The 72,089-nt window shown below is 42.1% G+C and overlaps 3 protein-coding genes across 3 annotated transcripts; 1 reads left to right on the forward strand and 2 right to left on the reverse strand.

Moving 5' to 3' along the window:
- The first annotated feature begins 19,236 nt into the window (after window positions 1-19,236).
- LOC133925384 (uncharacterized mitochondrial protein AtMg00810-like) lies at window positions 19,237-20,848 on the forward strand. The gene is made up of 2 exons (XM_062371326.1): window positions 19,237-19,345; window positions 19,845-20,848. Exons 1-2 carry the CDS (start codon window positions 19,237-19,239, stop codon window positions 20,846-20,848), a joined length of 1,113 nt encoding a protein of 370 aa, XP_062227310.1.
- Window positions 20,849-25,230: 4,382 nt separating this feature from the next.
- LOC133923959 (uncharacterized) lies at window positions 25,231-32,013 on the reverse strand. The gene is made up of 4 exons (XM_062369285.1): window positions 31,581-32,013; window positions 28,054-28,156; window positions 25,580-25,744; window positions 25,231-25,495 (listed from the first exon to the last, which is right to left on the reverse strand). The coding sequence occupies exons 1-4, from the start codon at window positions 31,844-31,846 to the stop codon at window positions 25,367-25,369; spliced, it is 663 nt and encodes a 220-aa protein (XP_062225269.1). The 5' UTR covers window positions 31,847-32,013; the 3' UTR covers window positions 25,231-25,366.
- A 30,421-nt stretch (window positions 32,014-62,434) lies between these two features.
- Window positions 62,435-65,303, reverse strand: LOC133923434 (uncharacterized). Its single transcript, XM_062368735.1, has 5 exons — window positions 65,013-65,303; window positions 64,797-64,919; window positions 64,420-64,692; window positions 64,160-64,324; window positions 62,435-63,026 (listed from the first exon to the last, which is right to left on the reverse strand). The coding sequence occupies exons 1-5, from the start codon at window positions 65,139-65,141 to the stop codon at window positions 62,739-62,741; spliced, it is 978 nt and encodes a 325-aa protein (XP_062224719.1). The 5' UTR covers window positions 65,142-65,303; the 3' UTR covers window positions 62,435-62,738.
- Window positions 65,304-72,089: the final 6,786 nt, after the last annotated feature.

Here is a 72,089-nt window from a genome sequence, read left to right on the forward strand (position 1 = left end):
CACCCCTCAGGGGGCAAGCACCACAATAGTTACCACGGTAGATATTTATCTTCTATGTAGGGTAAAAAATAGTTATCTAGGATAAGGTCCAGTAATTCAACCAGGTCCTAGATATTTGTACATCGTGGTAACTTATACACTAAGCTACGTACCACCCTATAAATAGGGGGTCGTGGTTATCTGGGAAGGGAGGCTGCAAGGAGAACGCTCAAGGCAACACACAGGACACAGAGGTGCCTAAACACTAAATTACGCTATGATACTCCCCCCAAATCGATGCATTTTTCTACTATCAATACATTTGTGATATTCTTTCCTCTCAAACTTCATCTCCAAACTTGAGTCTCCTCCTTAGAAGAAACTCTCGTCGTACTTACTGGGGCAAGACAATCTCTTGCTCCAATAGGTATTGAAAATGTTCAATATGTATGCATGATTCCAAGAAAGGTTCATAGATGAATTTGAGATAAATTTATCTGAAAGACAGTGATGATGTTGTCAAATGGGACCAGAGAAACTCTGGAGTTTTTTCAGTTAAGTCTATGCATAAGTATTTGCTCAGAAATGATACAATGGTAATGATTTTAAGCACATCTGGAAAGCTAAGCTCCCGTTGAAAAAAAATTATTATGCAGCCTTATCAGAAAATGTTATGATTAAAAGGAAATGGTATAGCAATCTTGCATGTTATTTCTGCCCTGAAAATGAAACAGTGAAACCTATGATGTTTCAATGTGTAGTGGCTACAGGCGTATGGAGTAGTGCAGCTCTTAATGTCGGAGCTAATTGAAGACCCACTTCTTGGGAGAAATATTGTTTGGGTTAAGAAGTTTATCAAAAAGGGTGATACGTTTTATTACGTATACGTGGTTAGCTGCTGTATGTTGGGCACTAGGAAGGTGACGGAATTGGTTATGCTTTGAGTAAAAAAAATGTTCTGCTATTGATGTTGATTGCACAGATGCACTAATCTGAGGAGCTACACTTGTTTTTAGATAATGTAAGTACAGCTAGACTCACGAACTGTGAAATGACATAACAATGACCTGGTACAACGCATGGCTAGGCGCAAAAAAATGATATTGAGCACAGATAAACTAATCAGTAAAAGGTTGGCTGCCCACAACTACTTTTCCAACTATGTGGAGGTAAGCAGGAAATTGTGGTCTACCAATTGGTCCGATGCAACTATTCCAGATAGATTCATTTAGAACACCATCATGCTCGTAAATCATCAATGATGGGGACCTTTCCTAAATTATCAAGCTAGCAAATAGAGTTCAGGGCTGATTTCACCTTGTGGTTATCCACAGGACGAACAGTCTTTGAAGGAGATATGAATTATTGGCTGAGTGGTTTCTAATATTTATGTTGTTGTAAATTCTTTATTTCTCTTCTGTACATAAACTCTCTTCTTATTCTAATGCACACCTGTTAGCATAGTCGTTGGGCAAGCGTTAAAGGCAGACATGTATATATATGGTGCCATTTTTCTCTGCTTTTCGTATTTTTCGAATTTTTCTATATCACTTTGCATTCATGCTACTGATGCTGTCAATGCAATGAAAATTTAACAGCGTTCATGCTCCTGCAGTCAATAACTTTTTTAATAGGTTGTTAATATTCTGATGTCACATGCACAAAGATTTGAAATGAATCCAAAACCCAAAGGTGTACATCTGGCAAGGAGAACACAAAAAATACTGTATACTTCTTGAGAATGGCATGCTTTCTATTTAAATAGCATCAAGATACTAAGGATCTCCAAATCAGTGGGTTTGCATCTGAGACAGCCTCTTCCACATCTATGCCCTTTTCCACCTCTCTTTTTTATTTTGACAGTGTTTGTTCCTGGTGCTCTCAGGCTTGGATCCAGAAAATTCTACTGCAATTCGTCATCTTGAGTGTTTGCAGATTGACAGATCTCGATCAATGGATTCATACCAGCCATCACCACAGAATGACTAGGATACATCCAGGGAGAGCAACGTGGTTGGCAAAGGCATATTGCAGCAATTGGAAGGCCGTGAGCGGCACCTTTCCTCATCTTCAAGTGTCTCATGCTCAATAGGTGCAATTACAAAAAGAAATCATGTCCTTGTGCAAGTTCTATGATTTGTGGCAGACTTGGCCATTTGTTTCCTTTGCCTGTGAAGTTCCCTGAAAAGAGAATTTCACACTTATTCATTAGTATTAGTTTAGATATTGCATACATTCCTGAAATATTATTTTGTACTATATGTATATAACCTTCAACTTTTTTGGCGATTGGGATAATTTTTATAAACTCCATGCATATAGGTTGGCCAAGGTCTCGCCTGTCACAAGAAGGAAGGATTTCATTAGAGGGTCGGAGCCTGTACCCATCAAGTCAGTACATAAGGGGTGATTTGGGCTTGGATCTTGGTAAGGGACTTCTAGGGCCCAATGACACTTCAAGGCAGGAAGTGAGACCTGGGCCATGATTCATCGTTGATGGTGAGTCCCTGTCGATTCATCGCATCCATGGCTTCTCTACACTCAATTCGTCCCTACAGTGGACCAAAGCCGTGGCGGCAAAAAAGATGGCAACGGCGGCAGCTCAGCACGTGGTCGCAGTGCCGTTCCTGAGCCGCGACCACAACAACTATAACACCTGGAATGCAGAAAGGGTAAATACGCTTTGTATGTTGGCATACATAAAATAATACAAGGTTGACTAGGAGCATAAAAGAGAGGTTGAAAAGTTTGACTTTTTGATCCGCCGCTCAGATGGATAATTGGAGTTTGTGGGTTAGAGCTCGTTGAGACATTCTGTTTGACTACTCATATGCTTTGTTCCGAGTTCGGATCATGAAGTTGTGATTTTGGCCATTGGATTTTAGATGAAAAAAGAGAAACCCTAGCTTGACCTCCCTTTGGACGCCCCACCCACCCCCACGATCTTATTTTTCTTGGCAACTCCTCCGTTCGGTCTCCCTTCCTCCTGGCCGACCTCCTGCCTTCCCCATGGAGCCCTAGCCCTAGGGCTTCCCTGCAGTGCCTATTCAACAAGGGGAAACAGCAAAAACGGTGTCCCCTCTACTGCTGCAGCCACTTCCTCCCAATTTCGAGGTTGGTGTTGTTAGGATGGTTAATCATGTCAATAGCGAGTCAAAATAAACTTAGCATGGGTCAGTCAGGACTGGTGCATCATAGTCTGTCAGCAGGTCTGTTAGGAGTTGGAGTCTGTTAGCCACTCAGTTAGGAGCTAGTTGTTCAAGGCAATGAGACTAGGATGTGGGATGGCATGTTCAGATATCATGGTTGAAGAGTCAGGTGAGTGGCCCATGTAGTCACGTTCTCATTTTGCTTCTTAAATAGATCAGAAAAGCCCGCTGCAAGGGGTGAGGCAGCACCAAAAAGAAAACCAGGCTGAGTTTAGTGCGCTCTGAGCTTCTTGATTGATCCAGCGCATGTGTTGGTGTGAGTCCAAACGAGAGGTGTGTGTGTGTGTGTGTGTGTGTGTGTGTGTGTGTGTGTGTGTGTGTTTGAAGCTCAAGGCAAGTGGTCTGCATGCATTTAGTGTGTGCGTTTTTGCATGGAATTTGATGGGTTGTGGGATGGCACAACCCTTGAACATGTAAAGACGAGTCAGTCAATTGATTCCACAAAAGAAGCCCAAAAAATTACCCCATCTAATTTTTCTATTCCTTTGTTCTTCCTCTGCTCTGTTATTGTCGAATCAGCTATAGTTTTTTCCCAGGGCGTTTGACCGTGGTTCTTCCCAACAATTGTACCAGAGCTACTCAAGTTGCATGCCAAAAATCCTTCGACTGAACCCAATGTCGATTATCACGGGTGAGACGTCACGGGCGCAGCAGAACAGTGGTACGTTTCAATACCCACAGCTGACGAACACGAACTACACTAGTTGGGTTATTCGTGTTCAAGCCATGATGAAGGATCAAGGCGTGTGGGAGGCCATCGAGCCAACGGACGGCGTAGACGTCGATGCTCGGCTGGACAAGAAAGCAAGATCACACCTCCTCCAAGCACTTCCAGTTGATCTCCTCATGTCAGTGGTGAAGAAGACGACGGCTAAGCAAGTGTGGGACTGCCTCAAGACGAGGTTCATCGGCGCGGATCGAGTGAAGAACGCGCGGCTGCAGACATTGAAAAGTGAGTTCGATGTCATGCACATGAACGAAGGTGAGTCCCTCGACTAGTATGCCGATCGGCTCACTGCCATGTCTGTCAAGTACTCTATACTTGGTGGGATGTTGAACAACGCCACGCTCGTGAAGAAGCTGTTCGACACGGTGCCAGGACGGTTTATCAGGGTGATAGCCGGCATCGAGCAGTTCTACAACCTCGACACCTTGTCATTCGAGGAGGCCATTGGACAGCTCAAGACGTATGAGGAGTGGACATGGAAAAAAGGCCCTGGTGGCGGTGGGCACGCTAAAGGCCAGGTGCTTCTCACTCAGTTAGAGTGGTTCAGGAGATCGGAGCAACGGCGAATTACTCCACCCTCAAGATTACAAACTACACCGATTGGGCTGCGCTCATGAGGGTCATGCTGCAAGCTCGAGGCTTGTGGGAGGCAGTCAACATGGGCACCATCGACTTCCATGAGGACATGATGGCTCTAGAGACCATACTTTGAGTTGTCCCGCTGGAGATGATGGGAAATCTCGCCGGGAAGAGCAGCGCCAAGCAGGCTTGTGAGGCGATCAAGACCATGTATGTTGGTGTAGATCGCGTTTGCAAAGCCAGGCGCAAACCCTGATGGAATATAAGGCACTTTTAGGTTTAATTTAATCCATAAATAATTCATCAGCAGAAACTGATAAACTGATATGATTATATCATCAGAGCATCATCTAGACATGTGTACGAAATCGCTACATATGACTAGATCTACTATACTCAAAATCAGGAATAGTAGGAAATAAAGTACGAGAAATATGCTTTTTACGTACTGGTCCTGCGTGGTGAAGGTTGTTGAAGATGCTGATTGCACCGTGTTGATGGCACGATCGATCCTGCTGACGATGCACCAAAATTGTTGACGATGACAGTGGGTAGCGCCCAAGCGACCAAGAAGACGAGCCGTGGTGAAGAACTTGAGCAATCGTGCAGAGCGCTTCCCAAAAACCTTATTCGCCCTCTCTCAGTGCAAGATCTCAAGAGCGAGGGTCTCGGAGTCCTGCTCTCCCAGTTGCTGGTGCACGCTGACATCGGGATGGAGTAGACTACAGCGGTAGCACAATAGAAAGAGAAAGAGGCAAAACCCTAACTCTTATATAGACTCACTAAATGAGAGCGTTCCCAATTTTAAGGCTACTCTCAATTAGCATTCTATTTTGTACGTGTTCCCAAAGAGGTGGTCGCCCTTGCATATATATAGGGGAAAACCCCTCACCTCCAACTCCATTAGCAATATGATACTAATAAAGGGTGGGCCTCAACATGGGCCACCTCTCCACAATATGTGCCTTTGAGATTTATTAGGAATTATTACATGGGCTAGACCCAATCATTCTAAAAATCCCTCACCAGATCTCAAAGTCCCATAGAGAATTACTAGTTTCCCACTGCTTTTTGATACACCAGTATTTTAGTGGAGACTGTTAAGTTGAACATTCACATAGAACATCAAGCTACACTCATTCACAACTTGAATAATGGACTATGCCTTAAATTGCAAGTTTTATGCAAACAAGTTTTACTTAAAGTCATAACTGATACTTGGCTGCCAGTAGACTACCCGCGGGTGGAGCATATAAGTCCTACTCTATGGTCTCTTCATGAGTTTACTAAAGATTACCCAAATCTCATAAACTGCAACCAACAATCAGACTCATATAGGTGTGTTCTTTCAAGAATGCCCTGTAGGTCAGCATCTTTGCTACTTAAAGCCAACATAACACATTAAGGTATTAGCCAACTTACCTTACAGATATCTAAGAGTATTGCATCTTCACTTGTGTGGGTCAAACAACAAAGGTACTCTCCTCTAGTTAGACCAATAGCTTGCTCTTCCCAGGTCCTAATTCACGGGATCTCCGATCACATAGGTTTGGTTACCACTATGGTATAACTCACATGGGTCTCGTACCCATCTCCTTTGATGCATGATCTATCACACTCCGTGATAGTCCCTTTGTAAAGGGATCGGCCAGGTTCTTAGCCATTTGGATATAATCCAAGGTTATCACTCCGGAGTTTCTCAATTTCCTGACAGACTTCAATCGTCTCTTTACGTGTCTTGAGGACTTATCATTATCCTTAGAACTGTTTACTTTGATAATAACCGTCTGATTATCACAGTTTATAAGGATAGCCAGTACCGGTTTCTCATCCACACGTAAGTCCATCAACAACTCAAGCAGCCATTCTACCTCAACAGTGGCTGTGTCTAATGCAGTGAGTTCTGCTTCCATAGTTGACCTTGTCAAGATGGTCTGTTTGCAAGACCTCTAATATGAACAAGGGTTCCTGATCTTCCGAAAGGTTCTGGTAACTCTCGATTTGGTGGAAACGAGACACAAGTCGATCCGGCTTCCGAACAACACGATCCGAAACCCCGCAATCGCAGCACCACGTCTCCTTTGGTTATCAACCGGCGTTGCACGGTTGACCTCGCCAAGAAGGCTAAAATCCTTGCCTGCGAATCGAAGAACACAAGCAAGAACAAGGAAGAATGCAACCAAATTGCAGATGAATGATTAATCTCACGAGTTGGGGTCTCACAAACCGACGAAACGGCGAAACTGTTCTTGACAGAATAATCTAAGCAAAACTCAATCCTAATTAGGGCGGCGGCTACTGTATATAAAGGATTAGGGTCGGCCAAGGACCCCTGGACGCGTCCCTAATGGACTCCAACACGATACATGGCCCAACGGACCAAAAAACGGTGACGCAGCACCGGGACAGATTCTGGATGCTGACTTGTTTCGACGTTTCCCGTTGACTCAGAAGGAATTTGGACCTCAAACCAATGCCATTGGTTTCCTTATGAAATTATCTTTCCAACCATATGTGAATCGTCGAAAACGGAGTCCGGATGCGTCCTGGGCGTCCGTTTTACTGCTCGCTGGTCCTGGAGGTCGAGGCTGATTCGGACTCGAGTTGGACTGGACCTCCTGCTGTTGTTGGACGTCCTAGCTGCTCCTCCACGCCTCCAAGCCTTCCTCTATGTGTCTCCTTGTCCTCTCCATGATTCCTAAGTAACATATAATCATTAGGTAGTAATCTATTCTCAAAATTATATAAAGAGTTGCTTAGGAACGAGCTCACCTCTAAATTTAATTGTCGTGCGCGAGCCCTTGTGATTGGACCTTGAAAGTTCAATGGAGGATCATTGTATGTATCCGAGGGAGTGATGTCCTCATCATCCTCCCCCTCTTGAATTGGAGTCGTCCTCGACTCAAGCTCATCATCGGCTCCCAAGTAAGGTTTCAAATCTGCAATGTTAAAAGAAGGACTAACCCCGAACTCTGGTGGCAACTCAAGTTTATATGCATTATCATTTATTTTCTCAATTATCTTATAAGGACCAGCAGCTCTTGGCATTAATTTAGACTTACGCAGCTCTGGAAACCTATCTTTTCTTAAATGTAACCACACTAAATCACCCGGTTCAAGTTTGACTTCTTTCCTACCTTCACTACCAGCAATTCTATACTTTTCATTCATCTTTTCGATATTTATTTTAGTTGTTTCATGCAACTTATGAATAAAATCAGCACGTGCACTAGCATCACTATGTGTTCTTTCAGTGGTAGGTAAAGGCAAAAGATCAATAGGAGCGCGAGGGGTAAAACCATACACTACCTGAAAAGGACTTACCTTGGTGGTAGAATGTGTTGCCCGATTATAAGCAAACTCCACGTGGGGCAAACATTCTTCCCACATCTTCAAATTTTTCTTCAAAATAGCTCTCAACATGGTACCCAAAGTGCGGTTCACTACCTCCGTTTGGCCATCAGTTTGTGGGTGGCAAGTAGTAGAAAACAATAGTTTTGTACCCAACTTATTCCATAGAGTGCGCCAAAAGTGACTCAAAAATTTAGCGTCGCGATCTGAAACAATAGTAGAAGGCATACCATGCAAGCGAACAATCTCTTTGAAAAAGAGATCAGCAATATAAACGGCATCATCACTTTTATGACAAGGTATAAAATGTGCCATCTTAGAAAAACGATCCACAACAACAAAAATGCTATCCCTCCCCCTCTTAGTCCTAGGCAATCCCAAAACAAAGTCCATCGAAATATCTGCCCAAGGAATAGAAGGAACAGGAAGAGGCATATACAAACTATGTGGATTCAAGCGAGACTTAGCCTTTTGACATGTGGTACAGCGTGCCACGAACCGCTCAACATCTCTCCTCATCTTTGGCCAAAAGAAATGTGTGGCCAACATATCCTCCGTCTTCTTAGCACCAAAATGTCCCATCAATCCTCCTCCATGTGCTTCCTGCAACAACAAAAGACGAACGGAACCAACTGGAATGCATAGACGGTTAGATCTAAACACAAATCCATCATTGATCACAAACTTGTTCCACGTACGTCCCTCTTTACAGTTCAGCAATACATCTTTAAAATCAGGATCAAGCACATATTGTTCTTTTATTGAGTCAAGTCCAAAAATTCTATAATCAAGTTGGGACAACAAAGCATATCGTCTAGACAAAGCATCAGCAATTATATTATCCTTCCCTTTCTTGTGTTTGATAACATAAGGAAAAGATTCAATAAATTCAACCCACTTAGCATGTCTACGATTCAGATTATGTTGAGAACGAAGATACTTAAGCGATTCATGATCTGAATGTATAACAAATTCTTTAGGCCACAAATAATGACACCACGTCTCTAAAGAACGTACAAGTGCATACAATTCCTTATCATACGTAGAGTAATTAAGAACAGGGCCATGCAATTTTTCGCTAAAGTATGCAACGGGCTTACCTTCTTGCATCAAAACACCTCCAATGCCAACTCCACTAGCATCACATTCTAGCTCAAAGGTCTTACCAAAATTTGGAAGTTGCAGCAATGGCGCGTGCGTAAGCTTGTCCTTCAAAGTGTCAAAGGACTCCTCTTGTGCCTTACCCCAATGGAACACCACACCTTTCTTTGTCAACTCGTGTAAGGGGGCAGCAATGGCGCTGAAATCCTTCACGAAACGACGATAAAAACCTGCAAGTCCAAGAAAACTTCTCACCTGTTTGATGGTTTGGGGCACCGGCCAACTCTTTATGGCTTCAATTTTCATCTCATCCACCTCAATTCCCTGTGGAGTAATAACATAGCCAAGAAAAGAGACTCGATCCGTGCAAAAGATGCACTTCTCAAGGTTACCAAATAAACGTGCATCACGTAAAGCATTAAAAACAGCACGTAAGTGATCCATATGTTCATCCAAAGACTTGCTATAAATCAATATATCATCAAAGTAAACCACCACAAATCGTCCAATAAAAGCTCTTAAAACCTCATTCATCAAATGCATGAAAGTGCTAGGTGCATTAGTTAAACCAAAAGGCATTACTAACCACTCATATAATCCGAATTTAGTTTTGAAAGCTGTTTTCCATTCATCTCCAAGTTTCATTCTAATTTGGTGGTAACCACTACGCAAGTCGATCTTTATAAAAATTACAGAGCCACACAACTCATCAAGCATATCATCAAGTCTAGGAATAAGATGGCGATATCGAATAGTAATGTTATTGATGGCTCTACAATCAACACACATACGCCAAGTACCATCTTTCTTAGGAACCAAAATCACAGGAACAGCACAAGGACTAAGGCTCTCACGTACATACCCGCGGTCCAAAAGCTCTTGGACTTGCCGCTGAATTTCCTTAGTCTCCTCGGGATTGGCTCGATACGCAGCACGATTTGGCAATGTTGCTCCCGGGATCAAATCGATTTGATGCTCTATCCCTCTCATAGGTGGCAGTCCCGGGGGTATCTCAACTGGGAAAACATCCTCATACTCCTGCAAAAGGTTAGTGGCAGCAGGAGGTATCGAACTAATAACATCATCAAGCGAATACAAAACTCGTTTGCAAACCAAGGTGTAGCAAATATCATTATTAGAAATTTCAGCAAGGTCACTTTTTAGTGCAAGCATAACACCACCCTTCAATTTTATGCCCTCTACCTTAGAACTAGATGCAGACTTATCCTTTTTAGGTGGGTAAAGAGAATTAGCAACTTGCTGATTTTCAGATTTAGTATCACGCAAATTAGCAGCTCGTTCTTTATCAGCTTATACAAATTTGCTCTGATACCACTTAATATGAACAAGGGTTCCCGATCTTCCGAAAGGTTCTGGTAACTCTCGATTTGGTGGAAACGAGACACAAGTCGATCCGGCTTCCGAACAACACGATCCGAAACCCCGCAATCGCAGCACCACGTCTCCTCTGGTTATCAACCGGCGTTGCACGGTTGACCTCGCCAAGAAGGCTAAAATCCTTGCCTGCGAATCGAAGAACACAAGCAAGAACAAGGAAAAATGCAACCAAATTGCAGATGAATGATTAATCTCACGAGTTGGGGTCTCACAAACCGACGAAACGGCGAAACTGTTCTTGACAGAATAATCTAAGCAAAACCCAACCCTAATTAGGGCGGCGGCTACTGTATATAAAGGATTAGGGTCGGCCAAGGACCCCTCAGCATCATAATGTCCCGAAAAAGAAGGTATAGTAAATTTAACCTTAGCATAAGGATCTTCAGGAGCTCGATTATACATACCTCGATGGTGGTGGTGATGTGGAACGCCACCCATACCTGTGGTGTTAGTGCGAAGACAACGCCGTAATCTGTTTTGCAATGTCGCCGCTGGATCAACATTAACATCGTCATCATACAACTCATCACCGGTGTTGCTTCCATTCACATCTTCGTTGTGCACAGGACGATTTTCCAACGCATTTACCCTGTCGGTGAGCTCAGATAACCGTTTGTCCACCCGCTCAATGTATGCCCGCTGACTTGGGCAATCCTTCTGCACATGACCGAATCCATGGCAGCGACGGCACTGAATGCCAGAGGTGCGTCCCGTTGATGCAACAGAGGAAGCACTCTTGGAAGGTCCCTGCAAAACAGAATTTTTACCTAAGCCTGAAGGTCGTGTAGTGACCGGATTTGGTGCTGTAGCTGCTTGTTGCTTGCTCGCTGGTGAGGGAGCCCTATAAGTGGATGGTTTGGATAGCCCAAAGGATGGTCCTGTGCGCGGCGTGTATGTGGTGCTGGCCTTGTACTTGCCCTGCTGCTCACGCCCCTGCAACTCCTTCTCTGCAAGCATAGCAAACTGAAACAACTGGTTGACATTGTTAAATTCTTTATAATCAATAATATCCTGAATTTCACGTCTCAAACCCGAATAAAATCAACAAATAGAATCTTCGTTTCCCTCTACTATGCCACAACGCATCAAGCCCTTTTGAAGCTCACCATAATAATCCTGCACAGATTTATCTCCCTGTTCTAAGCGCATCAATTTCTTACGCAGGTCTCTATGATAAGATGGGGGAACAAATCTATCACGCATAGCAACCTTAAGCTCTTCCCATGTACGAGGTGTGGCACCATCTGCAGCTAAACCAGTCCACCAAATAATAGCAAAATCTTTAAACTCACTAGTGGCTTGTCTAACTCTATGTTGTTCAGGTACTTGGTGGGCACTAAATTTTTGCTCTACTGTCATCTCCCAATCAAGATATCTCCCAATCAAGATATCAGCTCTGATACCACTTAATATGAACAAGGGTTCCCGATCTTCCGAAAGGTTCTGGAAACTCTCGATTTGGTGGAAACGAGATACAAGTCGATCCGGCTTCCGAATAACACGATCCGAAACCCCGCAATCGCAGCACCACGTCTCCTCTGGTTATCAACCGGCGTTGCACGGTTGACCTCGCCAAGAAGGCTAAAATCCTTGCCTGTGAATCGAAGAACACAAGCAAGAACAAGGAAGAATGCAACCAAATTGCAGATGAATGATTAATCTCACGAGTTGGGGTCTCACAAACCGACGAAACGGCGAAACTGTTCTTGGCAGAATAATCTAAGCAAAACCCAACCCTAATTAGGGCGGCGGCTACTGTATATAAAGGATTAGGGTCGGCCAAGGACCCCTGGACGCGTCCCTAATGGACTCCAACACGATACATGGCCCAACGGACCAAAAAACGGTGACGCAGCACCGGGACAGATTCTGGATGCTGACTTGTTTCGACGTTTTCCGTTGAGTCAGAAGGAATTTGGACCTCAAACCAACGCCATTGGTTTCCTTATGAAATTATCTTTCCAACCATATGTGAATCGTCGAAAACGGAGTCCGGATGCGTCCTGGGCGTCCGTTTTACTGCTCGCTGGTCCTGGAGGTCGAGGCTGATTTGGACTCGAGTTGGACTGGACCTCCTGCTGTTGTTGGACGTCCTAGCTGCTCCTCCACGCCTCCAAGCCTTCCTCTATGTGTCTCCTTGTCCTCTCCATGATTCCTAAGTAACATATAATCATTAGGTAGTAATCTATTCTCAAAATTATATAAAGAGTTGCTTAGGAATGAGCTCACCTCTAAATTTAATTGTCGTGCGCGAGCCCTTGTGATTGGACCTTGAAAGTTCAATGGAGGATCATTGTATCTATCCGAGGGAGTGATGTCCTCATCAACCTCCATGACACAGCATCACCACCTAAAGTGAATACATATCCACTTGTGGTGTAAATCTCATCAGCATCAGATATCCAGTTTGAATCACTATAACCCTCTAGTACCGATGGGTACCTAGAATAGTGAAGACCATAACTCATAATACCAAGCAAATAGCGCATGACTCGTTCAAGCACACACCAATGTTCATCACCCGGGTTAGAAGTAAAGCGACTCAATTTGCTCATAGCAAATGAGATGTCAGGCCTTGTAGCACCAGCTAGGTACATGAGTGATCCAATAATCTGAGAGTATCTCAGTTTGTCCCTGCCACTTTTCTTATTCTTTCGAAGTATCACACTAAAATCATAAGGTGTTGGAGAAGACTTACTGTCCCGGTAGCCAAAGCGGCTCAAGACCTTCTCAACATAATGAGATTGTGTAAGAGTAATTACATTCTCTCCTTTGATTAACTTGATGTTTAAGATTACATCAGCCTCATCCATATCTTTCATATCAAAGCTTTGAAATAACAAAGACTTGACCTCATTAACCACGTCAAGGTTTGTCCCAAATATCAGTATGTCATCAACATACAGGCACTATAAAACTCCCTCACCCCCACCATGGTGATAGTACACACATTTATCTGCCTCATTGACTGAAAAGACTGCAAATGTTAAAGTTCTGTCGAACTTCTCATGCCATTGTTTAGGAGCTTGTTTAAGGCCATACAAAGACTTCAATAACTTACACACCATACCTTCTTGACCTTTTACTATAAACCAATCAGGTTGTTCCATATAAATTTCCTCATCCAACTCTTCATTAAGGAAAGTTATCTTAACGTCCATCTGATAAATGATGAGACCATGTGAGGTAGCCAAGGAAAGTAGCACTCGGATAGTAGTCAATCTCGCAACAGGTGAATAAGTGTCAAAGAAGTCTGCACCTTCCTTCTGGGCATAACCCTTGCCACAAACCGAGCCTTGTACTTTTCAATAGTACCATCGGGCCTAAGCTTTTTCTTGAACACCCACTTGCAACCCACAGGTTTGCATCCATAGGGTCGTTCTGTGACCTCCCATGTTCCGTTTGCGAGGATGGAATCCATTTCGCTCCGTACAGGCTCCTTCCAGTAGTCTGCATCTGGAGATGCAAACACTTCTGAAATAGACTTAGGAGTGTCATCCACAAGGTACACAGTGAAATCATCACCATAAGACTTTCCAATCCTTTGTCTCTTACTCCTCCTGGGAGCTTCATTGTCATACTCCTCAGGATCTTGCTCATGTACTTGTTTAATAATCTTAAGAGATGGAGTAGGTTCAGTGATTATCTCAGAAGATAGTCTAGACATGCTATGTAAATCTTTCATAGGAAATATGAGCTCAAAAAATGTTGCATCACTAGACTCCATCATTGTATCAACATGCACGTCATGTACCTCAGATTTAACCACTAAAAACCTATAAGCAATACTCCGATGAGCATATCCCAGAAAGACACAATCCACTGTTTTAGGTCTGAGCTTGTGCTTTTTAGTTATTGGTACATTGACTTTCGCCAAGCATCCCCAAGTGCACAAATAAGAAAGTGATGGCTTTCTCCCTTCCCATTCTTCATATGGGGTTTTCTCCTTATCCTTGAGAGGAACTCTATTCAAGACATGACATGAAGTCAACACAGGGCCTCCCCCACCATGCCTTAGATAATCCTACAGTGTCTAACATGGCATTAACCAAGTCAGTCAATGTGCGGTTCTTCCTTTCAGCAACCCCATTTGATTGGAGTGAATAGGGAGGCGTCCTCTTATGAATAATCCCATATTTCTCACAGAATAAATTGAAATCACTAGAGAAATACTCTCCATCATGATCCATCCTAATTCATTTGATCTTTCTCTCTAGTTGATTCTCAACTTCTGCCTTATAGATTTTAAAGTGATCTAGAGCCTCATCTTTCGTTGTCAACAAATAAACATAGCAATATCTAGTCGCATCATCAATCAAAGTCATAAAATATCTTTTTTCACCCTTCATCAACACACCATTCATTTCACACAGATCTGAATGTGTGAGTTCTAGAGGTGCCAAATTTCTCTCCTCGGCTACCTTGTGGGGCTTACGAGGTTATTTTGATTGCACAAAACTATCACACTTAGAACCTTTGACCATGGAAAAATTTGGAATTAAACTCATGCTCGAAAGTCGAGTCATAGAACCAAAATTCAAATGACATAACCGCGAATGTCAAACACTAGAATCGTCATTAGCATTGCCACAAATATAGTTCACATACTTAATGCTAAAATTAGAAAGGGAAAAACGGAACAGGCCTCCACACTCATAGCCTTTACCAATAAATTGTCCATACTTTGACACAACTACTTTATTGGACTCTAACACCACCTTAAACCCATCTCTATAAAGAAGAGAGCCACTAACTAGATTCTTGTTCATTGTAGGGACATGCTGCACGTTCCTCAACTGCACGATCTTTTCCGAAGTAAACTTCAGATCTACCGTGCCTACACCACGAATAGAAGCATGTGACCCATTCCCCATTAGGACGGAAGAATCAAAGATGACCTGATAAGAAGAGAACATTGAGATGTCAGCACACACATGAACATTGGCCCCTACATCAATCCACTAATTAGTAGACTGTAATACTGGAAACACTGAAGGTAAATTTTCATACCATGCAGCTCTGTTTCTAGCTTCGCCAATGGTCACCACATTAGCAATCTTTGAGTTCTGCTTTTGTGGAGCCTTTCTTCCCTTGCGGTCTAGACAATCCTTGGCGAAATATCCAATCTCACCACACACAAAGAAAGACAATTTTGCTGTGTTCATCTTCTTCTTCTTGAAGGTAGTAGTTTTGTTGGGTTTATTATCTTTCCCTTTGTTCGGATTTTGCACCATATTGGCGCTAGTCTGTCCCTCGCCTCCTTTTAGACTCACGTCCTTAGCCCGGGCTTTCTCCTCAATATCAAGAGACGCGATCAAACTCTCAACAGTAATCTCTTATCTCTCGTGCTTTAGAATAGTGGCAAAGTTTCTCCACGAAGGAGGTAACTTGGCAACGATGCCTCCAGCCACAAATTTGTTGAGTACATTGATCTTGAGGAGTTCGAGTTCCTTCATGATGCACTGAATCTCATGAGCCTGCTCGACTACAGAGCAATTTTCAACCATCTTGTAGTCATGATACTGCTCCATAATACACAGTTCACTTCCTGCATCTGATACACCGAATTTAGCATTTAGTGTATCCCACAGCTCCTTCGTACTTTGTATGTGCATATACACATCGCAAAGTTGGTCACAAAGAACGCTAAGAATGCATCCTACAAAGAGAGTATTGGCATCCGTGAACGCCTTTTCCTGCTCAGCATAAGGGTTCCTTCCGGCTTGTCATTAGCCATTCAGTAGACTTTCATAGCTATCAGCCACAGAGTGACCTTGACTTGCCATCTCTTAAAGTGCACACCAGAAAACTTGTCTGGCCTTAGTGCATCGACAAAACCAGCCATTGAAAAACCTAAGTGTCTACAATAAGGTTTTTTGATCGATGGAATAGAAGGCACTTTTAGGTTTAATTTAATCCATAAATAATTCATAAGCAGAAACTGATAAACTGATATGATCATATTATCAGAGCATAATCTAGATATGTGTACGAAATCACTACATATGACTAGATCTACTATACTCAAAATTAGGAACTGCAGGAAATAAAGTACGAGAAACATGATTTTTATGTACTGGTCCTACGTGGTGATAGTTGTTGAAGATGCTGTTTGCACCGTGTTGATGGCACGATCGATCCTGCTGACGACGCGCCGAAATTGTTGACGATGACAGCGGGCAGCGCCCAAGCCACCAGGAAGATGAACCATGGTGAAGAACCTGAGTAGTCGCGTGGAGCGCTTCCCAAAAACCTTATTTGCCCTCTCCCGGTGCAAGATCTCAAGAGCGAGGGTTTCAGAGACCTGCTCTCCCGGTTGCTGGTGCACGCTGACGTCGGGATGGAGTAGACTACAGTGACAGCACAATAGAAAGAGAAATAGGCAAAACTCTAACTCTTATATAGACTCACTAAATGAGAGCGTTCCCAATTTTAAGGCTACTCTCAATTAGCAGTCTATGTTGTACGTGTTGCCAAAGAGATGGGGGTCCTTGCATATATATAGGGGGAAAACCCCTCACCTCCACCTCCATTAGCAATATGGTACTAATAAAGGGTGGGCCTCAACATGGGCCACCTCTCCACAATATGGGCCTTTGAGATTTATTAGGAATTATTACATGGGCCAGCCCCAATAATTCTAATAGACCCTTCGCCACGAGTTCGATGCTCTGTTGTTTCACGACGAGGAGACTATGGATGACTTCATGATGAGGATCATGGGACTCACGAACCAACTCACAACCCTCAGTGATACCCATGACGAGGAAAAGGTTGTGTGTAGGTTTTTGCAGGCCATGCCCCCCAGGTACTCTAAGATCACACTTTTTATCGAAACATTGTTTGATTTCGAGACGTTGTCCATGGAGGAGCTGGCGGGCCAGCTCAAGGTAGTGGAGGAACGGCCTGGCCTCAATGGTGTGACATGCTCCAACTCAGGCGACAAACTATTACTCACCAAAGAGGAGTGGCTGGCGCACCAGAAACAACTCCAAGCTAGCGAGGAGACCTCTAGCGGCTCTAGATTGGGCAGTGGATAGCGCCGTGGTGGTAAGACATCAGCGCGTAGAAACTATGGGTGGTGCACGTTATGTCTCGCGTGATAAGTGCCGCAACTATGGCAAGATCGGTCACTGGGCCTGTGATTGTCGCAGCAAGCAGCGGCATGAGCGAAGGGAGGAGGCGAATCTGATGGAGATTCAAGAAGAACAGCCGGCTCTACTTATGTCCAAGGATGAGAGCACTATCACGGCACTAGAGCATGGCTTCCTCAATGAAGAGAAGATGATCCCACTGGATGACAGCCCGAACTGTGGTACCTAGACACTGGCGCTAATAACCACATGATGGGCAATCATGCCATGCTCACCATCCTTGGACATAAGCATGATTGCCCGTGAAGGGCACAATAAAGTTTGATGATAGATCGCTGGTGGAGATCAAAGGGCGAGGTACCATCATGTTCAACTGTAAGAATGCTGCACACTGTGTGCTTACAGATCTATACTTCATCCTTCATTTGTGCAACAAAATCGTGAGCTTGGGTCAGCTCGATGAGAACGATTGCATGGTGGTCATCGAGGACAACGTGCTCACCATCTTCGACACCGTGCATCTACCACTGCCATAGGTAAGATGATCAAGCAACCACCTGTACGTCCTTAAGCTAAACATCACCGAACCCATGTGCTTTCTCGTGAAAGCTGATGATGTCACGTGACGATGGCATGCGCGTTCTGGCCACATCCATTTTGGGCATTTCATGATCTCACCACAAAGAAGATGGTCAACGGCGTGCCTCTGATCAATAGGCTAGAGCAGATTTGTGATAGCTGCAGGCTCGCAAAACAACACAGAAGTTCTTTCCCGCAAGCATCAGCCTACTGCGGAGAACATCCACTGGAGCTCGTGCATGGTGACCGGTGCGGGCCGATTACACCGGTGACCACACTCAGCATTAAATACTTCATGCTGATCATCGATGATTGCTGTAGGTACATGTGGGGCGAAACACTGAAGACCAAGGATGAAGCCTTCAAGCATTTTCGCAAGATCAGAGCACTTGCTGAAACTGATCAGGAGGTTAAGCTGAGGGCGTTTAGATCTGATTGAGGCAGAGAATTCAACTCACTAGAGTCAGTACGTGGTGTGACGAACAAGGTATCTGGAGGTACATGATGGCACTGGACTCTCCGCAGCAAAACAGAGTTGTCGAGCTGTGGAATCAGACCTCGGAGCTGCTCAAATGCCTGACGGTACTGGCCGTGTTCTAGGCAAAGGCTGTCAAGACTACAGTGCATATCCTAAACCACTCGCCAACGAGAAGTCTGCAGGGGAAGACACCGTATGAAGGCTGGCACAAGCAGCGGCCGAAGGTGTCCTATTTTAGGACGTTTGGCTGTGTCGCCCATGTGAAGAAGATCAGCCTCGGCATCTCCAAGCTCTAGGATCGATCGGCGTTGATGGTGTTCGTCGGTTATGAGGACGGGAGCAAGGCATACATAGTTTATGATCCAAAGGAGAAGAAGCTTCACATCACACGAGATGTGATCTTCAAGGAGGATAGGCTGTGGGACTAGGCTGCAAGCCAGGTGGCAAGATCCATCGAACACTACCCGACACCTTCGTCATCGAGCACTCCACTGTGTATGACGCAGGCTCTGCTTCGTTGAGAGGAGGTGCTGGCTCAAAGGGATCCTGGGGCACAGAGGAATCAGAGCTGCGCACACCGGAAGCTCCGTTTAGAGGCTCCGATCGTGCACCGGAAGTTCCGGTTGGAGGCTCTGATCACCACCGGAAGTTCCGATCACTACGCCGATCGGAATTTAATGGACGACGCTGCGAACCGGGCAGACACTTGACCCCAAAGGTGTGCCGCTCTGTTTTCGCACCATGCAAAACATCAACGACTCCGTGGAGGCTCGTGAGCTTGACTTCATCAGCCTCTACATGCTTGTGGCCGAAGAGCCAACGACTGTGGATCAAGCCCTCAAGCAACGCTGTTGGTGTCAAGCTATGGAGGATGAATTGTGCTCCATTGAAGACAACAAAATGTGGGAGCTTGTCTATCTTCCGACTGGACATCGGACAATTGGGCTCAAGTGGTTTTCAAGCTTAAGAAGGATCCCCAAGGGCACGTCGTGAAGCACAAGGCTCGGTTTGTCATGAAAGGCTACACCCAACAGCAAGGAGTTGATTTCGATGAGGTCTTCGCGCCAGTGGCTCGCATGGAGACTGGCCGGGTGCTACTCGCGCTGGCAGCATACTCTGGCTAGCAAGTCCATATATGGATGTGAAGTCAGTGTTCGTCAATGACGATTTGATGAAGGAGGTCTACGTCCGGCAACCTCCCTGCTTCATCGACCCCGACTGCGAGCACATGGTGTACCGGCTGCACAAAGCTCTGCATGGGCTGAGGCAGGCACCGTGGACGTGGAATGCAAAGCTAGACGACGCGCTGCTCTAGCTTGGCTTCAAGCGCAACCCCTTGGAGCATGCAGTATATCGAAGATCAGATGGTGACACCCTCCTACTCGTAGGAGTGTATGTCGACGACCTCATCATCATCGGGTCCTCGGTCGGCGCCATCGACTATTTCAAGCTGCAGATGAAAAGAGTCTTCAACATGTGTGATCTTTGTTTGCTGGCATACTACCTCGGGATGGAGGTGAAACAAGAAGCCAGAGGAATTTCTCTTTGTCAGAGCAGCTATGCAGGCAAACATTTTGAATTGGTTGTCCTGGCTGATTGCAATTCATGCATGACACTGATGGAGAGCAAGGTGACGCTGACAAAGAAGGAGGACGCTGCTGCAGTGGATGCCACCAAGTACTGGAGTATTGTTGGGAGCTTGCGCTACCTGGTGAATACCAGGGTTGCCATAGCCTTTGCAGTAGGCTTGGTCAGTCGGTTCATGGAGCCTCCAACAGTACTTCACATGGCAGCTGTGAAGCATATGCTCAGGTATGTGAGGGGGACATTGGGTTTTGTCTGTTGTTATAGGCATCTTGAGGAAACAGAGGTGAAATTAGTAGGATACTCTGACAATGATTTTGCCAGTGATGCTGATGACCGAAGAAGCACTTCAGGGGAAGTATTTTTCCTTGGAAGAAGTTTGATTACTTGGGCTTCACAAAAACAGAAGATTACTGCTCTCTCCTCGTGTGAAGCTGAATACATCTCGGTAGCCATAGCAGCGTGTCAAGGGATTTGGCTCAGCAGACTGATCAGTGACCTAACTGGAGCTGAACCAATGAAGTTTTGGTTGCTTGTTGACAACAAATCAGCAATTGAGCTCTGCAGGAACCCAATACATCATGACCGGAGCAAGCATATTGACACTCATTTTTATTTTATTCGAGAATGTGCCAATGAAGACAAGGTTGACATCGAGCATGTTCGCATCGAAGATCAAGTTGCAGACATCCTGACAAAATCACTCAGATGTGTGAAGTTTGCTGAACTACGACAGAAGATGGGCGTGGTCGAAGTAAAGATGGCATGATTAGGGGGGTGATTTGTAAGGATGGTTAATCATGTCAATAGCGTGTCAAAATAAACTTAGTATGGGTCAGTCAGGACTTCTGCGTCGTAGTCTCTTAGCAGGTCTGTTAGGAAGCGGAGTCTACTAGCCGGTCAGTTAGGAGCTAGTTGTTCATGGCCATGAAACTCGGATGTGGGATGGAACATTCAGAGATCATGGCTGAAGAGTCAGGCGAGTGGCCCATGTAATCACGTTCTCATTTTGCTTCTTAAATAGATCAGAAAAGCCCGTTGTAAGGGGTGAGGTAGAACCAAAAAGAAAACCAGGCTGAGTTCAGTGCGCTCTGAGCTTCTTGATTGATCCAGCGCATGTGTTGGTGCGAGTCCAAATGAGAGGTGTGTGCGTGTGTGTGTGTGTTTGAAGCTCAAGGCGAGTGGTCTGCATGCGTTTAGTGTGTGCGTTTTTGCATGGAATTTGATGGGTTGTGGGATGGCCCAACCTTCCAGAAGATCTCCTCATGTTAGTGGTGAATAAGACGACGACTAAGCAAGTGTGGGACTACCTCAAGACGAGGTTCATCGGCGCAGATCGAGTGAAGAACACGCGGATGCAGAAATTGAAAAGTGAGTGCGACGTCATGCACATGAATGAAGGTGAGTCCCTCGACCAGTATGCCGATCGGCTCACTGCCATGTCTATCAAGTACTATAGCCTTGGTGGGACGTTGAACAACGCCACGCTTGTGAAGAAGCTGTTCGACGCGGTGCCAGAACGGTTTACCAGTGTGATAGCCGGCATCAAGCAGTTCTACAACCTTGACACCTTATCATTCGAGGAGGCTGTTGGACGGCTCAAGATGTACGAGGAGCGGATGCAGAAAAAGGGCACTAGTGGCGGTGGGCACGCTAAAGGCCAGGTGCTTCTCACTCAGTCAGAGTGGGAAGCGCGTTCCAAGAAGGACGGTGGGGACAAGTCGTCATGCCAAAATAACAATTTTTCCGCAGACGGTGGAAATCGCGGTTGGGGCAGCTGTGGACGTGGTAGAGGTCGTGGCCGAGGTGGACGCGGCAACTCGCCACGCAAGGATGGCACTGGTGGCTTGGGCGGTGGCGGCCGTTCCAAGAGCCACATCAAGTGCTACAATTGTGAGGAGTATGGCCACTATTCAAACTAGTGCCATGCACCAAAGAAGAAGGAGGAGGCGCGTCTCACACATGCTGAGGATGTCGAGCCGGCGCTGCTTCTTGCAATGATGGAGGAGGAGCCTCCGACGCTGCAGGATGCTGTGTTACTCAATGAAGAGAAAGTAATGTCGGAACTGCGCTTGGCTGAAAATGGTGCTGGTACCGGTGATGTCTAGTATTTAGACAATGGTGCAAGTAACCATATGACAGGGGGCAAGGAGAAGTTCTAGGAATTGGACCGGGCAGTGACCGGGAAGGTAAAGTTCGGCAATGGACGGATGGTGGATCGAGGGGAAGGGTTCCATTCTGTTCAGTTTCAAGAATGGAGAACAGTAGCTCCTCAACGACGTGTACTACATTCCAAAACTATGTAGCAACATGGTGAGTCTAGGTCAGCTCATTGAGACAGGCCATTGTCTGACCATGGACGAAGATGAACTGGAAGTATTTGTCAAAATGCCATGGCGATTGATCATGAAGGTAAGGCGAACGATGAATCGCTTGTATCGCATCCAGCTATAGTTGGCACGTCCTGTATGTTTGCTAACTAGATTGGATGAGGCAGCATGATTGTAGCATGCCCAGCTTGGGCATGTTAACTTTCAAGCATTGAAGTTCCTCGTCGATAAGCAAATGGCAGTATGAGTACCGCATATTCTCCCCATCAGTTATAGCACATGTGCCTCGTGGTGAAGCAGACACGGCTGCCATTCCCGACAGCGACGAGATATTAAGCAGAGAAGCTGCTCGAACTGCTTCACGTTGACCTGTGTGGGCCAATCACACCATCCACACCCGTGGGTAATTGTTACTTCATGTTGATTGTTGATGATTTCGGCATTTGTGAAGATCAAAGCATTGGCCGAGAATGCAAGTGGGCACCGAGTCAAGGTGTTCAGGTCTGACTGCTGTGGGGAATTTCTTTCTGCTCAGCTCGCGAAGCTGTGCGAGAAGGTGGGGATCTAGCGACATTTCACTGCACCATGATGGCTGCACAACCCTAGGTCAATCTCCTCATATCCTCCTATATATATATACACACTTTATTGATAATCAACAATATTCAGATTGCATCTACCCATTCTTACTTGTGTTCTCAATTCACTTGCAGAAAAAGCCTTCTTTGTGAGATTGACCGTATCTTGGCACAGTTGATAACTACGGAGTAATGGTGTAGTGGTTGCGAGGGTTCTCGATCTGTTCTGATCAGAGCCTTTGAATCATCAATGTCGAAGCTTCACCAAATCGATTTATCATATTACTTTCCAGAAAAGTGAGCATGTCCCTATCACTAAGTAACAAAACATCATAAGAAATTAGTAGCAACCTATTCTTTACCAAAAAAGCATAAATTACAAGCAATAAATTTATCTTGTGTGTATTCGAAAAAGTGATGTGCTCATCAGATATGGTTAAGGCTTTTTAGGATGGAGAGAGGCCGGAGTCAGCCGTCCAGTAGGAAATTGAAAGGAACCAGTGCAGGAGACCATGAAGAGCGTTTATTACTGATGGTTGGGAAGTGGAGCCATGAGAGGAAAGCTTCACTCCTTGGTATCCCTCGCTTCCAGAGTATTTTGTACTATTCCAGTGTGGATCGTTTAGCTCCAGCCGTATATTTGTCCGAGACATAGCTCATGAGACGAGCCGTCTAAGATAATTTATCTCATACGGTTTCAAAGAAACTATCATAAACAACACGTCTGATATGACAGTGTTGGTTGTAGTGCTCTGTCTTTTATTTTCTCGTTCTCTCTCTGTCTTTGAGTGGATGCCTTCCGCTGAAGTTACCTGTAGAATCATTGTGCATTGTGAAATTTTGTAACAAATCGTAATGAGCTAGGTTCACAGCAAGGGGTGTGCGTAGGGGTGGAAATAGGTGGCAGGAAATTCGAATTATCTGATTTTGTATCCGTTAAAATACGAATATGGATTTCGTTTTTGAAATGGATACTAAAATGGATATATCCGAATTCGTTTTTGAGATTCGGATTTAAATGTGGATATCCGAATTCGAGATATATCTGATTCGTATCCGTATCCGCCAACCAGGAAACCAAATTTTGCTAAAATTTTAGAAATTTCATATATGAACGAAATTCCAACCCAATCAAATTGGAAGAAATTTCAGTTAAATTTCATCAAATTTTAGTTAAATTTGATCAAAAATTTAAATTTCTAACATGAATTTTGAACAAAATTTCTAAAATTCCGGCCCAATCAAATAAGAACAAATTTCAGGAAAATTTTATCAAATTTCAGTCAAATTTTTTCAAAAATTTAAATTTCCGACTTGAATTTCGAAGGTCGAGTAGATATCCGAATGCGGACTCGTATTCTAACTATCTGATTCATATTCGTATTTGAGAATATCCGGATCCGTATTCACATTCGGATTAAAATGTGGTAAATCGTACTATCCGAATTCGATTCCATACGTATTCGATCCGTTTCCATCCCTAGGTGTGCGACCTTTAAGTATACTCCCAGGAGTTCCTGCTTTTGTTATCCTTATGTATAGTTTAGCTGCCTTTAATTTGACAGCTATGCATAACTTGTTCTTGACAAGTTACTTATGACTCATCCATGATCTATGCACAACCACAAAAAAAGTCAGTGAAGAAATTGTTTACCTATTCACTGCATAAATAGCTTCGATATTCATTTGGAGCACTAATGCGCTACTATGTTTAAGGTAAACTTGACAATTATCATGGCTTCTTAATTAATAGCTGTAATATGGCTTCTTGATATGATTTATTTAATTAACTTTTTGTTAGTTTGTACAGCTTGTTTCACATGTGTACGTTAAGATAGTTTAATTTATTCCATCATCAAACAAAGTGTAAATAGTATATATGGTGGATTTTTTTATTTACATGCCTCGGGACTTTTCTTTGACGCTACTGTATTCAGGGACAAGCTAGCAAATACGAGCTGTGGATGCCATTATTAATTAATTTTATGTTTATAGGGTTCAAAATCAAAAGTTTGCAAATACATAGTTTTAAGAAAAAAATACGTAGTTTTAAAGAAAAAATTCCAAATCCATAGTATGTGGGGCACCTTATGTAAATAACAAAAGAAATGCAAACTGCGAGGTAGCCAGACCATGGTGTCGAAGTTGTAGTGTAGGCTAAGCGGTGGCGGACAGGCACTGTCTATCAGGACTAGCTTAGGGTGCCCTAACAGAATTAACAGTGTGGTGTGATGTGGTGAATATAAGTACAAGCATTCAGCTAATTACATATAAAACATCATTGTACTTTCCATCAACATCTTACTGAAAGTCAAGCTATCATATGCCCAGCACTTATTTAGCGCAGCTGGGACTTTATTGCAACAATAATATAACTCTTTACATCTTGCCAACCAATGGATCAAGAATATATATCCACTTGTAGTCAAGAGGAGAACCAGATTCGCTGAGCGGTATACCATTCACAAAGAAGTAGGGTGTCCCGGTCACACCTCGTGCACAACCGTTCTATGAAACAACAGGAAAAAACAAGGTGATTAATTAATATGTGTAAATAAGAGTGTAATATCACAGGGAGGAAAATGTTGTCACCTTGAACGATATCCTTGTGGCTTGATCTGATTGTGAATCATTGAAACCTGCTTTGTATGCCGTCAAATTGTCTTGACCGATGACAGGGACAACAAGGTTGCTGGTTACTTCATCAACCACTGTAGCTCTTGATTTTGTGTAAGTTGGCTGGTTGTAATAACCTTCCTGACAATTGATTTTGTTGTGTTATTTTTTGGAAACTTAGAGATTATCAATACTATGTCAAAAACAAAAAAAAAGACACACAATTAGTGACAAGTCATAATATGACTCGCCACTGATGATAATAGTGACAGGTCGTCACTAATAACGACTCATTAGTGATGTGTCATCCTAGGCCAGTTATTAATAGCGGGTCAAGTTGTGACCCGTCACTAATGATGACTTATCAGTGATAGATTATCCTAGGCCAGTTATTAGTGACAGATCAAGTTGTGACCCGTGGACCAACTCATCAGTGACAGGCCATCCTAGTGATGGGTCAAGTTATGACCCGTTACTAATGACGGTATTAATAAATTACATGGTAGTATTTTGTTTATGGGTTCTATTTTTGATGTTACATGGTGTTTAATTTAAGTTAGAGAAAATTGTTTACTTCTTACTGCAAAGCAAAATGCATACAAATAGCAATTGTGCGTAGAATGCCTATATAGTGATTGTGTGCATAGTATGATACTATATTTTTTATTTTTCTTTTATTTTTCTCACCTCAGCAGCACTAAAATAGGAACCATTATATATTTCTACTCAAATTTTATGTAAGCGGTGGCGGCTATGGACACAAACACGCGTTCTGTAAACGGTATAGAAACTTCAGGGGTCGAGAACTTAATCTTCCAGACTGAAATTGGCATAGAAAAAATTGCCAAACCCAACAAAGTGGGGGAGAAATAGATGCCTTTTTCTTTAGATATCTGTAGAGTTAAAAATTGTCAAAATCAGAGTCTGTATGCAAAATATACCTGTTTTACCGAGCACTCTAGGTAACCTATCAAATTGCGATGGTTTGAATGAGATATTAAGAAATTCATAAAATATATATACAAATTTGGACGAAGAAAAAAATTATATGTAAATTATAACGCTCGATAAAATTTGACAAAATCAGTCATTAGGGACAGGTTAAGATTACAACATGTCACTAATATTCAGTCATCAGTAACCTGTCATTAGTGACGGGTGATGGTTATGACCTGTCACCTATAATCTTTGGCAAAGAAGGTTAAAAGTTTAAAATATCTAGTTTCTATCATAACTATGTGATAGATGAGGTGATAAGATCGCTACACGTGCGAGAGGAGGCCTTGGTTTCAAGGCCCACAAAACGCAAACTAAAAAACCATATGAAAAATGGCGTGACTTGTGGGGCATATGCGATGGGCTCCTGCGTTAAGATGACAAAAAAAAATATTTTTTGACTTTTTTAATCCAAAAATACGAAAAACGTTCATCAATCTTGAGTGACGGGTCATTGTTACGACCCGTCACTAATTACCTTTATTAGAGACGACCCGTCAATAATGACTCATCAGTGACGTGTTCAGAGTAATAGATATGAAACCCATTATTAATAATGGTTATCATCTATCACTACAAATCTTTTTTCATATAGTGCAAGAAACGAGAATAATGTGAAATCAGGTATATATTTTTAATACTAAATTCACTACTACGGAATGAATGATCACAAACGGCTCTAAACCATCATCCACACGGTCCGGTGCGCAGATGGCTGAGTCGGCCTCAGCTTTGTTGGGGCAAATCTCACCGGCGCAGGAGGCGAGGTAAATGAGAGGATGACAAGGGAAGGGAGGGAAAATGCTGCTCGCTTGGATGGACAAGAACAGGGAACAGATAAGATCCTTTCATTTCAATTATTGCACCTTTTTTTGTCCTGCCATGCCGTTCAAAAGATCATCCCAGATCCCAGACGGTTCTAGATTAAAAGTCATCTTTGATGTCTCCGAGTATCACCGACGACTTTTAGTTTAGACCGTATGTGATGCTTTTAATTTAGACCAGTCTACCATATATCACATATGGTTCTTAAAAAAACTGTATTGGATGTCCTATATATCACGTATGGTTCTTAATTTAGAACTATTTATGAAACATCACAAATTGTTCTTAAAAAATAGTTTATGGCGTCTTTATATCATAGATGACTCTTAATGTAGAACTGTCTATTATACATCACACGTGGTTTTTCCTCATCCAATATGATTTAGATGGTCACTCCTAAGAACCGACTATAATACCCTGGGACTCATAACTGGTTTTGTATTAATGATTCAAATTTACTATATATATTTTAGAAATATTATGTGTCGTATCATTTTGATGTGACTACAATAATTAATAAAAATTCTTTTTTAATAAAATGTTTTAGAAGTATTTGAAGTACCACCGTTTTTAGTAATTAACTTTTGATTTCGATATGTAAAATGTATCAATGATTAGAGAGAGAAAACCTGGTACTTGAAGAATCTCTCGAGCAGGGGATATGTGAACGACGGATTCATCTTGTTCACCGTATGAATTGACCGGCAAGCAATGAAGGCATTGCTGTGGTAACTGCACATTTCAGACAGTAAGTTGTATCAGAAAGGAAGTCATTTTGTTTATGAGGCTATCTAATTACTGCTGTTAAGGAGAATACTAAATTTTCGATCAAAACATCAAGTACGCTTTCTGATCCTTGCCCTATTTATGCCCCTTGCAAGGAAGTTTGACGTCTACATACGTCAAAACTGGAATCCGATACGTCCAAATGAGGGCAAGATTACTAGCTACAGGGCTTAATAGGATCCTACCGTCACTACAATGCATTTCTACATTATTTGTTTTCAGTAAATTTCGCAAACCACACCACCACCAGCAAAACACAATCATAGAACCACAATTGGAATTGCAGTTCTCTGAAACTTCTGCGTAAAATTGTGATTTTATTGCAGTTTTGACAAACATGTTGTTTTCGTGAAATTCACTCTTCTTTTAGCAATTATCGACTCGACAATGTTACAGTAGCATCGATATTGTTTATTAGATGAGTAGGCCCGAAAAGATTCCTTGTCACGGCTTGCTTTTCTTACCGTGTGTCTTGGCCTCTTGGGACAGATACAACACAGTTATGCCAAGGATTTACCAGTCTAGTACTTCTATGTCAGCTGTATAATGTGGACTTCCCTCAAATGGAAAAGTGGAAAAAGAGCTACCAAAATTAAGATAATAATATTTCTAAGTGGTCTGGAAATGCTACTGAGATAAATAAAACTAAGGCCTCCTTTATTAGGTGAAAGGCAAGGTCTCTCTATTTTAGATAAAGTATGATGTCTCAGGAAAGGAAGATCACTTGCTTTTCTCGCTTTTTTCTTATGCCTAAAGACTGGGCCATGCGTTCCATTAATAATGGCTGGGTGAATGGCTGGGTGAATTGACACGCACCAATGCTATTACTTTTTTATGTTTTCTCGTGACGATGGTCCACTTTCTAATCGGCAAGCCCGTAAATCTGATTTGTTGGGACCATACATGTCAATTTCACTGTGGTTGCCATTCCGTTTTGCTTATTGGAATGTAATGTTTTTGAACTGGATATTTCCTTATTATTATAAAAGAATATATAAATCCATAATCTATTGTAAAATGCAAATGAAATTGAATAACGGGCACTCCATTTTCATTGAACATATATAGAATACAATATTTTTATTGAATACAATTACATTGACATTTATATTCACCTAAACGTTATTTCATGCTACAACTTTGTCCTTCTTAATAATATTTTGTGGACTGCAATAGGGCATACCGGCTATTTCGGTAGAATAGGTCATTCCAGATGGTTTCTAGTCGGAATGAGCAATGAAGCGGAATGACAAGTAGAATGGAGCACAAAACTTTGCATTCCGGTTTACCCGACAGAATGAACATTCTGATTCGGATCATAACAAACCGGAATTGATAACTATGGTTGGGCATGTACATAGTTTGTACTGGGCTGGGCATGCAATCTAAGTGTCCGCCAGCCACTGGAGAGCAAATATTTGCTAATTCGCTAGAGGAAAATCTAGCTGACATGCATATACTCATGACTCAGGATGTGTATGGATCGATCCATGATTCCATGGGCATTCGTTTATTCGCTCTAATTTAATCTAATCTAATTAATTAGATAATATAAAATAAAAATTAATTAATTAATTAATTAAACTAGAGTGGATCAATAAATATCTAGAAAAAAGTTCCTTGGATGCTTTTAATCACTAGAAAAGGTTTTGCTCTGTAACAAAAAGTTCTCTAGTTGAATCTTTTTAATTCCGTAGAAAAAAGTTTTTAATCTCCAATAAAATGTTCTCTAGGTGAATGTTGTATATTTATAATAAAACTATCTTGATATCCTGTAATAAGTTATCTAGTTGAATGTCATTTGTCTCTAGTAAAATGTTTTCAATATCAGTGACTAGTCAGTGAGTATCAGTGTCGGATCTGAAATCGGCACTGAAAACCATACCAGTGTTAGTTGGTGGTTTTAACCAGCACTGATAGTTGGACTATCAGTGGATATGGTTTTCCCCGATTCAAACTTTTTTAGGCTGAAAAAAGTAAGAATTTTTTTTTAACCAGAGCTATTGTAAAGATTCAACTATAAAACTTTTGCTCGCATGCGGCAACCTGGACTCAAACTAATGACCTCATAGAAGAACCTCACATGTGATCGCTTTAACCATCTCAGCTATCGTTCGTTCTCGATTATAATAGTAAAATCAATCATTTTGACATCTTCTGACCGAACGTTTGAATGCCTAAATGGATATCTAAATGACCTCAAATAAAAAAGTGATCAACTACAAAGTTGTAGATCTTATCGAGTGCTATAATTTTCATATAAATTTTGTCTTCATCCAACTTCGTATGAAAACGTTATGAATTTTTTAAGATGTGTTGTCATCAAACAGAGCTGAAACTTTGTTAATATTATTGGGTATTTAAATGACCTCAAATTAAAAAGTTATCAACTACAAAGTTGTAGATCTCGTTGAGATCTATAATTTTCATATAAAGTTTTTCCCCATCTAACTTTATGTGAAAAAGTAATGATTTTGTAAATTAGGCTATGACGGTAGCAATCATAAGCGTTAGTTCATGGCTAAAACCGACGCAGATACTTACTATCAGGATTGGTTCGTAGCTAGAACTAACACTGATACTGGTTATCAGTACCAGTTTGTGACTAGAACTGGCAGTGATGTACATTAATATACATCAGTGCCGGTTCGCGGTTAGAACCAGCACCGATAAATAGTTTCATTGTTGATTCTTAATGACTCACTCATTATTCGTATATGAAAAGTTAAGAATCGGTACTGATATATCCTGAGTTGCGGTTCCAATACGATCGATATTGATGTATCGTTATTTTTGACTCGCTCTATAGCGGTGACCGTTGATCAGATGGAAGCAGATAGGAGCGTGAAAGTGAAACAAGGCTCTCTAAAGAACTTATCCAAAGGACAAGTGGTTACAAAAAATTAGTACCAAAGTTGATTCGAAAATGAATTGCGATCATATTAACGTTCACTATCATGGTGCTAAAGTACATCCGTATAAAAACTTTCTGCTAGGTGTCTGGTCTACTTGTCGCGTAGAAGATGAGCAATGTCTGTAATGAATATAGTTGACCATTAGTATTTCTTGTTTTTTCCGAATGGACCATTATTGTTTCTAAGTATGCATAAACAAAACTTACAAGAATTAGAATGATATAGAACTTTTTTTTTTTCTGGATGAATATATTTGGTATCATCCCCATGCGATAAATCAGAAAATTTTAGTTGTGAATAATGTTTTGAAACTGTGATTAGAAAATGTTTTAAAAAGTTGTATTTAAAGTATAAAAATAATAAAGAATATCAACACAGAGGTGATATAAGTAAAATAAGGCAAGGAATGAATTTTCGCCGAAAAATGGCAAAGGAGTGGATTCGGTTGCACTCACGGCAGGGGGAAGAGGTGCACGACGACGGACACGCGCGAGCCGTAGTGCTCGACGGCCTTCTTCAGTGGCGGCCACGCGTCGCGGCTGTCAGGGCAGACCGGGTCGAAGAACGCTTCGACCACCACCGTCTGCCCCCACGCCGGCGGCTTCCCGGCATACACGAACCCGTCCGTTCTCGCCGGGATCGGGATCTGCGCGCGGCAGCCGCAGCACCCGATGATCACCAGCAGCACGAGAGAGACACGGTGTCTGCTGCTAGACTCCATCTCACTCTCTCTCTAGCTTCTCTGATCTCTAGCTACTTTTGGCCTCTTTGTGTCAGGTTGTTCAACTAACACTCGTACACACATACTAAACATGAACGCGAATGAGCTGGTGAGGAGAATACATTCTGCTAACGAATCTCTTAAGGATCAGATAGACAATGAGTGCAGTCCAGGTGAGCTGCGCAGACACTTCGCCGAAAGTGAAGTGGGTGGTGACGTCTACCTCCCAACGACTTCATGGGCGACTTGAACATTCCGGTATAGTGCTGGAAATGGTGCCCACATCGGGCCCAGCTGATGACATCATAAGGATGTTAAGATGATGATGGAGTCGGCATTCGTCACGCTGAAATACAGTAGGCAGGAATTTAATTTCGCTTGAAAATTAATGGTATAATTTCCGTGAGATTCCCACGAAATTCCTCGTTCCAAACGTATCCTAATGTAATGCATTGGCAGAAAAAAATTCGTGAAAAGGAACTAACCCTAGGTTAGTTGGTAAAACTCTAAGAGTGGAGCTAACCAGTCAGGGATCGATCTTAGGTCCTGCAGGCCTCCAAAGAAGGTCAGAGATGTTTGCCTCTTTTTTTTAAAGTTCGTGAAAATTGTTACGCAGCTCTCAGTTTGGTATGTCTGGATAAAACTATATCAGTGACCTATTACTATGATACTATCTAGTTGGAGTGGTCCATCGCGTATATGTGCAACATAACTAGGTACCCTTGTCCTAGCTCTTCGAGATGCAGTCCTTGAGAACTTCCACTAAGTTGCCACAATCTTTGTTTAGTGTCAGTTGTGGAAATTCACATCTCATTATATTGTGTACTTGTGGGATTAAATTAAATATTTCTAGCATTATGGATTAAATCCACACAGAAATGAAATTACCTGTGACCAAACAAATTCATACAGGAGCTACAGCTTTGACGACCAAGTGATTTGATAACGACGAACAATACATAAGCTAGGTAGAAACCATATTGGCAGAAGAGAGATGGGGGGTGTAGCGTTCCGAGAGGCGATTTTGGCGTCTCGCGACCGGGGGCGATCGACGGGGGATCCCGGCGAGTTCGCCGGAGCTCTGGCTGATGAGTGGGCGGTGGTTGGGCGCGCGACAGCTGACGCATTGCCTGCTACCCCTGAGGCGTGTTTTTGGCTGGTCTTGTCGCGACTGGTGATCGGGTTGGAGGTGCCCAGACCTGCGTCTTCCTGCACTCAGGCGAGTTCTCGAGAGGAGGAGCTCGGGGTGGTGGGATTGCAATTTTATTCAGAGGGGAGCGCGAGGAGGAGCATTTGTGATGGTGTTGACATTGATGGTCCTCTGAAGCCCAGGTCTGGCCCGTCCTAGAGATGCTGAAGATTGGCGCAGATATGGAAGAGATCAACATCCTCGCAGCGAAGATAATGTGGTTTTTGGTAGAGATGATTCGGTTTTTGGGGGTAGAGATGGCCATTTCAACACCAGTAGAGATGGATCTTCTGGATATGGTAGAGTTGGGCAAAGGAACGATAATTGAGAGGGGCGACAGCAGTTGGATAGAGATTCAGATCTGTAGAAGTTTGATGGAGAGCACTCTGCTCACTCTGGTTTAGGTGATGGTGCGTTTCGACAGTCCAACAAGAGAAGACCTGATGAGCGGGATGAGAGTTCTGTAGAGTTGGAACAAGATTTGCGCAACAAACTCAAAAGAGACCAAGAGGACAAACGCAAAGGATTGGTGGATTTTTCAGAAGCTACGGGACAGGAGGGCAAAGAGAAGATCCTTGATTCCAATGTTGTTGAGATGTTTTGTTATAACTGCAATGAACCTGGTCATCACAGAGCAGTGTGTACTAACCTCCCCTCTCTTACAGCTGTAAGAAGACTGGGCACAAAGCTACATCATGTCCAGAAAAAAGGAGGATGAGGGTCTATGGTTTTGGTATTCCAGGCATGAGTTTCTATAGTATGCATATCCCTTCTGGGAAGAAAGCTGGGAATAGCAAAGAGGTTTGGGGAGTGATGACTATTGAGAGAGGAAAAGCAAATGTGGAGATTGTCAATAAAGAGATGGTTCATCTGTTTAGAGGTCAAAAAGGGTGGAAAATCAGACAAAGGTCATAGCACGAATTTATGATCACATTTCCAGATGATGATATGAGGTATCAGTTGATCAGGTTCAAAGGCTTTGAATTCCAAACTGTTGATAATTATGTGATTAAAGCCAATGTGAAGCCCACTGAGATGTCTGTAGAGGTTTCTAGTTTTCTAGAGGTGATTTGGGTTAAAACTTATGGCATCCCTGACTATGCCAAATATGATGAAGCTGTCACTGAGTTAGCTTTCTTAGTGGGTGATCCTATAGAAGTTGATGAGCATTCCCTGAATAAACCTGGACCTGTCAGGGTGAAGATTGCTTGCAGACACTCATGTCAAATTAGAGGGGAAACTGAGGTTTTTATAAATGGTGCAGGGCATAAGATATCATGGCAGGTTGAGCTTGCTGGCAAACATGACCCCCCTCCATCTGACAACCCCTCTTCCAAATTTGACAGACATGGTGATAAGGATGAGGATGATGCAGAAGATTCGGGGGAGGATTCCATAGGCAACCATGATTCAGGTTTTAGAAGACTGATGCATGAACATGGTGAACAGGGTACCAGTAAAGAGGGTACCAGTAAAGAAGGCAAAAGCAACACCTCCAGTACCAAAAAAACAAACTGAACATGAGTGTGCTGATAAGCTAAAGGTGAATGATGATGAGGATATAAATGAGGTGGTTACTGAAACTTCTATGTCTCAAGAGTTGGAGGTGGAGAATAAACAGATAGAACTTGAGCAATCATTAGATCCTGGTGTACAAGAAGTTATACATGATCATTTGGATATCACTGACTCTCAAGATCTTACACAGAATATAGTTGAAGATGACATTGAAGAAGATCTAGTGCACTATGAGGTGGATCCCTTAGAACAGGAAAGGGAGGAGATGCTGAAATTGGAGGCCAGAGTGGAAGAGAGAGCTAAAAAGATTGCTCCACTACTGAACTTGAACCCAATCATAGATGCTCAGATGATACCTATTGAACATGGGTTAGAGTTGGGAGAATGTGAAGGTGTGAAGCCTGCTTAGCCATCCACAATAAAAGCAAATCATGTTGAGGAAGGATTTACACCTGTTACATATAAGAGAAGAGGGGTCCCTATAATTGCACAAAGGAAAAGCTCAAGGATTTCTGGAGATGGAGCTCCTGTTCAGTGTAAAGTTGAAGCAATCAAGAGGATGAGGAATGAGATGACAGGTACTTCTAAACATAATACTTTTGTTTTTTTTTAATTCTATTGATCCTTTACAGTTAGCTAGGGTTGCTTTAGCTAGCAAGATTGATGTGGGTCAAGATGAGCAGACAATTTCCAATAATATCTCTACTATTCAAGCAAGAGAGATAGCAAGGGCAACCCTTGCTGAAGCCAGGGAAAGACTAGAAGAATCTAAGAAGCAACTTCTTGGTTCTGAATTAGAAATAGAGGTTGATGGAGCAGAAGAGAAGAGAAATTGCCCAACAAAAGAGATTGAGGTGGCTGGTAGTAAAAAGACTGATCTGAGCTTGGAGATGAATTTAGAGTTGATTCCCTATCTAGGCTTAGAGTCAGTAAAGAAGAAGAAAATGAGAAAGGAAGTGTGCAAAAAGAAGGTGGGGGTGAGGATAATAAATAAATAATAATAATTCTCTTCTGGAATATTAGAGGGTTGGGAGCAAAAGGGAGAAGACAACTGAAAGATATTCTGACCTTCCATAGAGTAGATATTCTCTGTCTACAGAAAACTATTAAAGAAGAGTATACCATTAGAAAATTGAAAGAGTTGGTTAATGGTCACAATTTCTTTTAGAATTGGACTGCTGCTCATGGTCATTCTGGAGGAACTTTGATAGGTGTTAGAGAGGAGAATTTTAATGCGTTAGAGATGGATAATGGTGAATTTTTCTCGAGTGTCACCATCAAAAGTAAAAAAGATAATTTTGTCTGGGAAGTGATTAATGTTTATGGCCCAGTTCAAATAGAAAGAAAACCTACTTTCCTGCAGGAATTATACCAGAAAATTCCTAGAGCTGATAACCCTCTTTTGATTGGTGGAGATTTCAACTTCATCAGATATGCACATGAGAAGTCTTCAGATAATGTTATCTGTTCTTGGATGGAGATGTTCAATAGTTTTATTGATGATGCAGCTTTGAGAGAGATGCATAGGGGTGGTAGTAGGTTTACTTGGACTAATAAGCAAGAGGTCCCTATTAGATGTAATCTTGATAGAGTTTTTACAACTCAAGGTTGGGATCTCTTCTACCCCCTTGCCTCTTGCAATTCTTTGCTTCGAATTGGATCTGACCATAATCCAATTTTGGTTGGCACTTGCGATGATAAGAAGCTTAACAAACATCCTTTTAGATTTGAAGCAGCTTGGCTTACTCAAGAAGGGTTCAGGGAGTTTGTGTTAAGAAAAATAACTGACAGAGGGAATCTCCAAGTGCAAGATTACTGAAAATTGTTAAAAACTTCACTTAGAAGAGCTTGCAAGGGCTAGGGTGTAAATCATAGGAGCCAGCTGAAGAAACAAAAACAAGAGTTGTTAAAGAATATTTAAATTTTGGACCAAAAATCTGATATGACTGATCTCAGCCCTCAGGAATGGAGGGTCTGGTACCAGTTAAAGGCTGAGTTAGAAAAAAATTACAACTATGAGGAAATTCTATGGAAAGAGAGATGTGGTGAAAAATGGATTTTAAAAGGGGACTCTAATACTGGTTTTTTCCATGGAGTTGCCAATGGTAGGAAAAGAAAATGTTCCATTTTCTCTCTGGAAGATGGTGCTACAATTATATCAGGAGCATCATATTTAAAGAATCATATTGAGAGCTACTATAAATCGCTATTTGGTAAAGAAAACAGAGAAGGTCTGACTTTATCTGCTGATATTTGGTCTGAAAGTGGCGCCTTATCACCTAAGGAGGCTAATAGTCTTATCAACCCTTTTCTGTTGATGAGATTGAGAAAGATATTAAAGAGATGAGATCTAATTCCGCTCCTGGCCCGGATGGGTTCTCAGTTTCTTTCTATAAACATTTTTGGGAGCAATTGAAATACACTTTGGTAGAGATGTTTGATCTGTTTCATAAAGATGAGTTTAACCTCCATAGATTGAATTATGGGCTGATTAGTTTGATTCCAAAGTTCAAAGAGGCAAACAATATCAAACAATATAGACCTATCTGCCTTCTGAATGTGGATTACAAGATTTTTACCAAAGTTTTGACTTTGAGACTGACTCCTGTAGCAGACAAAATCATTAACAAGTTCCAGACTGCCTTCATTCCTAGGAGATATATTTTAGATGGTACAGTCATCTTACATGAAGTCTTGCATGGACTGAAAGTGACCAAAAAGTCAGGGATTATCCTGAAACTGGATTTTGAAAAGGCAATATGATAAGGTTCATTGGAGCTTCTTAGAGGAAGTCCTGAGAAGGAAAAATTTCCCAGATAAATGGATTGATTGGATCAAGCAAGCGGTGGAGGGTGGTAGAGTTGGCATTAATAATAATGGCTCCCCTGGAGAGTATTTTAGAACTTTCAAAGGCTTGAGACAGGATGACCCCCTTTCTCCTTTGCTTTTCAACTTGGTGGCAAATGCTCTTGATGCTATTCTCAATAATGCCAAAAAAGAGGGGCTGATAAAAGGTCTGATAACTAATTTGATCCCTGGGGGCATTACACACCTTCGATATGTAGATGACACTGTTATTCTATTAGAGCTGGATGAGCAGTCTATCGTTTATACAGAATTTCTACTGCATTGTTTTGAGAGTTTGTCTAGTTTGAAAATCAATTATGAGAAGAGTGGGATGATGGTGGTGGGTGCTTCTAACCTGGAACAAATTAGAGTTGCTAACATGTATAACTATAAAGTGGGAGTTTTTCCTATAAAGTACCTGTGAATTCCTGTAAGTGATAATTGTTTGAGAGTTAAAGAGTTGATGTTTGTTGGGCATAAGGTTCAAAAGAGGATGGGAACATGGCAGTGCATGTATATCTCCTCTGGTGGTAAGACTGTCTTGATTGAATCCTGTCTGAGCTCTATTCCCATTTATACTATGGGGATGTATCTTCTTCCAGATGCTATTCACAAAAAGATGGATTCCTCAAGATCAAATTTCTTTTGGCATGGTCAAGGGCAGAAAAAGAGGTATCATATGGTCAAGTGGGACGTTTTAGCTAGTCCAAAAGAGTATGATGGACTGGGCTTTAATGATACTAGAGTGATGAATGTTTGCCTTCTATCCAAATGGATTGTGAAATTGGAAAGAGGTGATGGGGGTCCTGCTTGTGACCTTTTGAGGAAGAAATACCTAGGAGATGGAGGTTTTTTTAGTTGTAATAAATCTAGAGGTTCTCAGTTCTGGAAAGGTTTGTGTGCTATTAAAAAAATATACAGCCTTGGGTCTGGTCTATATTTTGGGGGATGGAAAGAAAATTAGATTTTAGCTTGATGTTTGGTTGGACTCATGTCCTCTTAAGATCAGATTTGAGGGACTTTTCAACATCTGTTTCCAATAAGATGCAACAGTACATCAGGTTCTTGGTCATGGTTCCACTAATTTCACTTCTAGAAGATCATTTGGCCCTCAAGAAGTGAAAGAATGGGAGATATTACTGTCTGTCACTAGTAGTATTAATCTATCTGATGAACAAGATTCTGTCATTTGGGCCTTGGACAAAACTGGGAAATTCAGTACCTCTTCTTTGTATAAGCATATTACTTTCCCAGGAGTTAGAGATGAGAGTATGATGGAGATATGAGATTGTTATCTGCCTCTAAAGATTAAGATCTTCTTGTGGTCCCTTCACAAAAATAGAATCTCCTCTGCTGATCAGTTAATTATCAAAGGGTGGAAGGGTGGTGAATGTTGCAAACTTTGTGGTGTTAAAGAGACTGCGGACCACATAATGTTCCAATGCCCTATTGCTCAGTTTGTTTGGTGTGTTTGCCGTGATGTCTTTCATTAGCTTCATTTGCCAGATTCTCTAATGCTTTTTAGAGAGTTACTCCTTGATTCTAGAAGTTATAAAGCTAATTTGCTTCTTATGTTTCTTTTTGATCTATTTGTTGGACTCTTTGGCTAACTCGAAACGATTTTGTTTTCCAAAACAAGATTTGCGTTTCCCCTCCGGCGATCATATACAAGGTGATTTCGTTCATGAGGAGGTGGAGGGTGCTGACTAAGGCGGACGATCGGATCCATCTGGATGACATAGTGCAAAAACTCAAGATGGAGGTGGACGATATCCAACAACAACTTCTGTTAACTTGGATCCCTACTGGAATTGGATAGTGTTTTTTCTGGTAGCATAACTATCTGTGTTCTTTTTGTCTAAAGACTGATTGGTAGCCCTTGTCGCAAGTTGTTTGAATTGTTTTTTTTGAGTTGTCTGGTAGAAGTGGTTCGCACCGGATAATTTTGCTTTTCTGTAAGTAAGATTAATGTTGTGGACTCTATTTTACTTTCTATAAAGCGGGATCAAACCTTTGGTAAAAAAAAAAAGAAACGCTATTGGCATCTTATCCCATCATCATAGTCATCATAGTCTTGAACTCATCGAAGCTGAGAACCCCGTCCCCATCCAGATCGAACTTGCAGATCATGACCTGGCACTCTGCAATGTCCTGGTGCGAGCCCTGCTTGCTCAGCATCAGTTTCAGGCTCGGCGGTGTGATGCACCCTCTCTCCCCTGCATCTCATACATTCTAAACGCTTCTCCTCCTGATCCGCTTCCATTTCTCGTGCCAGCCTCACAAATTCTTCTTCGTCCAGCAGCCCATTTCCATCCGAGTCTGTTCAACGCCTACAAGATCTCCGACTTTTACTGAGGGTTATCTATGGGTAGCTGACGGCTTATTGTATTCCTTTATTTTTTTTTCAAATGGTCGAGAATATTTCTAGTGTAAATTGGACATTTCCCAAATGTGAAAACCAATCAATGATAAAAAAATTACCGACCAAGATTTCCCGACATTGGGATACAAATAAATGTATACCAAATGAACTAAACCGTCAGCCATGGAAAAAGTTAGAGATCTTGTAGCAATGCCTTGATGTCCTCGGCTGACATGTCATCGCCGACCGCTACCTTCAAGCCAAGCTGCAGCTCGGTGGCAGAGATCTTGCGGTCGCTGTCCCGGGTGGCTAAGATCAGTTCACTTCTACTGCTATTTATAGTTTCGCATCTTGGTAACGAGCCAATTTAGACTGGTATTAGATTCAGTTCAGCAAATAATTGGTAAAAAACAAACAATCATATTGATTCAAATATCCATGTGTATGCTTAATTACTATAAATAACATAACAAGATAAATGATTTTTCACAACTCTGGTTGCTTTAGCCTTGAACGAGCATCGTGTCATTGACAACTAATTTAACAAGAGTAATGGTACTCCAAGAAAATGCAAAAAAAACTGTCTAATTATAAACTGCCGGAGTGGATCTCATCAACCCTCTCAATTGGAAAAAAATATAAGTCCATAACAAAAAAGATTAAAATTTATTGAAATGCTTGCATTGTAACACCACTTTGATGTCGATTTCATTACTTTAGATCAGGTCGAAACTTATAGCAAGCTCACAAAGTAATTCCAACCTTACTGCTCGAAAAAAAAGTAATTCCAACTTCCTATAGTAAGTTAACATTACCACGAGTTGCAAGTTGAGGAAAAACGTACCAAAAATCATCGAGTACCAATACTACACCTTGGAAGTTACACTGCCGATCCACTAACCATATTCTTCATTGGACAAAGAAAAGAAGCAAAATCAAAAAGAGATTATTGTTGTAACAACTATAGCTTATTGGTTAAGTACCAATTCCCTTAACAATACATGTCCCACGATCTCAATAAAACAATTTGATCTGAACTCACTGTTGACCTGTAAATGCTCCAGTGCTACAGCAAATGCTCTCCAGGTGCTACAGCTCTTTTACAGACGACATGTGGCCAATGCTCTCCAGCAGCCGCATGTGTGCTACAGTGATAGAGGACGGAGGAGGTTTACCTCATATATGCCGATTCTTCCCTCATCTCTATCACTATTCACAGATGATGCATATAGACCCGTAAAGAGAGAAAGAGTAATAGAAGTTAGAAAATATAATAGCTATTAGAGATAAAAAAAATATAGGTTACTGTAATAGTATTAGAGAATACTGTAATAGTATTATAGGGGATGAATTTTTAAAGTATCTGTTGAAAATAGTCTTACAGAGGATAACAACTCAGTATACAACCTAGGTTCCTGGATGAACAGACGATTCCTTCCCATTTAAATGTCAATCATGATAGACCACATATGTCATGAATCACTACCACACATAGGCATCTCACGTGGCTTGAAAATTCCTATCTCACACAATTTTTCATCCATCATAGTTATTGTATCGCCCCAAGTATCCACATACCTAGAGTGCCACTAAATCACACCTAAATGTCAATATGTCTGTAATTTATGGAAAATTCTGGTAGAGTTTCCCTTGTAACTACTTATATCCTAGACAATCAAATCACATAGTAATTGCATGAATATCATAATTTCCATAGATAAATATCACATCACAACCCAAACACCCAATGTAGGTGACCACCCTAACCACAATACCTTCTCAACCTAACAAGAGTTTAATTGAATGAAACAAACAATAAAGTTCCACTTATGTAATATGAATAACTGATTATGGTCATGGGTGTGTGTGCACGCTCAAGTCGAAGGTGCTACTGCCACCCCATGCATGTCGCGATCGCTTGGTAACTAAAAACCAAATAAAACACAAGTGTGAGTAAAAATACTTAGCAAACCCAATTTTGAGTAGGAAAAACAATTACATCATAAAACTAGTGAAGAACGAGAATAAATGGATTTTTTCTTTTTCTTTGAAAACATCAAGAAAATAGTATTTTCTGTCAGAAATGGACAACACCTGAATACATCCTTAGAATTTGCTAGTAAAGTCGAGCAAAAGTGACAAGCACTTACTCACACGAACATGAATATTGTCACAATCCAAAATTGCATTTCGTGTCATTGAGCACTCATAAGCATCATTGGCACAATTTTTTGAATTTTTTGAGCATTTATTAAATGCTTTTGAATTTAAACAAAAATCATCAAATTTAATAATAAATGATGCATTGTGACGGAACCCAAAAAATCCCTATGCAATTTAGTGTTGGAAGTAATTTTAGATTAGTCAATGATTTATGATGAATATTACTAAATTTTCCCAGAATTTTTAGGGAATTAAATGTAAGCCTAAAAAAATTTGCACAAGTTCTAAAAGTTCACAACTCAATATTTATGATGAATATTACTGAATTTAGTTTCCTAGATTTTAGTAATTAACTTGACACCCTTTAAAATTCATGCAAGTTCTAAAACTAACCAATTTGATGAATTTTAGTTTAAAATTGGCTCGGGCTTTTTCGGTCCAAGTTAAAATTAACCGCATATGAATTATGGAACATCGTCAAAAATTTCTAGAATTTTTGAACAATAGGAATGTCTCAGTTTGAACTGAGAAAGAGGGATAGAAAGAGATCAATGTTTGTGGAGTCTTGTTCACATGTTGTTGAGACCAGTCCAAGAAAAATGACAAATCTCATCTATGTGTTGAACCAAAAAATAAATTTAAACATATAGTGACTTTATATATGAATATCATTATAATATTTTAATTAATCATAATTAATCGTCTTACAAAAGTAACCTTCAAAAGTCAAGATCATTACGTAGACTCTGTCCGTTACAATGACTCCACAGGCAAACCGATGTAGAAAACAGCTTAGAACGATCTATCTTCAGAAAACTCTCCAATGTCTTCTCTAATTGAGTGTTTGGTGATAGCAAGGGTGAGCACATATCGTACTCAGCATGTTGTGAGGAAATAATATGCTTATGAAGTCTTGAACAGTAATACGACATTTATGGCTCTTTTGCATAAAATAACATTTACATTAAAATAGCTTAAAAACAAGTAATGACTAAGTGAATAACAATAAATTAACAATCATCTAAAGATTCCAACCATCTTGACTTAGCCAACCTTTCAACACCTCAACCATTATTCTTACCATCATTGTTGAACAACACCTCAATTATAGTTTCCACCACTATAATTGACCAAACCATCCAAACTATCAAGTTCTAATCATGTGAGGTTTTCTTGCCACTCATCGTGAGTACGACTGATTAACCAATTTTACACTATAGAGAGGTTGTACACTTTACCCAAGTCATGATCAACTCTTTCGTCAACACCCATCAGTACCTTACACACTTATGAGATGTGCACCGAGAGACCACTACAAATCCTCTACAAAACCCCTCTCACCCGCTAAGGCTTCACCGCTACGTGAATACACCTTAACAACGAAAGCTCTATCTTGCGCCAATGGAAACCCTGGAAGTTCCCTTTTGTTCCATACAACCAAATTGTGTACACAATAGGGAGAGTAAAGCAAATTAATTGGCTATACCTATCTCATACAAGTCTTGTGGTTGTACTATTAACTTAGAAAGATCACTCTATGAACTGATCCTTAGATTTGAACATGACTACCACAAACCCAACCATACATCATGTATCAGTCTCATCAAAACCACTTGCTCAAACTCTAATTCCATGTTGCTACCAAAATTAGATCATCATCTTTTTATTATAGTTGCTTAGGACCATTATCTTATTCAGTTTAGCCATTATCATGATCACCATCTTTCCAAAGCAAGACTAAGCATCATCTACCCTTCCATAACCAAAACTATGGTGACAAGAATGATAAGGAAAAACTAGGTTAAAGCCAAACTCTTGGTATTCTTGGCAATATTATTAGCATGCGTATTTATAAAATAAAAACATTTTAAAAACTGAGATAAATATGGTCAATACCACATCTTGCCTTCACAAAACTAAGTTGGTTCTTTGAAGTCTTGGTCCTGAAGTCCTTATAGCTCCTTGGAACATTAGTGTCTACTCGCGAACATAAGTAAAAAGGCAACACATAAACACCAAAATACAAAATGATCCAAACAACATAAAACAATCATCATCACACATAATATCACATTTTTTGGCAATTTCAGCGAAAGAATGGGTCAAAACCAGAGCTATGGTTGACATGTTATGGCTTTTGAAAGATTAAAATAGGACAAAAAGATTAACTACATATGAAATTAGGATTTTTTTTCAAGAATTTTCCAAAACAATCTATGATTTTCTAGGGTCTTCTAGGATTTTTCTAGAATTTATTAGCATCTATTTGAATTATAAATTATATAAAAAAATAAATAGGATTAAATAACATTGTCAAAACTCTTATCCAAATTATTCCTATTTTTAAGATTTATTTTTGCACCAAAAACATATTTTTTGCGTAATATATAGGATATATGATGTTATTTTCCTCTGGTCGTTTTGGGGTTCAAATTCGCGACTCTCCAAAGCGTCAATTTCTTAATAAAAGAACTATACATAACAAATGAGTATGGATGTCATATGATGAAAGATGCTCTACAATGCATGACACTAGTGGAGATGCAACGCATCTTGTCATGAGTTTATAGCATCAATGATTCCTTAGTTTAGGTTATTGTTAATTGTTTAACATTTTCAAGGATAAATTGAGCTTAAACCAAAGCTTAATCCTAAATATAAAGTTAATTATGTATAACTTGAGGGTGAGTATTCTTAATAAACAGTGTAGAACATAAAAAGATTAACAAAATAAGGTTCACCAATTTTGGACTTACCAATAATTAATTGTGAATTCATGAAGCTGAAACATATTTCATTAATTATATGAATTACATTACACATATCATGGTTGCTAATATTTTTAACCTGTAGAGAATGATAATACAAAGCTAATAGAACTAGTTTCATGATTTTTGGATCTATACCCATTTTTCTACATAATTTACAATTTGGCTTGTCCTAAATATTTTTGAATCTCTATTTTGGCTTGTCCTAAATATTTTTAATCTCTATTTTACCAAGACCTTTTCTTTCCCATTACTATTGCAGAAACCCTCATCAGTGGTAGTTCAAAATCATCATCAGTGGGAGGTTTTGAACGGCCACTGATTAATTGGTACTGACTATCAGTGCCGGGTATGGAACCAGCATTAAAATCATTATCAGTGCCGGTTCGTGGATCCAACCGGCACTAATAGGTGTTTCTCGCCCTTTCTAAAATTTGGCAGTTGCCGCCAATACCATGCCCAATTTCGAATTTTGGCCATTGCCGCCAACAGTATACAGTATATTTATAGACACACACATATACATTTAATTCACGAGATGTCAAGTTTCATCGTAGCATATATACAAAAGCACATATAAATTTAAGTCATAAAACATTATGTGTCATCATAGTATATATACACCGCATACATGTCAAATTTCATTACAACAACGATAAAGAGTTTAAGGTTTCTTCTTAATCAAAGGGTTTGAACTCTGCCAATTTCATGAAACTCGTTAGTGGACAGATGATTTAGTCATTGATGAACCCGATGAGTTGTTCTTAAAGTGTGTTGATTTCAATAGGCATGAGACGATCTTTGGACAGCTTGAGGAGCTGCAATTTCAAGAATTGAAGATATGAATCCTTATGAACACGTATCAAACCTAAAAATTAGTCATCAATATGTATGCCACCTACCTTAGCACCGGCCACTAGGAGCGACACATCTCCGTTGAATCTATGAATGAATTCCATTACATAAAAATCACATAAATTCCCTCCATGAATGTATCGTAGGTACACTCTACATGTGTGTGATTATTACCGTAAGTAGACTTAAATTCAATCAAATCAAATATTACAAGAGCAATAATGAAATGGTTGGGTTTTTACATTTGTAGCAAGTCGATGACGGGTTGGTATGTTTCTTTTGGGTTATTTTGTGAGTTGTAAACAACGATCTTGCTAATGTCTGGCTGGATGATAAGGAGGATCTAGTGATAACTGCACATAGGTCACCGTAGGTTAGTTGATCCTAAATTCTAACGATGCATTGCTAAAAAAGAGTAGAACATTCATGGAGGGAAACACATACCCAAAGTGGTAGAGTAAAAGTATGTATTTCTTCAACTGTAACTCCAGAATACACTTTAGTGCATAGTCCTCGGGTCTTTTGGATCGGATTCAATCATTATCAGGTTTACATGATGTGGGTCGATGAATCCCACATGCTGGATGTCATCCATCTTACATCATTGTACCTCCATTCTACACAAGGAATGAGTTAAGACATTCAATCTAATGGTATAGAAATGTACACTGTGAATTACACATATATGACACTTACAAAGTACAGCAACTCAAGATAGACACATCGAAAGTACAACAACTTAAGATAGACACATCGAGGGTATCTTGTTGGTACACTCGATACATTTCCTCAAATAATATCAAAATAGTGACATCCTCGTGGAGGAAATCTCGATCATCTAGCCTTGAACATTTCTCTACCCTCCCTCGACTCCTTCATGTACCACGTATGGAATTTCTGAAGTTGAAATGTCAGTTTGTCCCACACATCTGGCATGACCAATAATTCACCTAGCTTAAATTGTCATCTCTCGGCTGCTTTTGCTGCCAAGGACTCATTTAGAATTTACTGTCTTGTCATTTTAGCATCTTCAAGAAATCTTTCTAAATTTTGTTCTTGCAGTACCTGTTCGATAGAAGACTCTTTCAAGTATTTCTTGCTTTTGATGCGCGTGTATTCTGATTTACGCTTAGACTCAACATGTGTAGCAATCTCCAAGAAGAACTTATGTGTTTCTACACGGATTGGTATTTTCTTCTCATGCTCTATCTTTTGCATCCATTTCTTGACACTGGCGTTTACTATCGCTCTAGTTTCCCCTTCAGTTTGTTCATAAGGCAACTTCTTAGGTGCTGCCACCTTCTTAGGTGCCCTTGGCTTCTGGGATGAAGCCGACTTCTTAGATGAACTCAAATTCTTAGACTATGCATGTGTTTTCAACTTCGAAGGGGGAGGAGTAGGCTCTCTTGGTGGCGGTGGTACTGGCTTCGAAACGGAAGGACTTGGCTCTCTTGGTGGAAGTGGTGCTAACTTCGGAGGGGGAGGAGTTGGCTCTCTTTGTGGTGACTTCCATGACGGCGGAGTTGGAGATATTCTTGGTGTCAGTGGCGGTGGTGGCGACCGTGGAGGAGTTGAAGATCTTCTATATGGTGGGTCTGACTCCGCATCAGATGACTCATTTGTCTCTTCTTTAAACACTATATAGCGCTTGTGCCACACAACGAAGCAACCTACATTTGATCTAAGCCTCTTGGAACCCGTCTCTCCTGGGTAATCCATGTCAATTTTATGGTATGGCCTTCGCACGGAGTCCACGTGGACCTTGGCATATCCCCGCAGTGTCAAGTGAAGGTAATATGCCCTAGAGGCAATCATAGAGATTATTGTATCACACGTCTATGTTCATGTACTACCGAATAATGTGTTATTTTAAAAATGACTATCGTTTACATTGATCGGCAAGTATGTGACTTGTTCATGAAACTCTTTGTTTATTTCATGATGTTATTCTTAGTCGATCCCTAGTTGCATATCATTGTGATGATACATAAGACCAAGACATGTATTGATTGATGATCACGTTTCATGGATCATAGGTATAGAGATACCAAGTCAATAATGTGGACATTTATGTTAGAAACATGATGTTGGATAGACCCACCTTGAGATACTACTGGGATTGTTATTTATGATATGCCATCAGTTGTTATCTCAAATGGTGTACCTGCAGGATCCTTAGACCTGAGATCGTCATTGATTTTCAGAATGTGTAGTGGCATATTTTGAGACTACCAAATGTTATTCCATAACTAGGTAGTCATAAAGGTAGTTTTCGGGGTTTCATGAAACATGTCATGGGGTATGAGCGATCAATATGGAATTTTCCCCTTCTTGATAACGGGAGAGATATCTCTGGACTCCTCGTGGTAGTTGGATTGAGAAAGTACATGGACATGCCAATATGATTAAAGAGTTAATCATGATGAACCCACTACTTGATCGAGTGAGTGGTCGGGCTATCACAAGGGTGGCATGTATCTTGCCTTGAGCTTGACTAGTATTGTGAGGCGAAGGGATCGGTGCATGTGTATATCAAGGTTCAGTCGATATGATCTTTTATGTATACTCGGGAGTCAACATGTCCTGCTAGGAACCGCTATTGATTTCGGTTTGGAAAGGGTTTCCGAGTCGTAGTTATTTATACATGAACCTAACGGGTCACACACTCAATGGGTTGGAACAAAACATGCGAATTGGATTCGTATATGGGTTTTGATTGGATTGTGATCCATGAGAAGTTAGAGTCCTAATGGGTTTCCAACATGGGAGCCCATTGGCAAGCTCTATATAAGGAGAGGTATGGGTAGGGTATGCGAGGTTGAGCCACTCTGAAACCCTAGATGCAGCCTTCCACATAATCTCCCAAAACCTAGCAGCGCATGCGGTGCTAGCACATCAGTGCTTGGCGTTTCTGCTTAGTACGTGTGCATACCATAGATGCACTACTACTATTGTGGCGCTGATCTTCTTGGCGAGTTGAACGTGATATGTTCGGGACTAGTCGCCAACTGTGAGGGGTTGGTCGAGGAGCACGACCACCTGCTCGGAGTTGGTCGAGGAGCACGACCATCTGCTCGGAGTTGGTCGAGGAGCATGACAACCTGCTCGGAGTTGGTCGAGGAGCGTGACCAGCTGCGTGGGGCTGGTCACGGATTTGATCGTGAAGCCGCTCGCGACGTGCATGACGTTGGATTGGTCTACTTCAACTCTTCTTCCGTTGCATTGCGCGTCAAGCGGTAACGATCTATGATCTCCTACCAGCATGATTTGCTGGGTGAATGAGGAAGAAATTTTTTGTTTAGGCTAGCGTAGCCTACCCATTCCCTTACAAGGAGATTGTTGAATAGAGACCCTTCCACGCATTGGTGGACCTGCACCATAGCCACTGTGGTGGTAATGTTCAAGGCGGGCATGACAAGCATGCACACGTTGCTTTTTGTGATGTCGTCCATGGGGTAATGGGCCAATTCTTCTTCGGCAAACCCCATGGATGTGTAGCTGCTCTAACGACCACTAGAGCTCACAACATAATCTTCGGCTTGTTGCTTCTTGTTTCCTTGCTAAAATGCTTCTTTGATTTTGGCGTCTATCATTTTTTGCTCTTTTACAAGTTCAAGGTTTCAATAAACTACCTACACCAGTTCATTTTGGCCTAGGTCTAGAACTATCTTCAACGGTTTGTGTAGCCATAAATTCTATTTAATCATTGGTGTCGACTTTGTATACTGTTCCGTTGTAGTTGTAAATACACGATCTTTTCATAGATCCATTGTAATCTTGAAATTCTATAAAAATGGAAACAGCAACCTTAGTCGCCATCTCCATATCTGGTTTACTTGTAAGCTTTACTGGGTATGCCTTATATACCGCGTTTGGGCAACCCGCTCAACAATTAAGAGATCCATTCGAAGAACATGGGGACTAATTGAAGTAAGAAGTCTCCCCATCTGGGAGACTTCTTACTTCAATTAAATTATTTCATTTTTTAGTCGGAACCTTAGGTGGTTCTCGGAAGAAGATAGCGAAAAAAATTATCCCTAAAGTCGAAACTAAAAGGAACGTATAAACCAATGCTTCGTAACACCTTGATTTTCAGAATTTATAACTTTTTAAAAATTTCCAAGATTATTGAATAGCGCTTCACTAGTAGAATAGGTTTAAAACCTATTTTCTTAATCAATCAATCAATATAGTTTATTATTTTGTGTGCATTGCATGTTGAGTTTTTTAGGAGCCAGATAAACACATTAGAGTTCATTTTCTCTTTCTTTCTCTTTGGTGTTTTGAGTAAAAATGGTTTTAAAAATGTTTTTGTAAAACTCAACAGTGAATAAGTTAAGGATCTTAATGGTTGGAATTCAACATTCTTGAATTCAGCATCTATTCAATCATTAATCATTTGTAATCGTTCTGTAGTTCAATTTAAATTTCTCTACAAAAGTTTCTTTTCTAAACCCTAGATATACTAAAGTGTCTTTAAGGTCAATCTTTCTCAAATCCAAACTCTTAGACAAATCTTCTAGAAGGCCTAACAAAAAAGATCCACAAAATCTGTAAATATTCGCTGAGTGCTGGATTTCCTCTTCTTCCCACATGGATTTAGAGATCAAGACGGTATTAAATGCAAATGTTGACAACACGAAAGTTATAGGTCTCACCAAGAGCTTCGATTTGAACCTATGCAAGTTGGCTATGAACTGAGCCTTGAGTTCTGCCCATGAACGAATCGAGTTGGGCAGCAAGTTTAGCAACTAGGACCTTGCGGGTCCATCAAGGGAAGTTAACAAGTAATTGGCCATTACTCGATTATCGCCACCGGCTGCTCGAATTATGGTGGTGTAGATCTGCAACCAGTCGTTGGGATTGATCTTCCCATCATATTTCTTGATCGGGCCTGCTTTGAAATTCTCGGGCCACCGAATCGACTGAAGTTCACGTATGAAAGCCTCGTAGTCCCGTCGAACTCTTTAGGAAGAGGTGGTGGAGGACTGTCATGCCTGTCTCTTCGGGCAGGGGAATCATATCAACCATCTCGTCCTGTAGATCTGTGATCATAGTAGCGGCAATCATCTTCACGGAGTTCCTCACAGTGGTTTTCGATCGCCATACATAGATCACGTCGGCTGTGAGAAATACGGTTCCTCAGATCTTCCTGATGCCCGTGCCTATGAATAGGGTAGCTACAATTTGGCCCATAGTATCGTTTTAGGGCTCGACCACCTGAGCTTCTCGTTTGGGATTCTCGCCCGTCGCTCCTCGAGCCGGGACAGTTCCGACTAGGGGGCCTGGAGTTGCGGGGATTGTTTGCTTGAGCGACTTGGTTCTGAGCTACATCAAGTAGGATCTTGACTTGATTGACCATAGGAGTCAATAGATTCACTAGATTTAATTCTGGAAGGGATCTAAGAATTAGATGAGCTGCTTGCATGTTAGCATCCGGAGTACTGAATATGTCGCTATCGAGGCTTAGTTGCGGTCGAGCCGATGAAGCCTCACAATGACTGTTTGAAGGGAGATTGTCCCTTAAGCCATGGGATGTCGCGGGTGTAGGTACACCCACTGAAAGTCATCGGGAAAGACCAGGAGGCATCTATCTTCCTATGGTACACTGGTGGAGGGCCATGTCGGGTTCACATACGGCTCTAGATGTGGATGTTTCGAGTGGTAACTCAGCGCTAGTACCATCGGCAGTGACTGCTGTAGCTAGATCTCCAATAATTTCCATGCCATTATCGACCATGGCGTTTGGATCTATCGCCATTGGGTTAGCTGGTAGGGGGTCATCTCCTCTAGCCATAAACACAAATCGATCTATTCGGATGCTCTCGCTAGCATTAGAGTCACCCTCATCGCTGTCAGTGTCCATGCAGTGGAGAACATTAGGCTCTGCGGGATCTCACTCAAGATGTCCCACCTCACGGTATACATCCAATGGTCTGGACTTGAGGGTACCAGTGTGAATCAGTCCACCTTGATCGTCCCAACAGAAAACCATATTTCCGAAGATGATTTCTGAGTCGACGAAAGGGGACTCAAAGATGTCCACTGTCGACTCAGAGTAGTCGTAGAAGCCGTTGTCGGAAAATCCGAAGCAAGAGTGAGTCTGAGACATGATTAATCCTACAAAACAGAAGAAGGCCCCTACCTGTTGACCAACTGTCAAAGATTAGTTCCCGACTATATGTCCGTAAATTGACTGGGTACCTTCGAGTGTAGGGATTAATCACGAAGCGAGATAAACGATGTATACAGGTTTAGGCCTCTGATTGGAGTAATACCCTACGTCCTGTGAGGGTGTTGCTGCCTTGTATTGATGATCTCGAGTACAAGTAAGGTGGCTAAGACTATTACAAAGAGTTGATTGGATCTAATCTATCTTAGAGCTAAAGTTGTCGAGTAACTCCTCTGTTGATGCTTGCCTCTATCTCTTTTTCTCTCGCGTGTTTCATGCTGTTGTGTTTCGTTTTGTTCGTTCTCTCTCCCCCAGCCTTTCCGCCTTCTATATGGGTGAGGTACCGACAACTATCCAGCCATAGTTGATAGAGAGTTGTCTTCCTTGACATCTAAATAGCTAGATTTGTTTTGAATACAAATCCTATTGGGTTGGCTAACCAATCTAAACCTTCTTGGTATGTATTTCCTTGATTCCTGGTGTATCAGGTACCGCTGATTCAGTTCCGTGATATCTGGAGTTGACGAATATGTGTCATATATACCCTGTATGTATATGATGTACTCCTTATGCGCATATATCCCATAGTTAGATATTCGATAAGGACCCCTTCTTCTCCTCCCTTACTACTGTTTTACCATAATACAAAGTCCCTAGCCAAGCCCTAACCCTAGCCAAAGCCCGATCTACACAGTCATGGTCGTTGCCATCGCGGACAACCACGCCATTGCCGATTGACATCTATGGTCCTGGCCGACCATAGGTCTAATAACCATACCCTTTGAGCAACTCATTCCCCAGGATGTGTCCCACGCCCTCTCCAACTAGATTGGCTATTAGAGCACCGACACCTTCGGGAACGCGATCAGCGTGCCCGCTGCCCCAGTTTGGACGCATTCTGCACACGCACCAGATTTGTATCCGCGTTCCTTGTCAATCCAGAAGCTGTATGGATATGCCATTAGCGTCACAACGTGTCCCATAGAGTCTTATACTTGACCCTTGGATTCCTTCACCGTTTGAGGAGCGACATGGCCGGAACGTGATTGCCCACCGCAACATATCATAGCCATCACCCATCTCATCTCTACTGATCGTTCTTCCTCTCACGGGATGATCTGCCCAAACCTGTGCTATAGCATTGTGTTTCCAGGAAATATGAATGTCTCTATTTAGATGGTTTCACAAAGCTCATCGCCAATCTATAGTGTAACACCCTGATTTTCAGATTTCTCAAATTTCTAAAATTTTCCAAGATTACTGAATAGCTTCACTAGTAGAATAGGTTTAAAACCTATTTTCTTAATCAATCAATCAATCAATATAGGTTATTATTTTGTGTGCATTGCATGCTAAGTTTTATTAGGAGCCAGGTAAAAGCATTAGAGTTCTTTTTCCTTTTCTTTCTCTTTGGTGTTTTGAGTGAAAAAGATTTTGAAAAGGTTTTTACAAAACTCAGTAGTGAATAAGTTAAGGATCTTAATAGTTGGAATTCAAAATCTTTGAATTCATCATCTATTCAATCTTTGATCATACCTGATCCTTCTCTAGTTCAATTTAAATCTTATCCAAATCCTTGTTTAAAGCCAATCTCTTCTCTTTCTCAAATTCTACCCAAATCCAAATTCAAATTCCTTATCTACTCCTATTCTTGTTCAACCTCATCTTTTTCGTTTCTCTTAAATTCACTCCAAGCTCAATTCAAATTCAAATTTCTTTGCAAAAGTTTCTTTTCTAAACCCTAGATATGTCTAAAGTGTCTTTGGATCCAATCTTGCTCAAGTCCAAACCCTTAGCCAAGTCTTCTAGATGGCCCAACAAAGGATCCACGAAATCTGTAAATTTTCACGGAGTCCTGGACAGCCTCATCTTCTCATGACATTTCGGAGTTCAAAACGGCCTCAAATGCAAATCTTGACAATACCAAAATTGTAGGTCTCGTCGAGAGCTTCGAGAGCTTCGACCTATGGAAGTCCTCTTTTGGATAATGGAGCTGGGAGTTATGGCCCCCGAAATCAGTGCTGCGCAGAGAAGTCCGAGTTCAAACAGTTTATCTTGTGACGCATTTTTGGAACTCAAGATGACGTTTTCAGAAGTTCCAATGACTACCAAAGTTGTAGATCTTTTCGCGTAATACAATTTAGAATCAAGAAACGTCCAATTTGGAGTCCGGACGATGGAGATATCATCCTCGGAATACAGAGTTGCGAAAAAGGAAACCGTAACCGACTCGAACTCGAATCCAACTCGTGTTCGGTTTGGACTCTACCTCATCCAGCCATCCCTAGCCCTATATATATGAGTTTCATGCCCTCTCCTACCTCTATTCCACGTCCTCAAGCCTTAGAAGTCGCTGCTACCCTGCCCGTGCGTCGCCGTTCGCCGGAGCCACCGCCGCCGCCGCCGCCGCCCGTGATGTGCTACGTCGTCTTCTCCGCGAATTCTTCTTTCTCGACCATCAAAGCAAGGTGAAGACCCCTTCTTCCCCTCCCTTACTACTGTTTTAGCATCATAATAAGTCCCTAGCCAAGCCCTAGCCCCGGCCAAAGCCCGATCTACCCCGCCACGGTCGTCGCCGTCGTGGACAGCCGCAAGACAGCCGCACTGTAGCCGATTGGCATTAATGTTCCCGACCGACCAGAGGTCAAATCACCAAGCCCTTTCACCGGTGCATGTCCCATGATGTTCCCCACGCCCTCACCAACCAGTTTGGCCAGTAGATTAGCCAAACTATCGAAATCAAGGTTGACATACCCGCTGTCCGGTTTCTGCACGTGTTCTGCACGTCCACTGGATTTGCATTCGCGTTCCCTGTCAATCCAAAATCCGTATGGATGCACCAACCACGTCACGGCGTGTCCCATTGAGTCTTCTACATTACCCTAGGAGCCCATCCCCGTTTGTGCAGCGACATGACCAGGACGCCAATGCCAACCACAGCATGTCGCAGCCATCAAACGTTTCACCTGTGCTGATTGTTCTTCCTCTCAGTGGATGATCTACCAAAACCCATGCCATAGCATTGTGTTCCCGGGTTATATGAACATCCTTGTTCAAACAGTTTCTCAAATTTTATAGCCAATCTCCTGAAACGCGAGCGTCTTCGTTCCTGCATTTGTTCGTGGTCACCACCAAACCTAGAAGCAGTCATCGTTGTTTTTGCCACTACCTCGGATGACCCCTTCCAAAACCAACCATACCGTTGAGTTAGTCTTTCCGCGTTCTACGCCATGCCTCCCTCGTTTCACTGAAACACCACTGAAGCCGACATCGATGTCTGTGGCCACGTGCCCGATCGCCATCTCCGACGAAACCCGAACCACCACCGCTACATAGAGTCACTAGTAGTATCCTTAACCTAGAAGAGCAACCTTTGGCCTTTTTGATCCATCATAGGTGGTCGAGACTAGATCTCCGTATATCCCTTCTTTAATCCAAGATGGTACTTGCATAGAATGCCAAGTCAGCGTCACATCATTCTCCTTAGCCTAATCAGTGAAGTCTAGTCTGCCCTACACTTCTTGAATCTTGCGCAATGATGTTGTCAAGCCTAACACAGTAATTGTGCAATAAACTCTTTTCCCATAGGAAGATAACTCCAGTAAACTAGTCTTTCTTTTCAGTCTAATCCATCTCTCGAAAGCTGTTCTCTTTTCATCTTAACTCCGATTTAGGTGATTCTTGCATCTAAACGTTTCTAAAATTATCCCTATCCAACCATAGTGTTTTTAAAGTGTTTTAATGATGTTGGTATGTTGTTCTTAGTGTTTCCCTTTGTGTTGTTTGTCGGTAGTTCTCACGATTAGTCGATAACGTTCCGGAGCAGTTCGAGGGACTTTAAGACCAAGATTTTGACAACACTGAGCAGCATTGGGAAAAAGGCAAGTGTCCTTGATCATATTGAACCTATGTTTTTAAATGTTTTGTTTTACAAAATTGCATGCAGTGTCAATATGATGGGTAGTCACCTATGTTAGGGTTTTCCCTAGATTTTCCCTTATCATCCCTTGGAACCTAGATGGTTTATGGTTATGAGTCTTTTATGGGTAGATTGCTTAGCCTTGCTTTTGGGATATTGGGAAGCGTCATAATTTTGACTAATGAACATATGCAGAATGATGGTTAATATGATGATGTTTTAGCAACATGGAATCTTAGGTCTTGAGCATAGGGATGTTGGTGATAGTTGTCATGGTTATGATGTTGGTTTAGTGTTTGCTCAAGTAACCTAAGTAAGGACCGGTTCGTGGAGCGACAACCCAAGAAGTAACGTACCAACCACGAGGCTGATATGGGTAAGACGTGACATACTGATTAGAGTCTATCCAGTGTGTGTTGGGTCAGCACAAAAGGGGGCTTCTGGGTAGGAGCTTTGCTTGCGTAAAGCCTGGCGGTGAAACCTAGTGGGCAGACACATACTGGATTAGTCTCTGGTTGGTGGCAAGTGTCATACAGTGATTCTTGGCGGCACACCACTGGCGTGTGTTAAGTGTTTCGCGAACACGGCAACATGTAATTCACTAACTCATGGGGAAAGCTGGACAACCTCTGCAGAGTGTAAAACTGTTATAACAGCCGTGCTCACGGATATGAGAGACTTGGATCCTCACATGATTAGTGGGTTGTGGTTATGAGTTTGGTTGTGGTTATGATTCTGGTACAGGGAGTACTAGTTGGTTGTGGTAATGGTTCTGGTACAGGGAGTACTAGATGGTTGTGGTTTTGGTTATAGTACAGGGAGTACTAGACGGTTATGGTGTGCAAGGTGGGGAGCCTTGTATGCTAGGTGTTGGATTGTTTGTGTTACATTCACTTAATAATTGCTTAATACTTTTGAGTCCAAATATGTTTTAATTACTCGCATTTAAGCAAAAATACCATTTGTTAGCCTATTCTTGATATAAGCTTGCATATCATTACTTTCCCCCACTTGCTGAATACTCTATGTCCTCACACTTGCTATTTTCCCTACACCATGCGAAATATATGCTGCTGCTCAGTGAGTGAAGATGTTGAAGACTATCAAGACGAGTTTGTGATGTTCTAGGCGTGTCTCTCCCGATCGGTTGCCTGCGGTGTTGTTGGGTACTAGTGCTTCTGTTCCGCTGCAGATATCTTCATAGAAGATAATATATGTCAATTGCTGTAAGTGTTTAACATTTATTTAATAAAAGTATTGCTTTTGTTACTTCACCTGTGACGTCCTTATGTGTGTTGAACATCCTGAGCACACATAAGCCACATCTGGTTTTGTACGTTAAAACCGGGTGTGACATACAGGAACATGAGCGTCTTTCTTACTGCATCTGTTCGAGGTCACCAACAAACCTAGTAGCAGTCATCTCTGTTTTGCCCCTACCTTGGACGAACCCTTCCAATACCGATCATTCCCTTGAGTTAGCCTTTCTGCGTTTTACACCATGTATCCCTCGTTTCGCCACCGAAACCCAATGTCAATGTTAGTGGCCACGCGCTCGATCGCTGTCTTCAATGAAACCTGAGCCACCGTACCTTTACAGACTTACTGGTACTATCCTTAACCTAGAAGCGTAACCCTGGCCATTTGATCATGGCTGCTCGAGACTGGGCCTCAGCGTACCTCTTCTTTAATCCAAATCGATGCTTGCATAACATGCCAAGTCAGCACCACATCATCCTCCTTAGTCTAGTTAACCCTATACTTCTTGAACCATGCATAATGATGATATCAATCCTGGTGCAATGATTGCACAATAAACTCTTTTTCCATAGGAAGATAACTCCAGTAAACTAATCTTTCTTTTTCAGCCTAATCCATATTCCGAAAGCCCATTCTCTTTCACCTTAACTCCGATTTAGACGATTCTTACATCTAAATGTTTCTTAAATCATACCTATCCAACCATAGCATTTTTAAAGTGTTTTGATGATATTAGGTATGTTGTTCTTAGTGTTTGTTTTGTGTTGTTTGTCAGTAGTTCTTGCGATTAATCGATAGTGTTCCAGAATAGTTCAAGGGACTTCAAGACCAAGGTTTTGTCAACATTGAGCAAAATTGGATAAAAGGCAAGTGTCCTTGATCATCTTGAACCTATGTTTTAAATATTTTGTTTTACAAAATTGCATGCAATGTCTGTCTACTTGATGGGTAGTCACCTATGTTAGGGTTTACCTAGTTCTTCCTTTACAATCCTTGAAGCATAAGTGGTAGTTGATATGAGTCTCTTGGGTAGAATTGCTTAGCCATGCTTTTGGAATGTTGGTAAGTGTCATATACATATTTAGTGGACATATGCAATGATGATGATGAACTTGTTTTAGTAACATGAAACCCTAGGACTTGGGCAAGGAGTTGGTTTGATAATGGTGGTTCATGTGATAGGCTTGTGAATACGTTCCAAGAAAAGGTGTTAGATTTTATTAGTTATTTTCCAGTTGGATAGTCTTTGCTCAAGTGACACATATAAGAACCGGTTTATGGAGCGACAACCCAAGAAATATCATACCAAACATGAGGCTGATATGGGTAAGGCTTAGCATATTAATTAGACACCTAGCTGGTATTGGTTGGAGTACCATGACCTAATTGATGGACCATGCTTCATAGTGATTCTCCTGGCGACATACCATTGGTGTGTGTTAAGTGTTTCATGAACACGACAACATAGAAATCCGACTCATGGCTAAAAGTTGGACAATCTCTGTAGAGTGTAAAACTGTTATGACAGCCGTGCCCACGGTTATGAGAGACTTGGATTGTCGCATGATTAGCTGGTCATGGTAATGGTTTGGCCATAGGTTGATGATATGGGTGATAGTTAAGATGGTTATAGTTTGTAAGGTGGTTAGCCTTAGGTAATGTCTAGTTGTTGGGTTGTTGGGTTATATTTACTTAATAACTGCTTAATATTTTTGAATTACATTACTATTTTATTTACTTGCAGTTATGCAAATATACCATGTGTTAGCCTATTCTTGTTGTAAGCTTACATATCATTATCTTTCCCACACTTGCTGAGCGTGTCATGTGCTCACACTTTCTATTTTCTCTGTCCCATGTGACATGCGTGGTGCTGCTCAGTGAGTGAAGATGTGGAAGGTTATCAAGATGAGATTGTGACGTTCTAGGCGTGTGTCTCCCAGTTGGTTACCTGCGGTATTGTTGGGCACTAGTGCTTTTGTTCCGCTGTAGATATCTATATAGAAGACAATAAATGCCAATTGCTGTAAGGTTTAATGTTTATTCTATAAAAGTATTATTTTTGTTACTTCACCTGTGAAGTCCTTATATGTGTTGAACATTGTAGGCACACATAAACCGTATTTGGTTTTTTTCGTTAAAATCTGATATGATAGAGGTGGTATTAGAGCCATACTGATCGTATGACGTAAGCCTAGATAGAATGGTTGTGCCATAAGGTCATATTTTAAAAGCCTATTTTGAAAAATCCATCCGTGTGCTTTTCAGACCCCTCAGTTTATGTCTCTACTTACCTACTCCAATCTATTGAGCAAAATGAATTTTCAATGTTCCCCCTTCAAACTTTTAGTTGGTGAACTATCCCAGTTACTTCGATTGAGAAGGATGCACTTAAAGATCTCACTTTACGCTTCTACCTTGAATGAAGATTCCGATGATAAAGTTGAAGACCCTTCGCTATAGAGAAGAATGATCTACCATAATACTGAAGGCATGAAGAACTACCTCTGCGCTGCTCCCAGTTTTAGTTCTTTGAGTTATAGGAGGATTTTCTCTAATCTTCAGAACGTTAGAGTGATATTAGTAGTGTGTGTTTGTGTTGTATGCCATGTGTGATTTGGTTTTTCTGTTTGTGTGCCAGAGTGTGTTGTGGATGCTTTAGCATCTAGTAACAACGACATTCTTTATATATCTCTATAGTTAATAGTATAGTTGGGTTTTCTCCTTTTAGTCCCTTATCTTTTTGCCCCAACCTTCCGCCTCAATCCTGATCAAATGGTGAACACAGAGAAATGCCAGTTTGGTAAGGATACCAACCCTAATAACAATGAAAACAACCAGCATGTGCCACCACAGTTTAACAAGGAACAACTCTTGATAACATTGACTCAGATCTTTCAAAGCATGGTTCAGAGTATGGAAGGACTACTACAAATCACTAAAGCTCTGAGTGCAGGAGACGAACATAGTCAGCAAGACGACAGGAAGAAGAGGAAGATGTCATTCAGGAACAGGGATGCAACGCACATTCCCGTATGTCAACTCAAGCACCTCAGCAAGGTCCTATGTTCTGTTCCAACAATCAATACATACCTCAACCGCAAGCACTTATTCAGTATTCAGATAACCAAACACCTCGTTCTACTCTGCCAGCCACTCCTCAAGCCAGGAACATTTCAGTTACTCCCTCCTTAGGCAAGCGATGTTACTATTGCGAAGAAAGAGGACATTTTGTGAGATATTTCCCTAAGAGATATCCAAAATGGCCCAACCTCACAACTCTGAAGCTTACTCAGTCTCAACCCCAAGCACATGATGGAAGTAATATGCCTATTCAGAACACTCAGATGCAAAGTAGTTCTCAGGATCTCAACGAATTTCAACCAAACGAGGTTGAAAGTTTCAAGAAGTGCGAAAATCATGTTGGATCAGTGCAACAAAGCAATTCTGTCAGTCAAGAAAAAGATGATACCGTAGAAAAATCTCCCCTCCCATGTCCCAACATTCAGGTTCTCCATCCTATAAATCTGGGCGGAAACAAACCTCAGGATGCTCCTACAAGGAAGGCATGTTTTTGTTGTGGAGAAGAGAGACATTATGCCAACTGATATCCCCTAAGGATTCTTGTTCCTAACGCTAAGAAAGTGTGTATACACTATGGAGATGAAGGACATTTCATCCATGAGTGCGCTAAGAGGTACCATGCTCCAACCAACAAGAAAGCATATTTTCACTGTGGAGACCCTACGCACAAGGTCAAAAGATGTCCCAAGAAGTTTCCCAACCGAAACCAGATCAACCCTGAGTCCCAGATGAAGACCTCAGTTCAACATTCTGGTCATCGCGACCTTCAAGCAGCAACTCAAGACAGCCAAGCTCAATAGGATAATGTCAAGCCCAAAGCAGCTCAGTAGGGATCAAAAAGTTGAGAGTGATAAGTCACATGAAAAATGCAACCTTTGTAATAATGAGGATCCAATGCCATCTCTCATATCATAAAACCATATTGCTTAAGTACAACATGTGTTAAGACTTGAATGGATGTTTTGTTTCCCTTCGTTCTACCTAAGAATTGTTAATGGTTGACAACTCTATCTCTATTCTACCTTCCTCACAAGACCTGGAAACACATGTCAAAGAAGTCTACTCCATTTTAGGAATGGCTGTTGGTTTTGGAATCCAAAGGCACATAAGTTGTTCTTAGGAATGGCTAGTTCGCTAAGGTAATGAGGTAATAAAGTGTGCTAAAGGAAGGATAGTACTCAGAAGCCACACTCCGACCATAGAAGTGATTGCTAAGAACAAGTACTATTTCCTCAGAATTAGGATATGCCTTACTTAATCTTCAAGGATAAGAAGATCCTTCAAGGTCAATCAACAGATGAGAAGATCCTTAAAAAAATAAAGGAAACTTATCAGGAGTGCTAAAGCTACAAAATTCTCAGGAATCAGAAAGCACTACGATATATCATAACCTCAAGAATTGTTATTGGTACTATGAAAACAAGAGTGGTGTAGCAAAGTATATGATCCTATGTGACACATGTCAAAAAAAGTTAGAACAGTATATCAGAGACAACTACAACCGTTTAAGATACCAGGAATAGAATATCCAAGAAAATCCAACATACTCAGGGTAATCAATCATGATTTATCGAGACAGTTGTGAAAGCCGTCAAAAGCAAAGTGAGCAGAGTATGTCAGGCAATGAGGTCATCATCGAGAAGAAAAAGTAATTTAGAAAGCGAGAAGAAAATTTGGAGATTAAGATTCCTTATCTCATTTTTGATCTGCTGAATCTTGAGGGCGAGATTCTTTTAAGGGGTAGATTTGTAACTGTGATTTTTAAAATTTACAATTTTTAAATAGTTTCCAAGATTATTAAACAGCTTCACCAGTAGAATAGGTCTAAAACCTATTTTCTTAATCAATCAATCAATATAGGTTATTATTTTGTGTGCATTGCATGCTGAGTTTTGTTATGAGTCATTAAAGTTCTTTTTCTTTTTTTTTCTTTTTGGTGTTTCGAGTGAAAATGGTTTTAAAAAGAGTTTTAAAAACTCAATAGTGAATAAGTTAAGGATCTTAATGGTTAAAATTCAAAAATTTTGAATTCATCATCTATTCAACCATTAATCATATCTAATCTTTCTTTAGTTCAATTTAAATTTTTCTGCAAATATTTCTTTTCTAAACCCTAGCTAGATATACCTAAAGTATCTTTAGACTCAATCTTGTCCATGAAATCTGTAAATATTAGCGGAGTCTTGGATATCCTCTACTTCCCATGAGGTTTTAGAGTTTAAGACGGCTTCAAATGTGAATCTTACAATACTAAAATTGTATGTCTCGTCGAGAGCTTCGATTTGAACCTATTGAAGTCCTCTTTTGGATAATAGAAATAGAAGTTATGGCTCCTAAAATCAGTGCTACGTAGATAAATCTGAGTTCAAATACTATCTCATAATGCATTTTTAATAGCACAACAGAAAAATATAATGCATAAAAACTAAAAGAAAGATACGAATCCCTTAACTTTCCAGATTCTTTATAAATCCAAGTATCCAGAATTTATTTCTGGAGACAAACTTTGATGCAATATGTATAGTCTGAATTTTGATGGTCTGGTTTTGCTTGCAAGCGCTGGATGATGCAGTTTCTAACATCGTTGTCAGAAAAACAGGTGGCATAAATTATTATTGTCAGTGTGGAACATCAAAGCCTCGCCACCGAGAGTGGTCAGTTAGGAGCACATACACAGCAGAAATAATGGCATACTGCTGGCACCTGGTACACAGGAATTCCACCGTTGGAAAACCCATCTTGTTCCTCCCATTGGTCACTCATCATGAGACCTCAACACCTCCAAATTTTCAGTTGGGGTGACAGGAACTCCATCATCGTACTCGCCTTTGCTGTCGATCATGCCCAGCGGCGACGAGAAGTCGAGCCGCATCCCCTGCACCACGTCCTCGTAGGATTCGTCGTAGGATTCGTCCAGATCCTGAGAGGTCAACTGGTGGTACTCCACTAGCTGCATCAGGCTCTGGTTCTCCCTTGTCAGGTTAGCGTTGTCTTGCGCAAGACGTGACTTTTCTGCAAGAAGAGCCTCCAACTGCAACCTCACCTATTCAAGATATTGAAAAAGAGTTACATACAACAGATACAAGCCAAGCAAGAACAGCCATACACCCATCGAAACACATTAATCCAATCGAGGACACTATTGATAAGAAATGTAATTCAAGATATGGTCTGTTTAGCTGATGCTCAACTGCAAAGCGATCAAGAAGTGAGACGCTAACAAATCCGATTGAACACAAAGCAGGATAATCGATGTAATGCAAGTTGTTGTAATAACCCACTATAGAAATATATTTATATACCGACCTATCACTATCAGTTTGTATCAAAGACCGACACTAAGAAACTATTCGAAAAAAATCGACGGTAAAACTTGATTATCACTGCTGACTCTAGTCACAAGTTTCACTGCCGGTTCGTGGCTAGAGTCGAACCGGCAGTGAAACCTTGACTATCACTATCAGTTGATGGCTAGAGCCAGTAGTGATAATCGTTAAACATCATTACCGGTTGGTGGCTAGAACCGACAGTGATAGTTAAAATTTCACTACCGATTCTAGCCACTATCTGACAGTGATAGTATCACTATCGATTTGTGGTTATAATCGGCAGTGATAATGGATAATAGCTTATTTTAAAAACATCATAACCTTTTTCATACAGATGGGAATAGACTTTCTATTAAATTGTAACCCTGGACGAAATCTATAACTTTGTAGTTGAATTTTTTTTATTTGATATCATTTAGATATCCAAATAATTATTTAAAGTTTCAGACAAAAGATGTTAAAAGGAATGCTAATCGTATTACTAGTATTTTTATTGTAGGATGGTAAAGACATATAGCGTGAGCTAAGAGGTTGTGAGTTCGAGTGCAACGAACTCCACGCGCGTGTATTTCATGTGAAAAATTACGTGACTTGTGATTTGCGATGACGCGAGCATGGGGGATCCTCAGGTGAAAAAACCTTCAGCCGGCAGTAATATCCCCTTCACTGCCTAGGACTATTACTGTCTGTTGTCCACTGTTGACTCTAAAACTAGCGGTGAAACTTTTTTATGGGTAGGCAGGGAAGGGTTTTTAGCGGTGAAACTTTTTATTTAGTTGGTACCCAAATGCAGAAATGGGCAATTTGATGTGCTTGCTGTGAATTAAGAACTGATCGCCATCATTACCAGGTCATCTTCTTCCGGTGCAACGCCGTTGTCATAGCCATCTCTGAGCCTCTTGTTCTCCCCCTCGAGCAAACCGCACCTCTCCTGCATGAAGTGCAGCTCTAACTTGATGTTCTTGAGCTCCCTCGCGAGCGCAGCCGCTCGGCTCGCCATCGAAACTGCCAGCTGCAGATACAAACACAAAATCGAGCGAAAATCAGCCACCCGAAACCAGTCAAATCAACAACGAAACCGTGTGTGGAATGCTTGTTTCGACATACATTTCTGGCCCGCTTCAGATTGGTGCTCTGCACCACGTCCTCGGAGGCCTGAATGTCCCCCATCCCCTGCCGCAGTTTCGCATCCGCGGCACCCTCATTACCAGAACCTGTAACTATCACTTCTCCGGCGGCCGGATTACTGCCATCCAGGCCCACGGCCTTCATGGAGCCACCGCACAGCCGCTTCGCTTTGGGCTCCTCGTCCTCGTCGGCATCGACGGCGCTGCAGCATCCCCTCGCCTGGGTAGAGCACGTGGCCAGCGTACTCACTCCCTGCCACAAGACCACCGTACCGTCAGATCTCCACCAAAACAGAGCCTTGCATCTCAACAAAGAAGAAGATTGAAAATGATATCGAAGCTGCGTGGGTTGCGAGCCTTCTGAGCGGCGGTGAGGGTGTTGGAGAGCTGCGCCAGCGACGCGGCAACGGAATCGAGGCCACGGACCAGCATAAGCGAGTCCTCCCGGAGCCGCTTCCCCGGCTGGGACTCCACCCCGACCTGCGACAATCCCCAACCGAGAAACAGAGCACATCAAGATCCAATTTCACTCCCGGAAAAACGAAAACGGAATCGCCAGAAGCATGCAGTCACCGTGGCGGCGGCGGCGGGCGGGAGGACGCGTCGGTCCTCCAGGATGGTGTCGACGCGGGTGCGGAGGCAGTCCCAGAACCGCCGGTCGTCGGAGGCGGGGCTGACCAGCGCCACGGCGGCGGAGTCCATGAAACGCGAGGCGAGCTGGAGAACCGGAGCGGCCAACGGGTAGTTTGGTTGGGTTTGGACTTTGGAAGGGCAGCGGAAGGAATGGAATCGGGGGGAGAGCTTTATAGCGGGGGCGGCTTCGCTTCGCAACGGTCGAATTTAAGTGGTCTTCGAGTTCGCCGATTCCGGAGCGTTTATTTCTCACGAGATCCGGCCTGGGGTTTTAACTACGAGGGCCTGGGCGTGGTCGCCGAGCCCAGGGGAGGCTGCTATGTGGGCCATAGGTGTATAATCTATCATGTGGCTAATCAAATGTTGTCGGGAGAATTGGAGAATTGGTACTCTTCTCTTTTACGATGTTTGTCCATACGCATTGACTATTAGTTTAAGAAAAAATAATGAGAAATGATACCCCTATTAAATGATATGATGCCATTATTTTCTACTTTTTACCAAGCATTTAATTATAAGTAAAGAGTAAAAAACATTACAATAACTACACTCTTGATTTCTTTAATAGACAACCACTTTGAAATGGATTCTTTCGAGAACATGGACAAACATAGTAAAATAGAGGGGTATTTTCTAATTAAAATACTATCTTTTAGCAGGATAAAAATACTATTATTGTAGATAAATCTTACATGTTTTTGCAACCCTGTAATCTATTCGGAAAATGGTATATGTATAAATTCTTTTTTTAAAAGAGATTACAAACACAAATTAAGCATCACGTGATTTGGAGCTACTGTTATTGCCAGAAGAATCATACAGGAGAGTTGATTTGGCGTGTAACTGGCGCCAACACAAGGCAGTGATTGCAAATCACTACTTTTTTTGGTGCCAGTTATAATTTGCAATCAAATCATTGAGTTTGATACATTGGATCTATAGGCAGTATAGTATTATTCTTAGGATAAATTGAAGGCAAATGAAATAAATAAAGAAAAATATGATAAGTTATTTTGAGCTTCGATAGGTGCTATTTTTCTGCTGGGATTGTGACCGCCTCATAATGAATAGTACTCATAAATAAGTGTAATAACTGCTATATGTTGTTATTATATCCGATGAGTAAGGGTATTTATGCACACCTCAATCACTCCCTCATCCTAGAGAGACATGCATTGAACCCTCCTTTGGGGCTACTGGCGATTTCCCTCCAACTATTTTTTGGTCGGGTTTTAACAAACTTGTGGGCTCCTTTTTAGTGAGCCTTTTCTCTGTCACTGAAGGTCCTCGTGTCGTCTCTCTTCGGCCTCAGAGTTTCGTTGTACCCTTCAGTCTTTGGGCCTCGTTGTGCCCCTTCGCCTTCGGGATTCACCTTTGGGCTTCATCCCTTGTGCTTCGCGACACCTTCTTGAGCCTAACTCCTGCAGAGAATAAAGAAAAACAAGAGCTGGGGTAGTGCAAAGGCTTCTCCAGTCAGCGAGTTTGTAACTTTCACAAAGCCACTGTGGTAGTCAAACCCTACGAGGTAGCTTCCCTCGAAAGTCTTAATCCTCATTCTACACCCCACAAATGGTGGGACATGTATAGTTAGAATCCTTTCCTCTGCCAGTGAACAGAAAGAGACTTTGCCTCACTTGTGAACTTCATCGAGCCGGAGGACCTAGGGGACAAACTGCGAATGCTCTTCACGATAGATGTTGGCACACCATTCGGATCAAACCGCTCTATAGGACATAAAGTCCTTTGGCTCGTCGAAGCAGTCGACGATGGCTCGAAGGGCTGGCCACGAGAGTTCTGACCACCACTCCATGACTAGCCTTGTCGATACTTGGTTGGTTTTGGACGCCGCTGGCTAAAGGGCGGAATGGGAAACAGATCGAGTGTTAATAGTATGTGAGGGTTAAAGCGGTCAGTTCTATATTTATATGTGGTGGATTAGGCTAGTTTTAGGAGGCGAACCGTTGCACGTTGCTTGGAGTTAAGTGGTGGCAGTTGTGATTCTCTATGGAATCTCGGGCGTCTTAGTACCTGTGCTATACACCATCATGGTGTCGTGTGATGGCGTGGGTAATTTTGAGACGTTGCATGGTCCCACTTCTTGGTGTCGCATGTTGCTCACATGTCCCATAGTTTTCTCATGTGCAGACATGATATGGACGTTATGGGACATGTGTGTTAGGACAAGCATCGCGCCCTGATACGTTGTACATACGGTGACATGCTACAATGTGCCCCGGGTTATTTGGTGATGCATCCTAGGTGCGGGGTGTGTGTATATATATATATATATATATATATATATATATATATATATATATATATATATATATATATATATATATATATATATATATATATATATATATATATATATATGGGTTACCCTCCCCCTTGTGGCAATTCTTTTGTCACTCCCATTACCTTCTTTTTCTCCAATTACTCATCTCCTTGTTGTTGCACGGACCCTTCAGGTGGAGTTTCCATTGTTTCATCTGGTATTTCGTTTTCTCCCCTTTGGCGAGATGACAAAACCCAAACTTCAACGTACGAGCATCACGGCTCTGTTGACGCTGTACTTTGGAGTCAGTTGGTGCACAGTGTAGCATCGCCATACTTCATTTCATCTGGTATTTCATTTTCTCCCTTTCGGTGGAGAAGGGTTGGATTCGCAATGCGGACGATGCCCGATTGCCTTTGCCTAAGGAGACAACATTGTCATCATGCAAAGGTGAGTCGTCATCTTCTTTGAGTTCTTCTCTGCTGGCCTTTGCTTCCCCTGGATCTCTATGCTGGCTAGTGTGTTGGGCTGCTATGAGCTGTATATCCAGTAGCTGACACCGAATGCCATTATTTGGCTGTCATTTTTTGCGTGGGCCTGGCGTTTGCTGGGCCAAAAACCCAACACTGCGGCTTTTGCATTCTTGCACTACGCGCATTGCTAGCTAAAGAAGCTGGTGTTGAACAGGGATGAGTGTGTCGCATCATACAATAGTGTCGTCTTCATTCCTTTCATGGGGGGTGCAAGTGTCTGCGAAGGCCCAACGAAATCGATGGGGTAACGACTGGACCGATTTTTGGTTCTACCACAAGGTTTCCCATGGTTCAAAGATGTCATTAGACAAGAAGGAAATCTTGTTCTGAAGGAGGCCATCAGTGGAAATGACAGATGAGGTCGATGGAAGGCTCGGGATCGTCAATACTATCTCGAAGCATCTCAACATCCATGACCTCGTTAAGGAGTACTACGCAGCCGGGGTTGGCCTGCTATCCATGGCTAGAAGTTTGATGTGCCGCCTGTAGCATCTTTGAGCGCACTTCAGACTTTTAAAATTCATCTTAAAGGGTCGGGTAAGTGTCTCCGGGCGTTCGATGCCCCCCCCCCCCTTTGGTGAAATGTTTTGGTTTCTTATTCTACATTTCAAGGTGTGCTAAGGAGGTCGAGGCAAAAGCGAATGTCCTGCTCAGGCCATATACGTAGTTTGAGCATGAGGAATTAACTTCCCAGGTGAAGGGTGGACGGGTCAAGCGCGTCATGGACAGCATACCCTTTCCCTAAAGGCCCTACTCTCTACCTCCAGAGGTTGCGCGAAGGCAAAAAATACTGGATGAGATCACCAACGGTACCTCCACTTCTGTTGTTGTCGGGAAGGCCCCCCGTCGCGGCTCTAGATTGTGCAACGAGCCAAGACCGAAGAAGCGGCGGGTTATCCCCATCATCGAGGTCCATAGTGATAATCGTAGTGGTGTGTCTTCCAAACTAGCCAGTGATGGTGATACAGCCGCTATCTCATCTGCCCCTATGACCCATGCCAAGTCTTCTATCGTTGCGACGCCTCTTACTACCTTGTCTCCTCCCTCACCCGAGAGCACCCATGTGGTTCATGATATTTACACTGTCTTTGACTTGGATTCAGAAGGCGACAGGGAAGAGGGCAACATGGAAGATGTTGACATGGACTCACCCCTCGTCGTGGCCCCCGAGGGCTCTACTGCGTATCCCGAAGGCTCTCCTATGAGTCCTGAAGACTCTTCTGGTCATGGTTATAGTGTCCATTCGGGTGTGGGTGGAGAAGACACTTCGGGTACCTTCCTTGTAGTCTTATTTTATCTTTTTGGTATGCATGACCTTATATTTTGTTGATCATCAGAGAGCACCTCTCCATGTCATGCTTCTCCACCAAAACTAGTCTTGGGGAAAGGCCTCCCCAACCGATCAGTAGCACCTTAGCCTCACTGATAGGGACATTGAGAATCCCCCAACCAAGCGGTAGCACCTTAGCCTCTGAAGGTTTTGACTGCAACGACCTCTTCACGAGGCCATCTTCTAGGTAGGCCCTTCTCACGCTCTATGAGTCGCTGCAAAAGACCCTCGCCGAGTCGATGGCAACACAATACACCCATGTTGACTTGATTGACCACCTTTTCATAGTGCAGATGAAGGTATGGATTCGCGTGTTTTCCTTTTATTTGTTGTTTCTTCAGTACTAACCTACGCATGTATTTATAAAAGGGGTTGGTTCTGGTGCGGGGTGCTCGGATGGTTATTGGCCACTTGGGGACCCAGCTTGACAAAGCCAGGTCTAAGCATTTTCATGATGAGGAGGAGGTTAAGGACCTCTAGGCCAGCCTTGAGGAAGATCGCAAGGGTTGGCTTGCATCAGAGGGTATCCTTGAGGAAGAGAAGAAAAGGCAGCGCACTTCTAATGATGCCCTCGAAGGGGAAAAGAAGTGATGTGCGCTTCAAACGCTACCGTGGAAGTGAAAAAATAGAAAAGGCTCGATCCAGTGGCTACTCTCGAAAAGGAGCGAGGACATGTGCTTGCCTCCGTTGCCGCCCTTGAATGGGAGAGATGGCCCTTGAGTATGAGAAGGTGGCACGAGAGGAGTCCACGATTGTCTTCGAGCAGGAAAAGGCAGCCCTCAAGTGGGAGAAGACAACCTTAGAGAAGGAGTTTGTTGACCTCATGAAGAATACATGTGCCACTTCCACCGCGGTGTCCCAGCTGTTTGGTGAGCTGGGAATTATTGACTACTCCCCTTCCAGTCGAAGCTGACATCCGAGGTGCTCTCGAGTGAATTGGTTAAGTCACCTCTCCCTTCAAGATTGGTGCATGCACCTTTAGTGACTTCCGCGGTGGGATATCCATCAAGGCCATCCTAGGTGCTTTGACGTTTGCTAGTTGTTCTCATTTCAAGGCTCTTAGTGTGCCAACTTATGAGCTCCCCATGAGAACTGCTTCGAAAGCTGCGAGTTGTGGGGTGAAGGCGGTCGTTGGCGCTTTCTTCAACAAGTGCTGGCATACTTGCAGCTATGGTGAAGCCTTTGCCAGTGCCTAGAACGTTGGGACTAGTGCCTCGGTTTCAGCAGTGACTGCACCTGACGGGTCATGTGGTTCAGACATGGCAGAGAGAGGCCAAGACGGAGGAGTCGATATTGGCGGAGCCTAGGTGTGAATTTTTTACCCTGGCTCCACCAATATCTTTACTAGGTCCTAGAATAGGTTTTAGGCTAGGGCCTCTGATCTAATTTTGTAAAGACTGGGGTTTTGTCGATCTTTTTGTAAGGCAAACTTTTGGTAATGAAACAACCTTCTGCTGGCTTTTTCTCTTAATCTTCCTTTTGAATTTTTTAGCATTTCAAACACATCGATGAGCACAATCCTCGTCCTATGTTTAGGTGGGAGAAGACGTTGTCATTGGGTCTCGGCCTGAAGAGGACTGTGCTAGATGAGGTGCCTTTGGCTATGGTGTATGAAGGGCTTTATATGCGTTGCACAACATGGCGATGTTTTTACGCCAATATCCCCACAGAGAATTCGAAGATTATTATGGTTAGTGAAGAACCATTAAGGATGCTTGTGACGCTAAGGTTCTGGAGTTCTGGAGAATCTTTGACAATTCAGTCTTAGAGGCTTGACGGAACCGTATGGGGGCTCAGCCTTTTTTAGAGGTAGAGCTCCTTTTACCGAAGGAGGAGCCTACTGAGGAAGATAGGCCTACTGCATTCGATGCTTTTATTGTGACTTTTTCACCTGAGTCCCTTCGCTCTGGGATACAGGGATATGTTCTCTGGTGATCCTTCGGGATCTTTGATCGGTCCCCTAGCCTCTTCATGATGTTGTAAAATTATCTTGTTAAATAATGCATTGGCAAACAGTTGGCAACTATGGTGATGACTCTCTGCTACTTTTTGAGTTCTTAGAGATCAGTTGTTCGAAGCCCTTGGGCTCGGCTGATCATAGGAGGAGTTGGGCCCATATGTGGACGATGACTCTCCAGTTTTATGGGTGAGCCCTTAGACCCTAGCCCTTTGGAGACCTTGGGCTCGGTCGACATTTAGGGGGAGTTGAGTCCATACGTGGGTGACGATCCTCTGTTTATCATAGGCGAGTCCTTAGACATTAGCCCTTCAGAGCCCTTAGGCTCGGCTAGCTTTTAGGAGGAGTCGAGCCCATACGTGGATGAAAACCCTCCGTTTATCATGGGTGAGTCCTTAGACATTAACATTTTGTAGCCCTTAGAATCGTTTGGCTTTTAGGACGAGTCAAGCCCATACGTGGGTGATCACCCTCCATTTATCACGGGTGAGTCCTTGGACATCAACCATTTGGAGCACTTAGGCTTGGCTAGCTTTTAGGAGGAGTTGAGCCCATACATGAGCGATGACCTTCCGTTTATCATGGGTGAGTCCTTAGACATCATCCATAGGGGAGCCCTTAGACCAGTACCCTCTTTTGTTATGGGTGAGACCTTAAGCATCAACCCTCTAGGGCCCTTTGGCTTATCCAGTTTTTGAGATGGCTTAGGAATGTTACCCTTGAGATAATTTTTACCAATATATCCCTTTACACGGCATGTGTAACAAATTTTGCCGCCAAGCCTCTTCACTTGAAATTTCTCACCTTGATGACCTTTTGCTTTACCCCTTGTCATGTTTGATCTTGACTTAGCTTGGGGCCTCTTCTTTTGACGTTTGTCATCATGATGAGAGTTTGCTTGAATTTTTGATGGTGATGA

The sequence above is a fragment of the Phragmites australis genome, chromosome 7 (genome assembly GCF_958298935.1).
Source record: "Phragmites australis chromosome 7, lpPhrAust1.1, whole genome shotgun sequence".
Lineage (NCBI taxonomy): Eukaryota > Viridiplantae > Streptophyta > Magnoliopsida > Poales > Poaceae > Phragmites > Phragmites australis.

Coding starts and splice junctions, on each gene's coding strand:
- LOC133923434 (XM_062368735.1), bottom strand. CDS start 65,141: ATGGACTCCGCCGCCGTGGCGCTGGTCAGCCCCGCCTCCGACGACCGG. Junction 64,325..64,419: donor ATCTGAAGCGGGCCAGAAAT/GTATGTCGAAAC, acceptor TTGTATCTGCAG/CTGGCAGTTTCGATGGCGAG. Junction 63,027..64,159: donor CACCGGAAGAAGATGACCTG/GTAATGATGGCG, acceptor TATCTTGAATAG/GTGAGGTTGCAGTTGGAGGC.
- LOC133925384 (XM_062371326.1), top strand. CDS start 19,237: ATGCAAAACATCAACGACTCCGTGGAGGCTCGTGAGCTTGACTTCATC. Junction 19,346..19,844: donor TCAAGCCCTCAAGCAACGCT/GTTGGTGTCAAG, acceptor TGGAGCATGCAG/TATATCGAAGATCAGATGGT.
- LOC133923959 (XM_062369285.1), bottom strand. CDS start 31,846: ATGGAGTCTAGCAGCAGACACCGTGTCTCTCTCGTGCTGCTGGTGATC. Junction 28,157..31,580: donor GTGCACCTCTTCCCCCTGCC/GTGAGTGCAACC, acceptor TGAAATGTGCAG/TTACCACAGCAATGCCTTCA. Junction 25,745..28,053: donor AGAGATTCTTCAAGTACCAG/GTTTTCTCTCTC, acceptor ATCAATTGTCAG/GAAGGTTATTACAACCAGCC.